The 60948-nt window shown below is 49.2% G+C and overlaps 3 protein-coding genes across 3 annotated transcripts; 2 read left to right on the top strand and 1 right to left on the bottom strand.

Moving 5' to 3' along the window:
• Positions 1–4407: 4407 nt before the first annotated feature.
• NEK8 (NIMA related kinase 8) lies at positions 4408–20785 on the top strand (the record flags this gene model as incomplete). Its single annotated transcript, XM_080713191.1, has 15 exons — positions 4408–4454; positions 11286–11491; positions 11957–12189; positions 12433–12564; positions 13077–13285; positions 13400–13479; positions 13560–13741; positions 13823–13973; positions 14841–14917; positions 15242–15359; positions 19307–19457; positions 19687–19850; positions 19945–20103; positions 20250–20408; positions 20757–20785. The coding sequence occupies 15 exons, from the start codon at positions 4408–4410 to the stop codon at positions 20783–20785; spliced, it is 2097 nt and encodes a 698-aa protein (XP_080569317.1).
• A 1299-nt stretch (positions 20786–22084) lies between these two features.
• On the top strand, positions 22085–27710 carry TRAF4 (TNF receptor associated factor 4; the record flags this gene model as incomplete). The annotated part of the gene is made up of 7 exons (XM_080712384.1): positions 22085–22227; positions 25347–25398; positions 25971–26075; positions 26148–26309; positions 26397–26558; positions 26641–26796; positions 27078–27710. 7 exons carry the CDS (start codon positions 22085–22087, stop codon positions 27708–27710), a joined length of 1413 nt encoding a protein of 470 aa, XP_080568510.1.
• Positions 27711–36449: 8739 nt separating this feature from the next.
• Positions 36450–48118, bottom strand: FAM222B (family with sequence similarity 222 member B; the record flags this gene model as incomplete). The annotated part of the gene is made up of 2 exons (XM_080712136.1): positions 36450–38056; positions 48037–48118. 2 exons carry the CDS (start codon positions 48116–48118, stop codon positions 36450–36452), a joined length of 1689 nt encoding a protein of 562 aa, XP_080568262.1.
• Between the last annotated feature and the right edge of the window lie 12830 nt (positions 48119–60948).

Genomic DNA, 60948 nt, shown 5'->3' with positions numbered 1-60948 from the left:
ACAGGTTCGAAGCCAGCCTCAGCTACTTAGTGAGGCTTTCAGCAACTTGCTGAGACTGTTTCCAAATAAAATATAAAAAAGGTCTGGGAGTATAGCCCGGAGGTAGAAAGCCTCTGGGTTCCACCCCCAGTACCACCAAAAAAAAAAAAAAAAAAAAAAAAAGAATAAGCTTGGCATGGTGGTGCACACTTGCAATCCCAGCATTTGGGAGGCCGAGACTGGAGAATTATGGTTCGGTTTGCAGACAGCCTTAGCTACTTAGGGGAATTCTAAGCATGCGCCACCACGCCGGCCAATTTTTTAAAATTCTTTTCTTTTTCAATTCTTTATTTTGAAACAGAGTCTCACTAAGTTGCGGAGTGCCTCACTAAGTAGTGAGGCTGACTATGAACCTGAGATCCTCCTGTCTCAGTCTCCCAAGTACTGGTATTACAAGTGTGCATCACCTTGTTTGGCTTTGTTTTACTCTTTACAAAGTATTTGCAATTATCTCAAACCCTCTTGTAAGGTTTGAGTCGCCCCTGCCCCACAGGGGGCAGGGCCGGAAGCTAGGAGGTGGAGCTCTGCGATTCCGGAGGGAACCAGGCCTCCCGGCCCTGAAGAAGAGTGTGCAGAGTTCAGAGAGGAGCCCGAGAGGGAGGGATGCACTCTCTCCCCCGCCACCAGCCCCCCACGCGGGGGCTGGAGGCCAATCTCCCAGGAATAAAGATATCCATAATATTTACTATGGATCTCCGCGTGTCTCTATGCGCCAGTGGGACTCGCTTAATAATATATTATCATTCACCTCTGTGACTTGCTTAACTCTCTGATTTTTTTTTTTTTCAGTACTGGGGATGGAACCCAGGGGTATTTTACCTCTGAGCTACATTTCCAGCCCTATGTTTTTTTTTTTTATTTTGAAACAGGGTCTCACTGAATTGCAAAGGGCCTCACTAAGTAGCTGAGACTGTCCCTGAGCCACAATTCTCCTATCTCAACCTCCCAAATGATGAGATTTGAAGCATGCACTACCACGCCCAGCTTCTTCCTTAATACAAACTTTATTTTTAATATAATTCAGTTTTAAGCTGAAAATAAATCTTGATTAACTATTTGTTAAATTTGTAAAATAATTTGTAAAAATAATCTTGATTAACTATTTGTTCTCCTTTCTACCACACTATGTAGGTTGAAGGCTTAACCCTGGCCCCATAGCCAGAAACTGACCAATAGGAGCTCGCCCAAATTTTTAGAGTCCAGGTGAACCAGGAAGCTCAGTTCTGAGTAGTTCTCTGAGTTCTGAGTTTAGGCTTCAGGGTCTGTTTATATGTAAACTTAGCTTTTAGAATAGATTTCTGATGACACCCAGGACTCTGCCAGGGTCCTCATGCAATCTGATTCCTTTGCTTGGCTGCCTTTGCAGGCCAATGACAGAGAAGACTCCTTGCTTCTTTTGTGAGACTAGGGACTGCAGGGGTCGAATTCCCTTTCCCAAGTGGCCATGTGCGCATGCCTCAGCTATACGTTCCACAACAAGGAATGAGTTGTCAGCAACAGCATTACCACCAATGGTGTCCCCACTGGCAGTCCTGCGCCAGAAGCAGCAGGGGCAGCCTAGGGTGGACCCCATCGCGGTGGCTGGAGGCCAGAAGGACCTAGTGGGCAGGCTGTGCAGGCCAGCCACCTACTTCTACCTGCCCATTTTGCAGGAACTCCCCAGCATCGCTGGCGCGGGTCTGTGTCCCAGCCGAGGCCCCTCCCTGACCCAGGCTCCCTGGCTGTCCTGCCAGGCTGACCTTGCTCTTCATGACCATGGGTGCTGGCCCGCAGAGGCGACGGGGCGGCCAGCCCAGAACAGCTGTGGCCTGGCCCTGAGTCAGGAGATTGTGCTTGGGCCTGGGCAGCCTCTGTGCCCTGTGGAGCCAGCATCTGCGGCCTGGGGGCTGTAGCAGCTAGGCGCCATTCTGCCTTTTGTTTTTTTTTTCTCTGATTATCTTTTCTCCCCCCCCTGCTGTGTCTTGTTTGCTCTTATTTTAAGAGGCATAGGACAGATTAAGTTTAAATATGAGCCATGTGGATTAAAATGCTCAGTCTGAGCCTGTAAGAACTCATGGTAGAGGCCACCTAAGTTTTCTCCTTTTCTACTTACCCTTCTATTCTTTATGGCCAATACACCAAAATTGAAATGGAGGCTTTATTTCTTTCTTCTTTCTTTCTTTCTGTTTCTATGCGGGTCTGGGCAAAGGACTGCTCTGTAACTCAAAGGAAGAATGTAACTCAGAGGAAGGAAGTCCTTTGTAGGACTGCTCTGTAACTCAGAGGAAGAATGCCCCTGGGCTCATTCCCCAAATCCCCAGCACTACAAAAAAAAGAAAAGAAAAGAAAAAAAAAAGAAAAGAAAAGAAAAGAAAGAAAGAAAGAAAGAAGCCGGGCGTGGTGGCCCACGCTTGTAATCCCAGCATTTGGGAGGCTGAGACAGGAGGATCACGGTTTGCGGACAGCCTCAGCTACTTAGTGAGGCCCTTCGCAACTCAGTGAGACCCTGTTCCAAAAAAAAAAAAAAAAAAAAAATTGGGCAGGGGTTGTAGCTCGGAGGTCAAATGCCTCTGGGTTCCAGCCCCAGAGCCGAGAAAAAAAAAAAAAAAAAAAAAAAAGAAGAGACATACTAGATTGCTGTTGACTTTATTTATTTATTTATTTATTTATTTTTGCGGGTCTGGGGATGGAACCCAGGAGAATTCGACCTCCAAGGTACACCCCTGCCCAATTTTTTATTCTTTATTTTTAGACAGGGTCTCACTGAGTTGCGGAGGGCCTCACTAAGTAGCTGAGGCTGTCCACAAATGGCGATCCTCCAGTCTCAGTCTTCCAAATGCTGGGATTACAAGCGTCCCCCACCATGCCCAGCTTGACATATTTATTTATTATTGTTGTTGTTGTTGCAAGTCTGGGAATGAAACCCAGGGGCATTCGACCTCTGAGCTACACCCCTTGCCTTATTTTTTATTCTTTATTTTGAAACAGGGCCTCACTAAGTAGCTGAGGCTGTCCTGAAACGTGGTCCTCCGGTCTCAGCCTCCTGAATGCTGGGATTACAAGCTTGAGCCACCATACCCGGCTCACTGAGAACCTCTCTAAATTGCTGAAGCTGCCCTTGAATCTGAGCTGCTCTCCTGCTTTAGCCTCCCAAGTACTGGGATTACAGGGTGGGCCATCGCTGGCACCTCTAAGAGCTGGACTTGGTGGTACACGCTTGTAATCCCAGCATTCGGGAGGCAGAGATAGGAGGATCCTGAGTTCCATCTCCAATACTGCAAATAATAATAATAATAATAATAATAATAATAATAATAATAACAACAACAACAACAACAACAGCCTGGACACTGCATCAAGTCCTCTCCAGGTGAATCAATTTGTACAACTTGGAGTTTTCCGGGCTCCTCCCTACGCAAACACGAAACTAACTGCTCTCCGCCCCACAGAAGAACGTTGCCCTCTGTTGTTCTTATCATTTGTGCCAGTGAAAACCGACTGTATCCTGCTGAAATAACGTTACGGTTCTCCTTCGCTCCCTCACTCGGCTTTTGGGCATCTCTTGGCGCGGCATCCCTACGGTCTAACGTAATGGCCAACCTAACCGTGGGTGGTGTGGGAAGTGGCGGGCTCAGTCCTGGTCATTGCGGGGAGCGCTATGAAACAGGGCATTGGAGCCGGGCATGGTGGCCCACGCTTGTAATGCCAGCATTCGGGAGGCTGAGACCGGAGGATTGGGGTTCGCGGACAGCCTCAGCTACTTAGGGAGGCCCTCCACAACCTAGTGAGACCCTGTTTCAAAAGAGAAAAAAAAAAAAAAAAAAGGGCAGGGCGAGTAGCTCGGAGGTCGAATGTCCCTGGGTTCCATCCCCAGACCCGCAAAAAAAAAAAAAAAAAAAAAGAAAGAAAGAAAGAAAGAAAGAAAGAAATAGGGCATTGGCCTATTCCTGAGCCCTACACGGGGAAGGTTCGCGAGGGAAAAACGATTTCAGTCGGGACTGTGGTCATCGCGTAAACTTGCACCCAACAAAGCGGGCCCGCAACAGGAGCGAGCTCCGCCCACAAGAGCCTTACAACGCAGGGGCGTGGCCGGGCCTCGGGGCGTGGCCGGGCCTCGGGGCGTGGCCGGGCCTCGGGGCGTGGCCGGGCCTCGGGGCGTGGCCGGGCCTCGGGGCGTGGCCGGGCCTCGGGGCGGGGCCGGGCCTCGGGGCGGGGCCGGGCCTCGGGGCGGGGCCGGGCCTCGGGGCGGGGCCGGGCCTCGGGGCGGGGCCGGGCCTCGGGGCGGGGCCGGGCCTCGGGGCGGGGCCGGGCCTCGGGGCGGGGCCGGGCCTCGGGGCGGGGCCGCGCACGCGCCCCGGGGAGGCTTCGGGAGCGTAAGTCTGAAATGAGATGGAGAAGTACGAGCGGATCCGAGTGGTGGGGAGAGGTGCCTTCGGGTGAGCCAGGGCTCTAGGGGAGGACCTGCTAGGGGAGAGGGGAAATAAGTTCCAACCCTGATAGCTTTTCTCTGCCAGGATGGCCCCGCCCCGAGGCGTGAGCGCCACAGTGGGAGGCCCCGCCCAGGCCTCGGGTCCCAAGTCTGCGGGGAGACTCCGCCCAGCGGGCCGCCGGGAAGTGAAAGCTCAGGCGGAGTGCGCTTGGGTTTCAGGTGTTCTTTCTTTCTTTCTTTCTTTCTTTCTTTCTTTCTTTCTTTCTTTCTTTCTTTCTTTCTTTCTTTCTTTCCTTCCTTCCTTCCTTCCTTCCTTCCTTCCTTCCTTCTTTCTTTCTTTCCTGTCTGGGGATGGGACCCAGGGCATTCGACCTCCGAGCTACAACCCCTGCCCTATTTTGTATACTTTTTTTTTTTTTTTTTTGCGGGTCTGGGGTTGGAACCCAGAGGCATTTGACCTCCGAGCTACATCCCCTACCCATTTTTTTTTTTAATTCTTTATTTTGAAACAGGATCTCACTGAGTTGCGGAGGGCTTCACTAAGTAGCTGAGGCTGTCTGCGAACCGCGATCCTCCTGTCTCAGCCTCCCGAATGCTGGGATTACAAGCGTGCACCACCATGCCCGGCTTCTATTTTTTATTCTTTATTTTGAAACAGGGTCCCACTAAGTTGCAGAGGGCCTCACTAAGTAGCTGAGGCTGTCCGCGAACCGCGGTCCTCCTGTCTCAGCCTCCTGAAGGCTGGGATTACAAGCGTGCGCCACCACGCCCGATTTGGATTTCTGGTTATTTCAGCATTTTTTTTCCCCCCCGGTACTGGGGATGGAACCCGGGGGCATTCTATCTCTAAGTGACACCCTCAGGCCTATTTTTATATTCTTTATTTTGAAACAGGGTCTCACTGAGTTGCAAAGGGCCTCACTAACTAGCCGAGGCTGTCCAAGAATCGCGATCCTCCAGTCTCAGCCTTCCAAATAATGGGATTACAAGCGTGCACCACCACGCCCAACTTCTTTCAACAATATTGAGTGCAACATACATATGTTGGGCACTGGGAATATAATTATGATAAAAATGGGCGTGGTCCTTTTCCTTTCAGGATTCAGATTGAAGAAAAATTATACAAGTTTTATAAGAAAAACATAATCGGGCCGGGCGTGGTGGCGCACGCTTGTAATCCCCGCGCTTGGGAGACGGAGACAGGAGGATCGCGCAGGTTCGAAGCCAGCCGCGCGCTGGCTTAGGAGACCCTGTTTCCAAATAAAAATGTAAAAATAGGTCTGGGAGTGTAGCCCGGAGGTAGAAGGGCTTCCAGGAACCCCAGTACCACCAAAAAAAAAAAAAAAATAGGGCTGGGGGTTTAGCTCGGAGTAGAATGTCCCTCTGCTCCATCCCCAGTACCCCCCACAAAAAAAATTGTCGGAGCATGGTGTGATGGCACATGCTTATAATCTCAGTACTTCAGTACTTGGGAGGATAAGACTGGAGTATTGCATGTTCAAAGCCAGCCTCTGCACAAATTAGGGAGGTTCTCAGCAACCTAGTGATATACTGTTTCCAAATAAATACAAAATCCGGCTGGGAGCCTGGTGTGGTGGTGGTGGCTGGCTTGTAATCCCAGTACTTGGGAGGCTGAGATAGGAGGATCACAGTTTGAAGACAGCCTCAGCTACTTATTGAGGCCCTTTGCAACAAGAATAAAATACAGGGCTGAGGGTGTCCTTTGGAGGTATCACACACACAAAATAATTACAACTGGGGGTGTATCTTGGAGACAGAATGCCCATGGGTTCTATTCCCCAGTACTGCAAAAAAAAAAAAAAAAAATACAGCTGGGGTGTAGCTCGGAGGTAGAATTTCCCTGGGTTCAATACCCAGCACCTGCCGGGCGTGGTGGCGCACGCTTGTAATCCCAGCATTCTGGAGGCTGAGACCTGGAGGATCGCGGTTCAAGGACAGCCTCGGCTACTTAGTGAGGCCCTCTGCAACTCAGTGAGACCTGGTTTCAAAATAAATAATAAAAAATAGGGCAGGGGGTGTAGCTCGGAGGTCAAATGCCCCTGGGTTCCATCCTCAGACCCGCAAAAAAAAAAAAAAAAAAAAAAAAAAAAAAAAAACCCAGCACCTCCATAAAAAATAGAGCTAGGGGAATAGCTTGGCAGTAGAATGGCTCTGGGTTCAATCCTCAGTACTAAAAACAAAACAAAAAATAAAAACAAACAGCAACAACAAAAAAGGGATAGTGGCACATGGTTGTATTCTCTGTACTTGAGAGGATTAGATAGGAGGATGGCAGGTTTGAAGCCAGTCTCAGCAATTTAGTGATCCTTTTTCAAAAATTTTAAGAAAAGGGCTGGTGTGTTGTAGTTCAGAGGGAGAATGCCCCTGGGTTCAATGCCCAGTACCAAAAAGAAAAATGATGATGACCTGGACAAGTATTATATCAGAAGACACAGGACTGAATGGATTCATAGTATTTTGGAGATAAAAACAGGATTCTGAGCTGGGTATGGTGGCACACGCTTGTAATCTCAGTACTTGGAAGCTGAGATAGGAAGATTGCAGATTCCCAGCCAGCCTCAGCTTCTTAGGCGTTTTGAACCTTAGCAAGACTCTGTTTCAAAATAAAGAATAAAAAATGGGGCTGGGGGTGTAGCTCAGAGTAGAATGCCCCTGGGGTTCCATTTCCAGTACTGGGAAAAAAAAACCAAAAACAAAAACGGGCATGGTAGCGCACACTTATAATTCCAGCATTTGGGAGGCTGAGACAGGAGGATTACAGTTTGCGGACAGCCTCAGCTACTTAGTGAGACCTCCACAACTTAGTAAGACCCTGTTTCAAAATAAAGAACAAAAAATAAGGCAGGAGATGTAGGTTGGAGGTAGAGTGCCCCTGGGTTCCATCCCCAGACCCACAAAAAAAAATTTTTTTTTTTTTTTTTAATTTGGAACCAGGCACGGTGGCGCATGCCTGTAATCCCAGCATTTGGGAGGCTGAGACAGAAGGATCGCTGTCCACAGCCAGCCTCAGTTCCTTGGCGAGGTCCTCTACAACCAAGTGAGACCCTGTTTCAAAATAAAGAATAAAAAAATATGGCTGGGGGTGTAGCTTGGAAGTAGAATACCCCTGAGTTCCATCCCCAGTGCCACACACACATACAAAAACTTTTTGGGGTGGGCATGGTGGCACATGCTTGTATAATCCCAGCATATGGGGTGGGTGAGACAGGAGGATCGCAGTTCGAGGACCTCAGCTACGTAGGCCCTTTGCCTAACAGTGAAACCCTATTTCAAAAGAAAAAAAAATAGGGCGAAGATGGAATGCCCTAATTTTGTTTTGTACATGTTAAAATATAGGATGCCTTTGAATCATTCAGGTGGATATGCAAAACACTGACTTGTGACTTACAGGAGGAGTCTGAGTGGGAGAAAAAAATTTAAGATTTAGATGATAAGCTTATAGTTCATTCAGCAAATACTGCATTGAGCTCCTGCTATGTGGAAAATTCTGGGCTATGCTCTGGAGATAGAGTGATGAACAAGAAGAATGTAGCTGGGTGTGGTGGCGCATGCCTGGAATTCTAATACTTGGGAGGCTGAGGCAGGAGGATCGCAGTTTCAAGACCAGCTCTGAGATAGACAGATGTAGTGGCGCACACTTGTAATCCCAGCATTTGGGAGGCTGAGACGGGACGATTATGGTTCATGGACAACTTCAGCTATTTAGTGAGGCCCTTTGCAACTCAGTGAGACCCCGTTTCCAAATAAAGAGTAAGCCGGCCGTGGTGTTGCACGCTTGTAATCCCCGCGCTTGGGAGGCTGAGACAGGAGGATCGTGCAGGTTCGAAGCCAGCCTCAGCTACCTAGTGAGGCTCTCAGCAACTTAGTGAGACCCTGTTTCCAAATAAAATATAAAATGGGTCTGGGAGTAGAGCCCGGAGGTAGAAAGCCTCTGGGTTCCACCCCCAGTACCACAAAAAAAAAAAAAAAAAAAAAAAAAACCCAAAAACATAAGCTGGGCATGGTGGCACACACTTGTAATCACAGCGTTTGGGAGGATGAGACAAGAGGATCAGGTTTGCAGACAGCCTCAGCTACTTAGTGAGGGCCTCCACAACTTAGTGAGACCCTGTTTCAAAATAAAGAATAAAAAATAGAACAGGGGGTGTAGCTTGGAGGTAGAATGCCCCTGGGTTCCATCCCCAGCCCCACAAAACAAAACAAAAACACACACACAAACTGGGTGAGGTAGCATGCAGTTGTAATCCCAATATTTGGGAGGATGAGACAAGAGTATTATAGGTTCAAAGAAAATCTCAGCAAGTCATGATACTCTCATCAATGTGGTGAGACCCTGCTTCAAAATAAAAATAAACTAGAGCTGGGAAGCCAGGTGTGGTGGCACACACTTGTAATCCCAGTACTTGGGACGCTGAGACAGGAGAATCACAGGTTCAATGCTAGCCTCATCAATTTAGCAAGGCCCTTTATAACATAGTGAGACCCTGTTTCCAAATAAAAAAGGACTGAGGTTGCCGGGCGTGGTGGCGCACGCTTGTAATCCCCGCGCTTGGGAGGCTGAGACAGGAGGATCGCGCAGGTTCGAAGCCAGCCACGCGGGCTGGCTTAGGAGACCCTGTTTCCAAACAAAAATGTAAAAATAGGTCTGGGAGTGTAGCCCGGAAGTAGAAGGGCTTCCAGGAACCCCAGTACCACCAAAAAAAAAAAAAAAAGGTAGCTTGGAGGTAGAATACTCCTGGGTTCAGTCCCTAGTACCATAAAAAAGGAGGGAGGTGTGGGGCTATAGCTCAGAGGTCCAATGCTTCTGGGTTCAATCCCTAGGTAACACACACAGGCACCTGCCTCTCTCTCTCTCTCTCTCTCTTTCCCTCCCTCCCTCCTCTCTTTCTCTCTCTCTCCCAAACCCTACCCTATTTTTCAAACACTGACGTCATTTAATCTGTCCAAGTAACTAGTAAGGGGAGGATTGAAAAGGGCATGGTGGAACACTATTGTAATCTCAGCGTTTGGGAGGCTGAGACAGGAGGATTGCACAGGTTCAAAGCCAGCCTCTGCTACTTAGTGAGGCTCTCAGCAACTTAGTGAGATCCTGTTTCCAAATAAATTATAAAATAAGGCTGGGGGTATATCTCAGGTAGAAAGCCCCTGGTTCCACCCCACCCCCCGTAAAACACACACACACACACACACACACACACACACACATCGATAAATAAATAAATAAAAAGACTAAAAACTAGGGCTGGGGGTGTAGCTCAGAGGTTGAATGCCCCTGGGTTCCATCCCTAGATCCGCAAAAAAAAAAAAAAAAAAAATTTAGGCAAAGCCGGGCGTGGTGGCGCACGCTTGTAATCCCAGCATTCAGGAGGCTGAGACCTGAGGATCGCGGTTCGTGGACAGCCTCAGCTACTTAGTGAGGCCCTCTGCAACTCAGTGAGACCCGGTTTCAAAATAAAGAACAAAAAATAGGGCAGGGGGTGTAGCTCAGAGGTCAAATGCCCCTGGGTTCCATCCCCAGACCTGCAAAAAAAAAAAAAATAATAATAATTTAGGCAATTAACTTTAGAACCCATAGGACCTTTACCTTGTTGCCCCAGTGGTGAATCTGAGGTCTCACAATTCTTTTTTTTTTTTTTTTTTTTTTTTTTTGTTACTGGGGGTGGAACCCAGGGGCTTTCTATCTCCGGGCTACACTCCCAGACCTATTTTATATTTTATTGGAAACAGGGTCTCATTAAGTTGCTGAGAGCCTCACTAAGTAGCTGAGGCTGGCTTCGAACCTGTGTGATCCTCCTGTCTCAGCCTCCCAAGCGCGGGGATTACAAACGTGCACCACCACACCTGGCATGACCAATTATTTAATTCTTTCTGTTCCCTAGCTCACTGTTTTTTGTTTTTTTTTTTTTTTTTGTGTGTGTGTGTGTGGTACTGGGGGTGGAACCCAGAGGCTTTCTACCTCCGAGCTATACTCCCAGACCTTTTTTTTATATATATATTTTATTTGGAAACAGGGTCTCACTAAGTTGCTGAGAGCCTCACTAAGTAGCTGAGGCTGGCTTCGAACCTGTGCGATCCTCCTGTCTCAGCCTCCCAAGTGGGGGGAATTACAAGTGTGTGCCACCACACCTGGCTTCACTGTTTTGTTTTGGTAATGGAACCCAGGGTCATTCTACCTCCAAGGTACACATCTAACCCTATTTTTTAATTCTTTATTCATAACAGGGTCTCACTAAGTTGCAAAGGGTCTCACTAAGTAGCCGAGGCTGGCCATGAACTGTGACCCTCCTGTCTCAGTCTCCCAAATGCTGGGATGTGTGCCACCATGTGGTATGCCACCATGCCCAGCTGTGGGTTTTTTTTTTTTTTTTGGCACTAAGATTTGAATTCAGGGGCATTCTATCTCCGAGCTACTCCTTCAGCCCTATTTTTTATTCTTTATTTTGAAACAGGGTCTCACTGAGTTGCAAGGGATCTCACCAAGTAGCTGAGGCGATCCTCCTGTCTCAGCCTCTCCAATGCTGGGATTACAAGCATGTGTGCCACCACGGCCAGCTCTTTTTTAAAATTCTTTGAAACAGGGTCTCACTGGGTTGTGAAGGGCCTTGCTAAGTAGCTGAGGCTGTCCATGAGCCCTATCCTCTGGTCTCTGCCTCCTGCATGCTGGGATTACAAGTGTACACCACCACCTCAGCTCCAACAGCGTTCTGTGCACTTGGGGCACATCACCTTCTTCTGAGGAGCTTCCCCTTCACTCCTCTGCCTGCCTCACCTGCGGTGGGAAGGTCGGCTGGTGCTGCCATGTGCTTTATGTCTTCAGGATTGTGCACCTGTGCCTGCGCAAGGCCGACCAGAAGCTGGTGATCATCAAGCAGATCCCAGTGGAACAGATGACCAAGGAAGAGCGGCAGGCAGCCCAGAACGAGTGCCAGGTGCTCAAGCTGCTCAACCACCCCAATGTCATCGAGTACTACGAGAACTTCTTGGAAGACAAGGCCCTCATGATTGCCATGGAGTACGCCCCAGGTAGGCCAGCCTCCTTGACCGGCCGTGCTGCGGGGAGCCCCTCAGCTCCAGGACAGGCAGACGCAGATCAGGAGGTCTCCCTCCTTGGGACGGGTTTGGCTGAGGGTCAGAGGGTTAGAGCTCTGTTTCCTTGTGATCCGTGCACGCTCTTTGCTCTTTATGGCCTAGTGCCCTGTTCCATAAAAGGACCGCAGTTGTCCCAGGTGTTGAAAAGCCTGGGTCCTTTTTTCTCTTTTCGCAGTACTGGGGATGGAACCCAGGGGCATTCTGCCTCCAAGCCACACCCCCAGCCCTATTTTTAATTATTTTGAAACAAGGTCTCACTAAGCCTCAGAGGCCTCCCTAAGGAGCTGAGGCTGTCCACAAACTGCGATCCTCCTGTCTCAACCTCCCAAGTACTGGGATTACAGGCGTGCACCACCGTGCCCGGCAAGCCTGGGTTTTGATTAGGGTCTTGGGTTGCAGGTGGCACCCTGGCTGAGTTCATTCAAAAGCGCTGCAATTCCCTGCTGGAGGAGGAGACCATCCTGCACTTCTTTGTGCAGATCCTGCTCGCCCTGCATCATGTACACACCCACCTCATCCTGCACCGGGACCTCAAGACCCAGAACATCCTTCTTGACAAACACCGCATGGTTGTCAAGATTGGCGATTTTGGCATCTCCAAGATCCTTAGCAGCAAGAGCAAGGCCTACACGGTGCCTGGACGTGGGAGGGGATCTTGAGGGTGCTAGAGGTCTTGAGCGCTGAGGCCTATTCTACATCCCTACCTCCTCTCCTTCCCCCACAAAAAACCTTAGCTCTTTGGCTCCTGGCTGTGTGGTCCTATGGGAGGAAGCCCCTTGACCTGCTTTGAGGAGAAGCTGTCCCCAAATGGGTCTGTGGCCAAAGGCCCTGGTCCTCTCTCCTGCAGGGCTGTAATAGAAGCTTCCCTCCTGCAGGTGGTGGGTACGCCATGCTACATCTCCCCTGAGCTGTGTGAGGGCAAGCCTTACAACCAGAAGAGTGACATCTGGGCCCTGGGTTGTGTCCTCTATGAGCTGGCCAGCCTCAAGAGGGCCTTTGAGGCTGCGGTGAGTTCAGGCACTCCTAAGGGGACAACTGGGAAATCTCTGCTTTCCTGCCCAACAGCCCTCAGCTCCAACTTCATTAGTTTCTTTTCTTGTGGCTGAATCATGTTTCTCCCTCACCAGACTGGTGGATCACCCCAGGGCAGGGCTATGGCTCAGGCTCAGACTGGATTCCTGCGGGTAGGGCTTGGGTACACTCATCAGACTGACAGCTCCTGAGGGCAGAGCTCCGCCTCCCTCATGAGATTATGGACCTGCCAAGAGCAAGCCAGGAATTTTCCCAAAGACATAGCGTTTCTAAGGACATAGCTGCAGCTCCCTCTTCAGACAGTGGATCCCTGAAAGCAAGGTTGGGCTCCCATATTCTGGGAGTCTCCTAATGAGACTCATGTCTCCTGAAGGCAAGGCCCTTCTAACGCCCTCCGACCAGGGGCTGAGGCTGGAGTTGCAGGGTGCTGCGGCCTCAGACTTCTACTCAACAGCCCTGGCCAGCCCCTATCTTGGCGCCTTCACAGAACCTGCCAGCGCTGGTGCTGAAGATTATGAGCGGCACCTTTGCGCCCATCTCTGACCGCTACAGCCCTGAACTGCGCCAGCTGGTCCTGAGTCTTCTCAGCCTGGAGCCTGCGCAGCGGCCACCGCTCAGCCATATCATGGCGCAGCCCCTCTGCATCCGCGCCCTGCTCAATCTCCACACCGACTTAGGCAGCGTTCGCATGCGAAGGCCGGTGTTTCGGGGAGGGGTCTCGGGTCGCAGAGGGCTGGAGCACTGGAGGCTGCAGGGAGGCCTCATTCCTGTGTGTATAGGATTGTCCTGAGGCGCTCTTCTGTTCCACAGGTCAGAGAAGTCCCTGGCCCCGGTCCCACCCATGGCTCCAGGCAGCGCGGGGAGCAGGACCACCAGTGGCCGTTGCAGGGGTGAGTCTGTAGGCCGCCAGGGGCGCCGGATTCCCCACCATCCCCACCAATTTAATTGATCATATGCCCTGTCCACGCAGGCATCCCCCGGGGACCTGTGAGGCCCGCCATACCACCGCCACTGTCGTCAGTGTACACTTGGGGCGGCGGGCTCAGCGCCCCCCTGCGACTGCCGATGCTTAACACAGAGGTGGTCCAGGTGGCCACAGGGCGCACGCAGAAGGCCGGAGTCACGCGCTCGGGGCGCCTCATCCTGTGGGAGGTGAGCGGGTTGCGGTGGGCTGGCCTGCCGGAGGCCTGCATGGGGAGGGGCGGGGTGTTCAGGCTCCGTCCCTCCCCGCAGGCCCCGCCTCTCGGCGCCACCGGAGGGGCCCTCCTCCCCGGGGCCGTGGAGCAGCCGCAGCCCCAGTTCATCTCACGTTTCCTGGAGGGCCAGTCGGGTGTGACCATCAAGCACGTGGCCTGCGGGGACCTCTTCACAGCCTGCCTGACTGGTGAGCCTGTCTGAGGACGACCTGTGGGGACTTCTGAAAAGGCCCTGCGGAGCAACTTCCTTCATTGCAAACTGCTCAGTTAATCCTCAGTCTTCTAGTTCTTTTTCTTTTTTACTTTTTTTTTTTTTTTTTTTTTTTTTTTTTGCGGCCCTGGGGATGGCACCCAGGGGCATTCTACTTCCAAGCTATATCCGCAGCCCTATTTTTTATTCTGTATTTTGGAACAGGGTCTTACTGAGTTGCAAAGGACCTCACTAGGTAGCAGAGGCTGGCTCGAACTATCCTCTTGTTTCAGCCTCCCGAATGCTGGGATTACAAGTGTGCACCACCCCACCACCTTCAGCAGGCTTCTAGTTCTTTTTTTTTTTTTTTTTTTTTGCGGGTCTGGGGATGGAACCCAGGAGCATTCGACCTCCGAGCTACACCCCCTACCCTATTTTTTATTCTTTATTTTGAAACAGGGTCTCACTGAGTTGCAAAGGACCTCACTAAGTAGCTGAGGCGGGCCTCGAACTGCTATCCTCCGGTCTCAGCCTCCTGAATGCTGGGATTACAAGCGTGCGCCACCACGTCCAGCTAGGCTTCTAGTTCTTGAGTTATTGATTGCTTCTGTCCACCAGCATTTGAGACTCACATACACCATCTCCTTTACCCTACACAACAGCCCTGGCCAGGGAGTTATTACATTATCCCCATGTGACAGATGAGGAAGAGACACCTACACATTTCTCTTCTCCCTTATCCCACCCTTCCAGCCATAGCCCCCAACTTTATCTTGCTCCTCCAACCCACAAAAGGATGGACCCAGCTGCATGGAAAGCCCATCTAATGCCTTCCCCTTCTCTTCCCCACCGTGCTCCTCCCCAGACCGTGGCATCATCATGACCTTTGGCAGTGGCAGCAGTGGGTGCTTAGGCCACGGCAGCCTCACCGACATCAGCCAGGTGGGGCTCATGTGGCCTGGAGAGGGTGGCAGGGGTCCACATCTGTGAGCTGATACCAGGGTGGGGGCAGGGGAATCCCCAGCAGCCACAGCTCCACTGGCTCCCAGGCTGCACCTTCTCTGGGCTGCATCAGGGGAAGTACGGAAAGACCAGGCTTCCGGAGTGGTTGCCCACCTGGCAGTGTGTACAGGTGACTGGAGTTTTAAATGTGGCCATTTCCCAGCACTTTGCAGCCTCCAGCTTCTTTTCTGCAGGGGTGCTGAGGCAGGGGTGGGGAGGGAGTCCCAGGCCCCATCCCAGTCTCGCTTTTGCTCCCTCCTTTAGCCCACCATAGTGGAGGCCCTGCTGGGCTATGAGATGGTACAGGTGGCCTGTGGCGCCTCTCACGTGCTGGCCCTGTCTACGGAGCGGGAACTGTTTGCCTGGGGCCGAGGAGATGCTGGTAAGCTCAACTACCCTTGTTCGGCTGGTCAGCCTCTGGACTGTCTGACAGTGGTCTGGTCCTCTTCATACCACCTTGCACCCTACAGCATTTTCTCTTTCCTCTTTTTTTTCTCAAATTCTTCAAGTCAGGCGAGGTAGGGTACACCTTTATTATTTTTTATTATTTTATTTTAATTTTTTGTGGTACTGGGGAAGGAACCCAGGGATATTCTACCTCTAAGCCACCACCCCAGCCCTATTTTTTATTATTTTGAAACAGGGTCTCGCTGAGTTGCAAAGGGCCTAAGTAGTAGCTGAGGCTGTTCTCAAACCACTATCCTCCTGTTTTAGCCTCCAAGTGCTGAGATTACAAGCGCGCGCCACCATACCTGGCTATTTTATTTTATTGCGGTACTGGGAATGGAACCCAGGGGTATTCTACCTCCGAGCTATACCCCCAGACCTACTTTTTATTCTTTATTTTGAAACAGGGTCTCACTGAGTTTCAAAGGGCCTCACTAAGTAACTGAGGCTGGCTTCGAACCTGTGCAATCCTCCTGTCTCAGCCTCCCAAATGCTGGGATTACAAGTGTGTGCCACCACACCCAGCTTTTTTTTTTTTTTTTTTTTATGGTGGTACTAGGTGTAGAACCCAGGTGCTTTCTACCTCTGGGCTATACTCCCAGACCTATTTTTATATTTTATTTGGAAACATGGTCTCACTAAGTTGCTGAGAACCTCACTAAGTAGCTGAGGCTGGTTTCAAACCTGTGCGATCCTCCTGTCTCAGCCTCCCAAGCAGGAGGATTATAAGCGTGCGCCACCATGTCTGGCCAGCATTTTTTTTTTTTTTTTTTGGTGGTACTGGGGTTCCTGGAAGCCCTCCTACCTCTGGGCTACACTCCGAGACCTATTTTATTTTTTATTTTATTTGGAAACAGGGTCTCTTAAGCCAGCATGGCTGGCTTTGAACTAGCGCGATCCTCCTGTCTCTGCCTCCCAAGCGCGGGGATTACAAGCGTGTGCCACCATGCCCGCCCCCGGCCAGCTTTTTCTTATTTTTATTTTGAAACAGGGTTTTGCTAGGTTGATGAGAGTCTCGCTACTTGCTGGGTTTGGCCTTGAGCCTGCGACCCTCCTTCCTCAGTTTCTCAAGTACTGGGATTACAGGCATGCGCCTCCCTGACAGGCTGCACCACAATATACATACTGTGGTACTGGGAATTGAATCCAGAGGCATTCTACATCTGAGCTACACCCTCAGACTGATTTATTTGGAAACAGGGTTTTACTAGGTTTCTGAGAGCCTCACTAAATTGCTGAGGCTGTTCTCAAACATGTGATCCTCCTGTCTCAACCTCCCAAGTACTGGGATTACAAGCAGTGGCACCACACCCAGCTTGCCTTTATATTTTGAGGTGACTAGGCTGGCCTTGAACCACAGTCCTCCTCTTGGTCTCCTGAGTCACTGGGATTACAGACATGTGCCACCTTGCCTAGCTTTTCTCTTAAGTTCTCTTCATTTTTGTTCAACAAACATTTATTTCACAACCATTATATGCCATCCCTATGCTGGATGCTGAGGTGAATGACATGTAGCTCTCTACGTGTTTAAAACATAACAAGAGCCAGGCGTGGTGGCGCACGCTTATAATCCCAGCTTTCGGGAGGCTGAGACAGGAGGATTGCACCAGTTTGTGGACAGCCTCAGCTACTTAGTGAGGTCCTTTGGAACTCAGTGAGCCCTTATTTCAACATAAAGAGTTAAAAATGGGGCTGGGTGTAACTTGGAGGTAGAATGCCCCTGGGTTCCATCCACAGTAACAGACACACACACACACACACACACACACACACACACACACACAGAGACACATAAATAATAAGAGATTTTGTTCCAGGTGTGGCGGGCGCACGCCTGTAATCCCAGCATTTGGGAGGTTGAGACAGGAGGGTCTTGGTTCATGGACAGACAGCCTCAGCTACTTAGTGAAGTCTTTTGCAACTCAGTGAGACCTTGTTTCAAAATAAAGAATAAGAGCTGGGCATGGTGGCTCAGGTTTGTAATCCTAGCATTCCAGAGGCTGAGACTGGAGGATCATGGTTCATGGACAGCCTTGCTACATAGTGAGGCCCTCTGCAACTCAGATTCTGTTTCAAAATAAAGAATTAAAAAAAAAATAGGGCAGTGGGTATAGCTCAGAGGTCAAATGTCCTTGGGTTCCATCTCCAGACCTGCAAAAAAATTAAAAATTAAATAAAATAAGGAATAAAAAATATGGCTGGGGGGGTAGCTCAGAAGTTAAATGCCCCTAGATTCCATCCCCAGTACCACAAAAGAAAAAAAATTAAGATTTTATCTAATGCTATTTATTTTACTTTTGTGCAGTATTATGACTAAATCCAGGGCCTTATGCATGCTAAGCACATGCTCTACCAGTAAGCCACCACCAGGCCATCTAACAGTATTTATTGAGGCCCTTTATGGGTCAAACATCAGGCTGGGCGCTGAAACTATCGATGAAATAGACTGGCTCATATCATTCGGAAGAGCTCAGTCTAGAGAGAGGAGGGGTGACTCATCTCCAGGATGCTGGAGGACTAAGCATCAGGAACATCCCAAGTTCAGAGGTGTGGGATTCAAGGAACAGCAGTGTCAACCTGGAGGAGAAAGAGGTAGTGTCTGAACAGGATACTATTATTATTTATTTGGTGTGTGTGGTGCTAGGGATTGAGTTCTGGTCCATTTTACCTCCAAGCTATACTCCTATGCCCTATTTTATTTTACTTACTTATTATTATTGTTTTTTTTTTTTTTTTTGGTGGTACTAGGGATGGAAACCCTTCTACCTCCGGGCTATACTCCCAGACCTATTTTATATTTTATTTGGAAACAGGGTCTCTTAAGTCAGCGAGGCTGGCTTCAAACCTGTGCGATCCTCCTGTCTCCACCCAAGCGCGGGGATTACAAGTGTGCGCCACCACGCCCGGCCCTATTTTATTTTATTATTATTTTTTTGTGAGTCTGGGGATGGAACCCAGGGGCATTCTACCTCCCAGCTACACCCATGCCCTATTTTTTATTCTTTATTTGAAACAGGGTCTCACTAAGTTGCAGAGGGCCTCACTAAGTAGCCGAGGCTGTCTGCAAACTGCGATCCTCTGGTCTCAGCCTCCCAAGTACTGGGATTACAAGCATGCACCACCACACCTGGCTTATTCTTTATTTTTTTAAATTTATTTACTTATTGTGGTACTAGGGATGAAACCCAGCTACCTCTGGGTTACACTCTCAGACCTATTTTATACTTTATTTGGAAACAGGATCTCACTAAGTTCCTGAGAGCCTCACTAAGTAGCTGAGGCTGGCTTTGAACCTGTGCGATCCTCCTGTCTCAGCCTCCCAAGCGCGGGGATTACAAGGGTGTGCCACCGCGCCCGGCTTTTTTTTTAAACAGGGTCTTGCTGGGTTAACGAGAGTCTCACTACCTGCTGAGGTTCTCTGGTTCTCTTCAAATCCTGTGATCTTGGCCGGGCATCGTGGCACATGCTTGTTATCCTAGTACTTAGGAGGCTGAGCCAGGAGGACCACAGATTTGCAGCCAGCCTCAGCTAATTAGTGAGATCATCTGCAATTTAGTGAGACCCTGTTTCAAAATAAAGAATAAAAAATAGGGCCGGGGGTATAGCTCAGAGGTAGAATCTCCCTGGGTTTAATCCCCAGCACTGTGAAAGCAAAACAAAACCAAACCTGTGATCCTTCTGTTTCAGTCTCTCAAATACTAAGATTATAAGCATGTACCACCATGCTGGGCTCAAATAGGGCTTTAAAAGAGGATTTTGACCAGCAGAGAGGACTAGGAAAGACATTGCAGGCTGCGAATAGTGCTTACTCCTGCTGGTCCTCTTCATCCTAACATCACCAAACCTAAAGCCTAAACTAGCCCCATTTATTTCTTCTTCTAGGCAGACTGGGACTGGGCACCAGGGAGTCCCACAGCTGTCCCCAGCAGGTGCCTGTGCCCCCAGGACAGGAAGCCCAGCGGGTTGTATGTGGCATCGACTCTTCAATGATCCTCACTGTGCCAGGCGGAGCCCTGGCCTGTGGGAGCAATAGGTGAATAGGTGCAAGAGGACGACTAGCCTGCCCCTGCCCTCCTTTGCTGAAAGCCTCTCCTCCCTCCTTCCCTCCCGCCAAAGGCCAAAACTGAAGAGGGCTGAGGGTGCTGCTTGGTTCAACTCAGGGTAGGATTTTTTTTCAGATGGGATAGAACCTCCCTGCCCCGCTAGGTGGGGGCAGGGCAGTATGTAGAAATATCAGATTTGCCTTCTGGCTCTGTCTTTAGGTTCAACAAGCTGGGCCTGGACCACCTCTTCCTGGGGGAGGAGTCTGCCCTCCACCAGCAGGTGGAGGAGGCCCTTAGCTTCACACCGCTAGCCTCTGCGCCCCTGGACCGGGAGCCCCTGCTGAGTGTGGACCTAGGCACTGCTCATTCAGCTGCTGTGACCGGTGAGCATGGGAGGCCTTGAAGGGACCCTCCTGGCCTCTCTGGGGCCTTTGCTGAGCTCCCCCCCATCCTTCCTCTCCTCTTTCTTTCTCACAGCTTCAGGGGACTGCTATACTTTTGGCAGCAATCAGCATGGGCAGTTGGGCACCAATGCCCGCCAGGGCAGCCGGGCACCGTGTCGAGTCCAAGGCCTTGAGGGCATCAAGATGGTGATGGTGGCCTGTGGGGATGCCTTCACTGTGGCGATTGGGGCAGGTGAGAGTCAGCATGATGGGGGCAGAATGAGGTGTGGGTAGTGGTCAGGGGTGTTGGTGGTGGTTGGGCTTGGCAACCTGCCAGAGCCAGCCTAGCCATCTGGTGTATAGTGTTTGCTTAGCCCCCACCCCCATTCTCTCCTACAGAGGGTGAAGTGTACTCTTGGGGCAAAGGGGCCAGAGGTCGGCTAGGAAGGAAGGATGAGGATGCTGGCCTCCCCAGGCCAGTGCAGCTGGATGAGACACATCCTTACACAGTGACTTCTGTGTCCTGTTGCCATGGAAACACCCTCCTGGCTGTTAGACGTGAGTTATCTTAGTTATCTTTTTCTACCTCACCCACAGAAGCTTTAGCCCTGGCTGTCCTCTGCCCCTTACCCCATGAAAAGCCCCCAGATAAATGAAAGCGGAGGCTGCGGGTAGAGCTCTGAGCTTGGGTGGGCTTCTTGGGCCTTGTTGAAGGGCCGCTTCTGCTGCTCCCCAGGGATCACATGCATTCTTTTTCCTCCTACTCCCTGGGTCCAGTTGTTGAACCTCCATTGCTGGCCTGGCAGGGGTCAGACTCCAGGACTCAGGGAGTAGAGGTGGGAGTGGTGCTTGATGGAGGCCCTGCCCTCTGGGAGGCTGCAGGGTTTTCCTCTGACCTCTCTCCAGCTGTCACGGAAGAGCCGGCCCCACCCTGAGGCACCTGGATACACCTCTGGACCACACTGAAACTGCTCCTTCTCTGAGTATTTGAAAAGTGTGAAGCATGACTGTCCCCACCATCAAATCCCTGGTGATTGTCCTCAGTGGGGCAGAAGGGGTGGTGAAGCCCTGCTCAGTTTTGGCCCCTGGAAAGGAAAACCTCAACCCACTCAGTTCCCGCAGCACCATTTCCCTCTTCACTCTTGCTTCTCTCACTGTGTTCCCAGGGTCCAGCCTAGCTAGAGTTGGCAACCAGGCCTAGACTTTGGAAGCAGGGTGGCATCCAGAGCCTTGGCTAGAAAGGGCGGCTGGGGCTCTACCTAGTCCCTGCCCTGTCCCCAGCCCAGTTAAAAAAATATATATTGCCTGGTTCCCCTGAGTGACAGGGTCCAAGCTTCAGCACAGAGCAAGCCGAGGCCTGCCTGAGCTGGCCGCTAGCTAGCCTCTGCATGGCCTGGGGCAGAGGTTCCAGGGACCCCTCCCTGGTCCCCTTTATCTTGAGGCCGGGATCTGCACCATCCATGGGGGCCTCCCTTCCCCTGCAGGCGCAAGAGCCAAGTGTCCTGCTGTCCAGGGATGTTGGCTGGGGGATGACCCTGGCCCCAAGCCTTCCCCCAGACCCAAAAGGTAGCTGGTCAAACCAAACCAGTTTCCCAAAAGACTGGAAGTGGTGCCAATAAAAATATCAGCCGCCTGCTTGGAATATGGCCTTGTCACACGGGCGAGGGTGGCAGTCAGACACCCCAGGCCCCGGCTGGGCTAAACCGCCACTGCAGGGCCACTGCGGAGAAAAAAATGCGGGAGCAGCCAGAGGCTGGGGCAGAGGTTTCTCTGGCCCGGCGCCCAGGCGGCCTCCTCGGATCTGGTTGCCAGGCTTCGGCTGCCTAGCACCTGGAAGCTGGGGCCCCGCGTCCCCGGGCGGGCGGCGCGCGAATCCTGGGACCCAGCTGTGATCTCCCCGAAGCCAGCCTTTGCGGCCGGACCACACGCCCTCGGGGCCCTGCTCGGCGCCAGGGCTCGTGGCCATGGGGCAGACGAAGCTCCGCTCTGTCTCCCCGAGTGGAAAAGCGAGTCCCTGCTTCCGGGAGCGGGTCGGCCCGACCCCCAGGCCGCGCGGGGTGGGCGGGCCCGGCCGGCGCTAGGACCGCGCGGGCGGCGCCGCCCCCTCTTCCGGCCGGCCGGGCCCGCCCCGGCCGCGGCCGCCAGTCGGCGCCGCCCGGAGCCGCGAGCGCGGCCGGAGCGAGGCGCGGGCTGTGGGCCGCCGCGTGCCCGGCCCCGCCGGCCCGCCGCCCGCCATGCCCGGCTTCGACTACAAGTTCCTGGAGAAGCCCAAGCGGCGGCTGCTGTGCCCTTTGTGCGCGAAGCCCATGCGCGAGCCGGTGCAGGTGTCCACCTGCGGCCACCGCTTCTGCGACACCTGCCTGCAGGAGTTCCTCAGGTGCGCGGGGGCGCGGGGGCGGGGGGGCCGGGCGCCCGCCCGCCTTTGTCTGCGCCGCGACCCCGGGCGTGTCGGCGCGGGGACCCCGCGTCGCCGGCCCCGGCCCCGGCCAGGTGGGAAGGGCCCGAGCCCCCGAGGGCGGGGCGGGGAGAGCCCGCCCCGCGGGGCCTGCGTGGACTTTGAATCCTTCGGCCCGAGGAGGACAAACCCTCTCCCGCGCGGCGCCTTAAGCCTTTGAAGTTTTCAACCATCTGACCCCTCCGGACGCTCAGAACTGCTGCCATTGTTCTCCCAATTTAAATACAGAGGATGGAACGTGAAATTCAGAGAAGGGCTGCGACTTGCCCAGGGTCCCACAGGTGGAGGCTTCCCTGGGATGCGAGCTGGCTGCTCGCAGTCTCACCGTGGAGGGAGGACGAGGGCAGGGCACCTCTCCCCAGAAGCAGGCACCCTTTGGGTGTCTCTCCCGGGGCCCTCGAGTACCGTCGAGAGGGGAGTCCGCCTTGGTTGCTACTGAATGGGACCCAGGTCACCCTTGCTTCTTGAGCATCCGTCAAGTTTCTGGGCGCTCTGCGCGGCCTTGACTCTCCCGCCCGCTCTAGGACCTGCTGAGGCTGGGGTTCGGGGAGTTGACAGGAGGGGAGTGGGGACTTCTGGGTAGGTTGTGCCCTCAGCGCCCTGGGGACGCTGGGTCGCCCACTGCCTTGGAGGCTGTTTACTCTGCTGAGGACCAGGACCGCAGAACATGCGGGTCTCCGCCTCAGCGCTCCCTCATCGGCCCTCCGCAGCAGCCCCTTTGTCTTTCCGCAGCCGCCCAGCCCAGCTCCGGCCTTTACATATGCTCCTGCAGGAGCTGCTGTGCTCCTCCTCCCCCTCCTTCTTCCCTGTAGTGTACACACTTAACTCTCGACACACACGGGGCCCATTGTCTCCAGGCAGCCCTGCCCCAGCCCTCTGGTTTCCAGATGAGGCCAGCTGAGCCAGCCCCCTCCAGCTGACCCACCCTTACCGCCTGTGGAAGGAGCAGGGGAGGGGGCTGTCAGGCCCAGTTCCCTCCTTCCTTACCCACCTCCTCCCGCTCTGCCTCTTCTGCCCCTCCCCCTCCCGGAAATCCCCTCTTCCTCCCCCACATCCCCCTCCCCCCATCCTGTCTTTTCCCCTGGGCCTGGGCCTCCACTGCACAGCCTGGAACGGCCTCAGCCCGGCCTCTCTCCTTTCCCCAGCTCCTGAGCTCTGTTACCCCCGCTTCTGGAGGGAAGAGATGGTTGGGCTGGCTCTGCCCCTCACTATCACCCCTACTCCATAAGCTGGGGTGTCTTTAGCCCTGGCCAAACCTTTGTCCTGGCGGGGCCCCCAAGCTGCACGGTAAGCTTTTGCCTGAAGCCTAGGGACACCTTTGTCCCCTCCCTGTCTCCAAAACCACTAAGTCAGCACATTCCTGAGGTAGCCAAGTGGACCCCCTTCCCCTTGGCCCACTCCTGCCAGGTTGGGCCAAGAAGGCTGGTCACCTGGTGGGCACAGGCTCACCCTTCAGTGCCTGAGCACATACTGTATTTTGGCTTTAGTGGCATGGCCAGTGGCATAGGGGTCAGTAGGAGGTGGGAGCTGGAAGTCAGTTGGGACACCTGGGGCTGGGGTCTCCAGGCCCAGGAAAGTGCCTTTAGAACAGGGCTGCCTGCTGGACCCGGTACACGCTTATAATCCTAGTATGTGAGATGTGGAAACAGCAGGATCGCAGGTTTGCCATCAGTGTCAACAACACAAGGCCCTCCACAACTTACTGAGACCCTTCTTTTTTTTTTTTTTTTTTTTTTCTGGATCTGGGAATGGAACCAGAGACATCTGACCTCCGGGCTACACCCCTGCCCTATTTTTTATTCTTTATTTTGAAACAGTCTCACTAAGTTGCGGAGGGCCTCACTAAGTAGCCGAGGCTGTCGGTAAACCCCTATCCTCCAGTCTCAGCCTCCCCAATGCTGGGATTACAAGCGTGCACCACCACGCCTGGCTATGAGACCCTTTTAAAAAAAAAAAAAAAAAAAGACCAAAATGGGGCTGGGGATGTAGTTCAGAAGTAGAATGCCCTTGGGTTAAATCCCCAGTGCTGAAAAAAAAGAAAAAGAAAAAAATCCTCTGCTTCCGCCCCAACGCCTGTTGCCTCCTACCACCTGACTCAGACCTGCCAGGAATGCCATGCCTGGGGGCCTTCAGGCTTGCTGGGTGAGCCTTTGCCCTGCCTGGGCCATGCCAGGCCTGTGTGACTAATCCTGGTGGGGGTCAGCAAGTGCATGCTGCAGGAGGAAGTGTGCGGCCAGGCTCCTGAGTGCTGACAGCCAGGTGGGGATTGGTTGGGGTCCGCTGGCAGAGGCGGGGTCAGAAGCCTACAGAGCTGTGACCAGAGTCTTGGCTTGGCTTGCCCCAGCCTTTCTTCTGTGTGCTGCGGGGTTAGTAGAACTGTGCAATTAGACAGACATAAGCAGGTGCTGCTTCCCTTTGAGCCTCTTCCTTTTACCTGGAACTGAGGGAATTCCAAACCATCCCAGAGGCAGGTATAGTAAGGACTGGGCAGGGGAGTAAACGCAGGACCAGGGAGCTTGCCTTTCCTCCCCTTTCCATTAGGAGACACACCCTCAAAGAGAAGAGGAGAGATGGCATAGGGTGGCCCCAAGATGACCTTTGCCCTGCTTCATGGCCTGGCACATTCTTGGGGCTGGGCCACCCTGGCATTTAATCTCAGCCCATCCCTGTTCACCCTCCCCATCAGCTTTCTGCCCAGCCAATGAGAACCACCTGGGGGAGGGGAGCTGGGAAGCGGGTTTTTTTCTCAGTCCAGCTGCTGTCCTGGGGGAGGGGGTGCCAGCTGCCACCTGTTGGCCAAGTACATTCCCTGTCTCTGGCCCCAGTGGGCCCTGAATGCCCTTCCTCAGGATAGGGGTTGGGATCTTCTGGGGGCCTGGAGAAGTAGATCCCCTCAGGCCTCTGCCCGCCCCTTTGTCTCAGCTGGGACTGGCTGGGAACCGGTCTGGTGAGGGAGGGAGGTTGCCCTGGTTGAGGGGTGGTGCTCGGGGATCTCCCTTCCTATAATGAAGAGCTTTGACCCTGCCTGCTCCCCTTTGCAGTGAAGGAGTCTTCAAATGTCCTGAGGACCAGCTTCCCCTGGATTATGCCAAGGTGAGCCTGCATGGCCAGACAGAAGCCCAGGTACAGACTGTTGCCCTTGGTGGAGGCTGGAACTGCTAGCAGCCAGTGGGCTTAGGGCCAATGTCAGCCCAGCGTCTCGGGATCACATGCCCCCACAAAGGTGGCCTGTTCTCTCCCACCAGGCCAGTTTGCAAACGGAGGCCTGTGTTTGCCCTGGAGGGCAGGCACAATGCCCAGCCTGTGGGGGTGCACAGAGCTGCTCTGTGCCCACAGAAGTCCTCCCTCTCTTTCCGGTGACAAGCTAGACCTGTGGCTGAGAGCCAGGACCCCTTTATGGGGGGAAGGAGCCAGCTGATGGGGGGAACAGCCTGGGACTGAGCAGGCTGATTGGCCACCTCTCCAAAGGGAGTGTGGTCATAGGCAGTCATGTTGGGGACCCTGGGATTCTGCCTCAAAGCAGATACCACCTGCTGTGTCCTTAGTCTTTGGACAGAGAGCAGCAAGTAGCCCAAGAGAGGCTCTAGCATAGAGCCAGCCCAGCCAGGGTGGGAGTTGGGGATAACAGCGGGTCCTGACCTGGTTCTCTTCATCCCTGCCCCCAGATCTACCCAGACCCAGAGCTGGAGGTCCAAGTCCTAGGCCTGCCCATCCGCTGTATCCACAGTGAGGAGGGCTGCCGCTGGAGCGGGCCACTTGGTCACCTGCAGGTGAGGCTCTCTTGTAGGGGTGGGGACTCGCCCACTGTTGGCAGGCACTGACTGCAGCCCTTCTGCCACCAGGGCCACTTGAACACCTGCAGCTTCAATGTAGTCCCCTGCCCCAATCGCTGCCCCGCCAAGCTGAGCCGCAGAGATCTGCCTGCACACTTGCAACACGACTGCCCCAAGCGGCGCCTCAAGTGCGAGTTCTGCGGCTGTGACTTCAGTGGGGAGGCCTATGAGGTGGGTGGGGCCAGCTGGGTGCCAAGGGAGGCTGGGGCCCCCGACAGTCCAGGCATCCCTTACCTAGCCCCTCTGGCATTTTTACAGGGCCACGAGGGCATGTGTCCCCAGGAGAGTGTATACTGTGAGAACAAGTGTGGTGCCCGCATGATGCGGCGACTGCTGGCCCAGCATGCCACCTCGGAGTGCCCCAAACGCACCCAGCCTTGCACCTATTGCAGCAAGGAGTTTGTCTTTGACACCATCCAGGTGAGGCCTTTTCTGAGCTGTGGTCTGGGCAGGTGACCAGGAGTCAGTCTGTTGACTGCTGCCTCTGCTTTTGCGGTCCTAGAGCCACCAGTACCAGTGTCCGAGGCTGCCTGTGGCCTGCCCCAACCAGTGTGGTGTGGGCACCGTGGCTCGGGAGGACCTGCCGGGCCATCTGAAGGACAGCTGCAGCACTGCCTTGGTGCTATGCCCATTCAAAGACTCTGGCTGCAAGCACAGGGTGAGATCCCCCTCGTCCTTCCTGCCAGCCCCACTTTAGCCTAGTTGAAGCCTTGTTGAGGTTGGCTTTCCTGGAACAACGTAGGCCTTTGTGGTCCCTGCTGTGAAGCGTTCAGTCCTTCCCCCTGCTGCCCACTCCAGCTTCTTCCTAGCATCCTCTATTTTTGTCTTGCACAGTTAGTACCTGCTACCCAGTGCCCAGACCCAGTCTTCTCTCTCCCCTGGGCTTTCCCCTCCTGGTAACTTTCTCCTTTACCCCGTGGCCTGGGGCTTTGCCAACAGTGCCCTAAGCTGGCGATGGCACGGCACGTGGAGGAGAGTGTGAAGGTACATCTGGCCATGATGTGTGCCCTGGTGAGCCGGCAGCGCCAGGAGCTTCAGGAGCTGCGGCGAGAGCTGGAGGAGCTGTCGGTGGGCAGTGATGGCGTGCTCATCTGGAAGATTGGCAGCTACGGGCGGCGGCTGCAGGAGGCTAAGGCCAAGCCCAACCTGGAGTGCTTCAGCCCGGCCTTTTACACGCATAAGTACGGTTACAAGCTGCAGGTGTCTGCGTTCCTTAACGGCAATGGCAGTGGAGAAGGCACACATCTCTCTCTCTACATTCGTGTGCTGCCGGGCGCCTTTGACAATCTCCTCGAGTGGCCCTTTGCCCATCGTGTCACCTTCTCCCTGCTGGACCAGAGCGACCCTGGGCTGGCTAAGCCACAGCATGTCACTGAAACTTTCCACCCTGACCCAAACTGGAAGAATTTCCAGAAGCCTGGCACTTGGCGAGGTTCCCTGGATGAGAGTTCTCTGGGCTTTGGATACCCCAAGTTCATCTCCCACCAGGACATCAGAAAGCGAAACTATGTACGGGATGATGCCGTCTTCATCCGTGCCTCTGTTGAGCTGCCCCGGAAGATCCTCAGTTGAGTGCAGAGCTGGAAAGCTCGGGCGAGGGTGTGGGACATGACCTGTCAGGCCCTGGCTGAACCTGGAGAGGGGGCCGGACCCCCTTTCAGCTGCTTATGCTGCCTAGGTTTCGTTACCTCCTCTCCCTCTATCACCACCACCCCCTCAGGTGCCTCCAAATGGTGCTTCAGCCCTGTCCCCTGAGGGGAGCAGGTCTCCGGGTTATCAAGGGCTGGAAACAAGTGATCCCAGGGCCTGCCTCCCCTCCTGGCAGGGCAGACATGCCTTGGAGCCGGCCACATTCTTCTGAGGTGCCTGCTCAGGTGCTATGTCCCAAGAGCCATAGCGGGAGGGAGGGTTGGGAAGGGAGGGGTAAAGAATCTGTCTTGAGATTGCTTTTTCTTCTTTTCCCCAGCTGTGTTCCCTCTGGTTATTTATTTCCTTAGTGCCAGGAGGGCACAGCAGGGGAGCCCTGATTTTTAATAAATCCTGAATTGTATTTATTAACATGGTTCCAGCCTGTCTCCTCTAGGTTGGTCAGGGTCCTGGGAAGTTACACTCAAATACAAAAAGGATCTTTGGGAATAGAGGTGTTGCAACTCCGGTCCCGGCCCTAATGGCTGTGCTGGTCCGCCCCCTCGTGGACAACAGGAGAACTACAGCGGGCTTTGGGAGAAACCAGCCGCTGCTCTCTGGTGGTTAAATGAAGAAGTGCAGGACAGAGAGGGGGAGAGGGGGAGAGAGTGTGTGTGTTTAAATGAAGAAATGCAGGACCTCGAGTGTGTGTGTGTTACTGGGGATTGAACCCTGGGCACTCTACCTCTGAGCTACACTCCTAGCTCAGTTTTACTTATTTTGAAAAAAGGTCTTACTCAGTTGCTGATGATTTTACTACATGCTGAGGCTGGTCTTGAACCTGTGATCCTCCTGTCTTACTCTCCCAAGTACTGGGATTACAACCACTTCTGGCTTGTTTTCTTTTTCTTTTGTGGTTGTGAGGATTGAACCCAGGGACATCTGAGCTACACACCCAGCCAGTTTTATTGTTTATTTATTTTTGTTACTGGGGATAGAACCAGGGGCATTTTACCTCTTGAGCTATATACCCCCAGCCTTTACTTATTTACTTACTTGTTTATTTATTTATTTATTTATTTATTTATTTATTTTTGCGGGTCTGGGGATGGAGCCCAGGGGCATTTGACCTCTGAGCTACAACCCCTGCCCTATTTTTTATTCTTTATTTTGAAACAGGGTCTCACTGAATTGCAGAGGGCCTCACTAAGTAGCTGCGGTTGTCCGTGAACCTCGATCTTCCAGTCTTAGCCTCCCGAATGCTGGGATTACAAGCATGCGCCACCACACCTGGCCCCAGCATTACTTTATTCTTTTTTTTTTTTTTTTGGCGGGTCTGGGGATGGAACTTAGGGGCATTTAACCTCCGAGCTACACCCCCTGCCCTATTTTTTATTCTTTATTTTGAAACCGGGTCTCACTGAGTTGCACAGGACCTCACTAAGTAGCTGAGGCTGTCTGCGAATCAGCCTCCCAAAAGCTGGGATTTACAAGCGTGCGTCACCACCCCGGCTTTATTCTTTATTTTGAAACAGTGTCTTACTAGTTGCAAAGAGCTTAAATTGTGAATTACTGAGGCTGGCCTTGAACCTGTGATTCTCCTGTCTCAGCTTCCCAAGTACTAGGATTACAAGCATACACCACTATGACCAGCTTTATATTATTTATTTGTGGTACTGGGGATGGAACTCAGGGGCATTCTACCTCTGAACAACAACCCCAGCCCTATGTTTTATTCATTATTTTGAAGCAGGGTCTCGTTGAGTTTGTAAAGGGCCTAAGTAGCTGAGGCTGACTGCGAACCGCAATCCTGTTTCAGTCTCCCAAATGTTGGGATTATAAGCGTGCACCACCATGCCTGACTGCCCTATTTTTATTTATTTATTATTTTTTGGTGCTGGAGATGTAACCCAGGGGCATTCTACCTCAGAGACACACCTCCAGCCCTATATTTTTTCTTTTTCTTTCTTTTTTTTTTTTCTTTGCGGGTCTGGGGATGGAAGCCAGGGGCATTTGACCTCCGAGCTACACCTGCCCTATTTTTTCTTTATTTTGAAACCGGGTCTCACTGAGTTGGCAGAAGGCCTAAGTAGCTGAGGCTGTCCTGGAACCACGACCCTCCAGGTCTCAGCCTCCCAAATGCTGGGATTACAAGCGTGCGCCACCACGCCCGGCTAAATTCTTTATTTTGAAACTGGGTTTCACTGAGTTGCAAATATATCACTAAGTAGCTAAGGCTGTCTGCAAACCATGATCCTTCTGTCTTAGCCTCCCAAATGCTGGGATTACAAGCCTGTGTCACCACACATGACTTCCTATTTTTATTTTTAAACAGGTTTGCTAGGTTGATGAGAGTCTCACTACTTGCTGAGGCTGTCCTCAAACCTGCAATCCTGTCTCAGCCTCCCCAAGTACAGTGATTACCGGCATGTGCCACCACATGCAGCTTATTTTTTATGCTTTATTTATTTTTTGCAGTACTGGGGAATAAACCCAGGGGCATTCTACTTGCCAGCTATATCTCCAGCTTTTTAGTTTTTTACAGTACCAGGGATGGAACCAAGAGGCATTCTACCTCCAAGCTACACTCCCAGCCCTACTTTTTATTTTATATTTTGAAACAGGGTCTCACTGAATTGCAAAGGGGCTAAGTAATAGCTGAGGCTGTCCGCAAACCATCCTCCTGTCTCAGCCTCCCAAATGCTGGGATTACAAGGTTGCACCACCATGCCCAGGTCATTTTTTATTTTGAAATGGTCTCACTAAGTTGCACAGGGCCTAAGTAGCTGAGGCTGGCTGCAAACCTGTGATCCTCCTGGCTCAGCCTCCCAAGTACTGGGATTACAAGCCTGTGCCACCATGCCGGCTTTATTTTTTATTTTTTTGTGGTACTGGGAGTGGGGCCCAGGAGCTTTCTACCTGCGGGCTATACTCCCAGACCCATTTTGTGTTTTATTTGGAAACGGTCTCACTAAGTTGTTGAGAGCCTTTACTGAGTACCTGAGGCTGGTTTCGAACCTGCAAGATCCTATCCCAGCCTCCCAAGTACTGGGATTACAAGCATGCACCACCACGCCCAGCTCTGGCTTTATTTTTATTTTTTTGCTGTGCTGGAGATAGAACCCAGGGGCATTCTACCTCTGAATGACACCCCCCAGCCCTAATTTTTTATTCTTTAGTTTTGAAACAGGCTCTCACTGAGTTGCAAGGGGCCTCACTAAGTAGTTGAGGCTGTCCTTGAACTGGGATCCTCTGGTCTCTGCCTCCTGAATGCTGGGATTAGAAGCGTGTGCCACCATGCCCAGCCTTTTTTTATTTTGAAACAGGGTCCTGCTGAGTTGCTGCAATCCTCAGCTGGGCATGGTGGTGCACACCTGTAATGCCAATACTTGAGAGGCTGAAACAGGAGGATCACAGATTCAAAGCTAGCCTTGGAGGCTGGGTGTAGAGTGGCCCACACCTGTAATTCTAGTATTTGGGAGGCTTGATACAGGTGGATCAGTTTTGGTCAGCCTTAGCGATTTAGCAAGGCTCTCATCAACTTTGTAAGATCCTATTTCCAAATAAAAAATACAATAGGGCTGAATTTTGCCCACTGCTACATTTTGTTGTAATAATTAAATGAGTTTGTCAATAAGTTCATTAGTCTTCTTGTTTAGTCTGATAAGAGGACCAGTATATGTCAACTGTTAACTCATAAGATAAAGTTCAAAGGCTATTTCCTCCTACACGGTGGATATGGTAAAACAAAACAAAACAGGCCGGGCGTGGTGGCGCACGCTTGTAATCCCCGCGCTTGGGAGGCAGAGACAGGAGGATCGCGCAGGTTCGAAGCCAGCCACGCGCACTGGTTTAGGAGACCCTGTTTCCAAATAAAAATGTAAAAATAGGTCTGGGAGTGTAGCCCGGAGGTAGAAGGGCTTCCAGGAACCCCAGTACCACCAAAAAAAAAAAAAAAAAAAAAACAAAAAAACAAAAAAAACAAAAACAAAAAACCCCACACACTATCAGGTGACAGGAAAGGGCTCACCAGCTTAGGGAGCTCTCCTTCGGCCCTGTCTGCTAACAAGTTCTCTCATCTATGGGGAGACAGCCCTAGCTAAGAAATCCAAAATGGGTGCCTCACCTGACAAACCAGCTTGGTACAGTGAAGCCTAGAAACTGGTAAGAACCATGAATTCCAGCAGGAGAAATGCCTCTAGCAGGCAACAGGTGAAATCACCCTCCACCATCTCAAAATCCGCCTGAATCAAACTCGAGTGTCTGCTGCCAGGGTCCTGCCATTACATGGCTCCAGGGTACATTCCCATAGATCAAGTGCTCCCTCGAGCTGTGCACACCATGGAGGCCTGGCACTGACCCTGTAGGCCTGGCCCTCAGCCCACTGCGGGGGACAGCTACTCTTGGGGAACCTGACCGTGAGCTAGACTCCCTAAGCACTTACCTGAAAACCACTGCAGACAAAGCTGGGCTCGCCTGCATACTGTCCAGCTCTGTGACAATGGGCAGACTGCAGGTCTCATCTGGAGAGATTTCTTAGGGTGGCATGGGGAGTAAAGAAGGCACCTTTTTTGGGGGGAGTGGTACTGTGGATTGAACCCAGGGATGCCCTACCACTGAGCTACACCCCCAGCCCTATTTTATTTTGAAACAAGTCTAGCTAGATTATGGAGGCTGGCGTTGAACCTGTCATCCTATTTTGGCTTCACAAGGTACTGGAATTACAGGTGTGTGCTTTTGTACCTGGTTCCAGAACCCTATTTATTTCTTTGCTTTCCTTCTTTCCAACTTGTACTGGGGATTAAGCCCCAAGGTAATCTACCTCTGAGCTACACCCCCAGCCCTATTTTTTATTTATTTTTTGGTGGTACTGGGGATGGAACCCAGGGGGCTTCTACCTCCCGGTTACCTCCGGGCTACACTCCCAGACCTATTTTTATATTTTATTTGGAAACAGGGTCTCTTAAGTCAGCTAAGGCTGGCTTTGAACCTGCGCGATCCTCCTGTCTCAGCCTCCCAAGCGCGGGGATTACAAGCGTGCGCCACCATGCCCGGCTTTTATTATTTTGAAGCAAGGTCTTACTGAGTTGCAGAGGGCCTCATGAAGTAGCTGAGGCTGTCCATGAACCGCAATCCTCCTGTCTCAGCCTCCCAAATGCTGGGATTATAAACCCGTACCACCATGCTTGGCTGTTTTTCACATTTTGAAATAAGGTCTGGCTACACTGCTGAGGCTAGCCATAAATCTGTGATCCTCTTGTCTCAGCCTCCCAAATGTGATTACAGGAGTGCCACCACGCTGGGCTGAACTTTTATTTATAGTGGTAATGGAGATTGGATTAGGGTTTTCTAACTCTGAGCTACATCCCCAGCCCTATTTTAAAAATTTGGAACAGGCTCTCACTGAGGGTCCTGCTAACTTGCTGAGGCTGGTCTTGAACCTGCAATCCTATCTCAGCCTTCCAGGTGCTGGGATTACAGGCCATGTGCCACTATGCCCAGCTCGGATCTGCCCTCCCCCCTTTTGCAATGCTAGAGATGGAATTTGAGGGCATTCTACCTTTGTGCTACACCCCCAGCCCAATTTTATTTTTTATTTGGAAACAAGGTTTCTGAGAGTCTCACTAAATTGCCAAGGCTGGCCTTGAGCCTGTGATCCACCTGTTTCAGCCTCCCAAGTACTGAGATTACAGGCGTGTGTCACCATGTCTGGCTAAATCCCTATTTTCTTTTTTTCTTTTGCGGGTCTGGAGATGGAACCCAGGGGCATTCAACCTCCGAGCTACACCCCCTGCCCTATTTCTTTATTCTTTATTTTGAAACAGGGTCTTACTAAATTGCAGAGGGCCTAAGTAGCTGAAGGGGCTGTCTGTGAACCACAATCCTCCAATCTCATCCTCCAGAATGTTAGGATTACAAGCGTGCAACGTGGACTGCCCCTATTTTCTTTTCTTCGTTTTGTGTGTGTATGTGTGTGTGTGTGCATGTGTGACTGGGAATTGAACCCAGGGGCATTCTCCCCCCAGCCCTATTTTTTTTATTCTTTATTTTCAAACATTTTAAACAGGGTCTCACTAAATTGTGGATGCCTAAGTAGCTATGGACCCAAGACCCTCTTATCTCAGCCTCCCAAGTACTAGGCTTACAAGCACGTGCCACCATGCCCAGCTGATCTCTATTTCTTAACAACTAAAGGCCCTTCAAGCGACAGTGTTCCAGACCCTTTTGTGGCCCTCTATTAACAGGCAGTAAACCATATGTACCCTCGCTGCCCAGCCTGGGTAGAGGGCCACCAGCTGTCCCCAACTCCCAAGGGATGACTGAGCTGTAACCAAGGTGCTGCAACAGCCAGAGCACCTGGGCTGGTGAGGACCCTCCCCCCTCCACCACAAAGATGAGGAGTCACTCCCCTTCTACCAAGTGACTCGTGCCAGAAACTGTTCTAACAAAAATCACCTCAAATATTAAACGAATAGGACAAGGTCAAAAGGTAAGTTTTTTGTTTTTACTGGTTTATAATAATCTTAAAAACCCCATCACACCCATAAACCACCACAGGTGAGGTGAGAGATGGAGAATGAATGCTACAGTATGTGGAGAGAGTGGGGAACCCAGGCGTTCCCTAGGGTGGCATGGGATGGAGGCAGGAGTGTGGGCAGGAGGCCCTGGCTTGGACCCTTATTGCTGGTCAGGGGTTGGCTGGCAGAGGGGCGGGTGACTCGGGTTGAACTAGGAAACATCTCGCACCAAAGGTGAGGGCAGTTAATTCAGGGTGGGGGAGTCACAGTACATTTTCCATGCAGACAAGGGGTGGGAGTGAGAGCTTCGGAGACTTGCACCCCTACACAGAAGAAATAGGTTTGAGGTTGTCTGACTTTAAGCCCCCAAGTTGGTATCTGGTCCAGTTTCCTATAATGGCAGTTCAACTTTTGGGGGAAGAGGTTAGGAGGGGATTATAGTAAGAATGTCTGATTTGGAGATCAAGCAAGAGGTACGGGGAGACAGCAGTGATCTTTAAAATTGGGAAAAGCAGACTGGAAAGGGCCCCTGGGTGAGACTGTGGCCAACACCTTGGAAGAAGGCATCCCACTAGAAGCTGCAGGGGCTCCCGAGGGCACAGAGACAGGGAGGTACCAGTGTTCATAGACATCAGGAAAACAATCAGGAACAATAAATTAGGACTTCATGTTGCTATCATTTGGCATAACAAAATCAGGCAGTTTTTTCTTTTTTTTTTTTCTTTTTAAATATAAGGCAACTTGCCAACACATAATTTAAACACTGGTCTTTAGTCACATTGCTTCAGATCACTAGAGAATTTCTGGCTAAGGAACAGTGGATAGTAAACAGAACCCAAAATCTTAAATAATATCAGCTCACATTCCCCAGAGACAAGAGGAAAGGTAAGGGCTTATTTGGTTATTAAAAAAAAAAAAAAGCCTAACTGGGTATCATTAACAGAAGACGGGTGCATAAATTTACAACAAAACGTAAGCTTAAAGTTACAGAAGTGTTAATTAGGAATGAAAGGACTTGAGCATGGAGCGGTAAGGTTGCTCTAAGGACAGGGCAGGAGGGGCGGTTACCACTGTAAGCCCATCTCTAGGGGTGAGAACCACACTCGTTTGATAGAGAAAAAATTCAGAGCTTAAGGCTTTGTGTTTTTTCTTTCTTCATTGAACTGAGGGGCTGTAGACGGTGACTAGGAAGGTAAATGTACCTGTGGGGCCACTCATACACAGTGCTACTCAAACCCACACCACATCCATACAGAAACATATTTAAAACTTACAGTGTCAAACAATATTCTTAGCCAGTGTAGCGAGAACCAAATGCATTTTTTTGGTGTTTTTAATTCCAAACTCCAATGTGATCATCCTTATCTACCTATTCTTCAAGTAAGGTAGTTGTTTTGCTTAGTTTTCTTGAAATGGGAAGAGGGAGGGACACAAGGATAAGGACAGGATAAGGGTCCAGTGGGGCACATTCACCCTGTTGGGGAAGATAAGGACGAGGGCGCAGCCGAGTCAGGAGCGAGGCAACGGCAACGGTGAGAAGGGTTCCTAGGGACGCCAGATGGCCGCTGCACTTTTCTAGATACGGAAGGGAGTTAGATGCCAGCACAATGGCATTTTTCTCTGTTCTGAGGTTATGGCCAGATGCCCACATGCCCCTGAGGTCCAGTGAAGCGAAGACCAGTACAGCTGCTGGGGGAAGTGATTCCACTGCGAGAGCGGCGAGCAATGCAAAGGGGCTGGGAGGAGATACACACTGGGTCAGTTCTGACTTGAGATCTTTGGGCGAATACAGAATGAAGTTTCCAGAGCACTTGGAAAATCTAGCTTACTAGTCCCAAAGAGAGATGGGAGAGGCCTAGCTTAGGGGCCTAAGGCCCCCTCCCTTAGTCACGCCTCAGTTCTAGGAGAAACAGGAGGGGAGGAGGCTGACTGATGGGCAGGCAGTGGAGGAGAGACAATCCTGGGGTTAGGGTCTAACATAAAAACAGAATTTGCTGGAAGGAAGGATAAGAGGACCCTTTCTGCCCCCACGTAGATCCTGTCAAGCTCCCTTCCTTAGACATCTAAGAATGATCACATTGGAGCAGTGAAACTTCCAAACTACCCAGTTACTTAAGACTAACCTAGGAGGGTGAAGAATGACATGTTGGGAGGGCACTGCAGCTCCCTATCTATACCCCGGGTGCTGAATATGAAGACTTCGACTATCTGTGGGGTCGGGGGCTCGGCTGCCAGGGGCTCGGTGGGCCTTGCTCAGCATGGCCAGGCTCTGTTCTCGGAAGCAGGCCTGCTGGAAATCCCCACTCAGGTAATCCACCGTTTGCATCAAGCTGTTCTGGCTTGCCACTGGACCGCCCCCAGTCCCTGCTCGGTAGTGGGCCCCAGGAGCTGCTGCACAGTCGAGGGGTGCACCTGTGGGCTGACCACCGTGGAACGGCATGGCGAGGTCCTGAGACCCCGAGCTGTCGCTATTGGGAGTGGGGAGAATGTTGTTCCACAGGGGTTGGAAGTAGTGACCATTGGGGTAGGCCAGTGGGGCCGCCAGGCCGTTGACTGGTGGAGATGGGGTCGGCTTCTCCAGGGGAGGCTTCAGGTGGAAGGACTGTGCTAGGCAGAGTTCCTGCGGGTAGGCAGGGGCCTTGCCCACAAAACCAGGCCCTGCCAACTCCCGTCCTGCTGCATGCTTGCCTGCCAGGCCAGGGGCTGCTGTCCCACCAGCCTCGCTGCACATCTGTTGTAGGTGGGCCAGCTGGTGCTGGTTCCAGGTGACTGGCTTGAGGTCGCTAGGGTAGCCAGTGGGGGCTCGAGAGAGGCCCGTGGGCAGGTTGACAGGACCTGCAGCAGGCAATGCAGCTGTGGCCGCATGGGTGTGCTCCATGGGATTGACCACACATGAAGGCATTGGCGTGGGGACGCTGTGGGTTGAAACCCGGGTGCTTGCATTGATGAGCAGACTGCGACTAATGGGGCTGGGGTTGGCGATCTGGCCCTCACACACTGAGGTAGTGCTGATGCCTGCCCTCGTCTGGCAAAACTGGTTGATCTGGTGCACGATGCTGCTCAGGTCCGGGGGCTGGCTGTGCTGCAGGGTGGCCGCCATTGAAAGAGGGATAGTTGAGGTAGACACGGTCACATTCGGGGGGGCATCTGAATCTGGCATCTTCCGACCTCCATGCAGCAGGGGGTTGGGGGGGTGCTGGAGACCCTGGTGAGCCAGTGCCTGAGGGTGGACCAAGCCCTGGGTTTGGGCCATGGGCTGAGAGTGGCCCAGGCCCTGAGGCTGCTGGAGGCTCTGAGGGTGAGATAGTGCCTGTGGTGGCGGGATACCCTGAGGGTGCTGCAGCGTCTGGGGAGGGGCATGGGCCAGGGTCTGTGCATGCTGCAGGGCCTGCTGGCGGGCGAGAGCCTGGGCCTGGGGGTGGGTTAAAGTGCTGGGTGCCACAGTAGCATAGGGTGCCACTGGGGGATTCATGATGGCCTCAGGGAGTAACCGGGCTCGGGTGCCGTCAAAGTCCTTGAGTATGCTTTTAGCTGGCACTTTGACAATGGCAAGCAGGCCTGCCTTGGTGGCAGCCTGAGTCGGATAGGGGCTGTAGCGCTGGGCTGATGTGTCGAGGCCGTTCACAGTACGACGAACGTGTTTCCGCTGGGGAACCTTCACACTGTTGGGGAAGATTTTTATAGTCAGTGGGTTGTTTGCGACCTTCTTAGCATACGCATCCAATTCGGCTGGGGTAGGATAGTGAGCAGTTCTCATTTTCTGTGTAGTGTCCCCTAGAGAGAGAAAGGGGAAGGAGAGCAAAGAAGGAGGGAGCTCATCAGTGCCAAGCCAAGCAGCCCTTCTCGATTCTCTTGCTGAGAGCTGGGGATGGGCCTAGGTTGACATCTGTAGCTTTCATTCTGGGTCCAACTTCAGCCCCCACAGTAACAGGCACTGCTGACATTTACTATGTGCACACAGCGGGCCAGGCCTCATGGTAAGGGATCAGTTACTCTAACCCTTGATATTGCTGTAGGTGGCAAGTGTTATCATGACTCCCACCCTTTTTTGTGGTGTTGGGTAATGAACCTAGAGCATTCTACCCCCCAGCCCTATTTTTATTTTGTACTGAGATTATAGGCATGTGCCACCATGCCCCATTTATTTTTATTTTCAACAGGGTCTCAGCTGGGCATGGTGATGCACACTTGTAATCCCAGTAACTTGGGAGGCTGAGACAGAAGGATCACAGGTTTATGGTGCATCAACTAGTGAGACTTTCATCAACCTTGTGAGATCTTGTTTCAAAATAAAAATAAAATAGGGCTGGGGTGTATCTTGGAGGTAGAATGCCCCTGGGCTTAATCCCCAGAAACTAACACACACACACACACACACACACACACACACACACACACCACAAAAACCAAAGCCAAAAATAACAACAACAACAACAAAAGGGAATAGGTTGATGGATCTTTTTTTTTGTAGTACTGGGGATTGAGCCCAGGGGCATTGGACCTCTAAGCTACAACCCAGCCCTATTTTTTTATTCTTTATTTTAAAACAAGGCCTCACTAAGTACCTGAGGCTGGCCACAAACTGGGATCCTCCCAAGTTCTGGGATTATAAGCGTGTGCCACCAGGTTGCCAAGAGTTCTTCTCCTACATGGAACTCTTAGTTCCTACCAGCCCAAGCGGGCATGGGAGTTGAAGGCTCTAACTAGAACAAGCAGTATGTCAGGGCCACTCAAGCCCCTTCCCAGGACACTCTGGTAAAGAATGGCCACTCTTCAGTCTGGAATGGTCAGCGGGGCTTCCGAGTTTGCTTGTGCCTCGGCAGCGTGGGTATCGGGCCCATCTGCACAGTGTGTAGGTTGCTTCCCTTTCAGGAGTAGAGGGAGAAGCTGCCAACATCTCTTCCTCATCCACATGTGACAAATTCACTTTTGTTTACAGTTTACTGTGTGGCTGACTGGGTGAAGATCAAAAGGCTTTATTTATTTTGCCTGTGTGGAGAGTGATAATAAATGACAGGGCAACAGGGAAGGAATTGAAAAGAAAGGATTCAGAGCATCCTGGGAGTCAAAAAGAGTGTATTTGGCCCATGTCAGCTGTCACTTTCCAAAAAGAAAGAGAAAAACCTGCCTTCCTTTGGAGACTGCGGAAATACCCACTCAATGTGCCTCATTAATGTTAACAGTCTCTTTGTTCCCATCTCCTGGTGCCTCCCATCAGGGAGTTCCAGCGGATGTTGGGCTTTCAGTCAAAAAGGAAACTGTTCCCAGAAAAAGAAGAGTTCTTTAAGAATGCCTGGCTCCTGCAAGGGGTCTCTGCTCTGTTCTTTCTCTCAGCAAAGGGGTCTTCCCTGAGTATACACAAAAGGTGCTTAATAAGTGCTTCCTGAATGAATGAACAAGTACACAGGCTACGCAAAGCAGGGAAGTGGCTTGGCTGGAAGCCCAGGCTCAGCTGGCTGGCTCCCTCCCCACTTCCTTCCCTTGTAGAAGGCAGCCAGGATAGACCAGGACAGCTCTGCTCAATGACCAGCTTGTGGCCTCAGCTGGCCTTGGCCCAATGGAGCCCCATTCAAGGCAGTGGGTGTCAACTGAAACAGCAGCTAACTAGTGCGTGTGTGAGAAGGAAAGGGCACAGCTGCCTACGTTTGGTGACATTGCTGGTTAGCTGGAAGGAAATGCTTAGAAACTGCTGCTCTGTGAAGCAGGAAAAGAAAGCTCAAGTTCAGGCGTGGCAGAGAGATTTGGTACAATGCTCGAAAAGGCAGACCAATGCAAAGAGGGAACGTACAGAAAGGAAAAAGATTATTCTGCCACATCTTGTACTGAGTAGATGACTCCAAACAATTTAAGGGTCTGCTTTATTTGCTGAGTATAGAATAGATGCTGATACATAAATGAGAGGTTTGTCAATTGTCCACTGAGGGAAGGTCTTAAAAAAGATAAAAGCGAGCCGGGTGTGGTGGTGCATGATTGTAATCCCAGCGCTTGGGAGGCTGAGACAGGAGGATTGCACAGGTTCGAAGCCAGCCTCAGCTACTTAGTGAGACCCTGTTTCCAAATAAAGTATATAATAGGTCTGGGAGAATAGCCCAGAGGTAGAAAAGCCCCTGGCTTCCACCCTCAGTACCAAAAAAAAAAAAAAAAAAAAAAAAAAAGTATGACTACAATGCACCAATTTAAAAAAAAAAAGAAAGAAAGAAATAGGTCTGGGAGTATATCCTGGAGAAGAAAGCCTCTGGGTTCTACCACCAGTACCACCAAAAAAGATAAATAAGGCTGGGCCTGGTGCACACTTGTAATCTAAATACTTGGGAGGCTGAAAAGGAGGATCTGGCCTCAGCTACTTAGTGAGGCCCTCCACAACTTAGTGAAACTCTGTTTCAAAATAAAGAATAAAAAATTGAACTGGGAGTGTAGCTTGGATGTAGATGCTCCTGGGTTCAATCCCTAGCACACCCCCTCCCACACTCACACAATGATAAATGTACAGGATTACATGCCTGTAATCCCAGTACTTGGGAGGCTGAGACAGATGGATCATGGTTTGTGGACTGCCTCAGCTACTTAGTGAGACCCTGTTTCAAAATAAAGAATTAAAAATTGGGCTGGAGGTGTAGCTCCGAGGCAAAATGCCCCTGGGTTCCATCCCCAGTACAGCAAAACAAACAAACAAATAAATAAACCAAAATAGGGCGGGGGTATAGCTCAGAGGTAGAATGTCACTGGGTTCCATCCCGGGCACCACTAAATAAATAAATAAATAAATAAATAAATAAATAAATAAATAAATAAATGCTGGGCGTGGTGGCGCATGCTTGTAATCCCAGTGCTTGGGAGGCTGAAACAGGAGAATTACACAGGTTCGAAGCCAGCCTCAGCTACTTAGTGAGGGTCTCAGCAACTCAGTGAGACCTTGTTTCCAAATAAAGTATAAAGTATAAAATAGGTCTGGGAGTATAGCCTGAAGGTAGAAAAGCCCCTGGGTTCCATCCCCAGTACCACCAATAAAGAAAGTAAGAAAGAAAGGAAGGAAGGAAGGAAGGAAGGAAGGAAGCAAGGAAGGAGGGAAGGAAGGAAGGAAAAAGACAGGAATGGTGGCACGCTTGTAATCCCAGCATGCAGGAGGCTGAAACAGGAGGATCGCGGTTCACGGACAGCCTCAGCCACTTAGTGAGGCCCACTGCAACTCAGTGGGACTCTGTTTCAAAATAAAGAATAAACCAGGCGTGATGGCACACACTTGTAATCCTGGTACTTTGGAGGTTGAGACAGGAGTTTGAGGCCAGCCTTAGCTACTTAGTGAGTCTCTCAACACCTTAGTGAGATCCTATTTTCAAATAAAAATATAAAATAGGTCTGGGATTGTAGCCTGGAGGTAGAAGTCCCTGGGTTCCATCCTTAGTACAAAATAAATAAATAAATAAATAAATAAATAAATAAATAGAATAAAAAGTAGAGCTGGGGATGTAGCTCAGAGGTAAAATGCCCCTGAATTCCATCCCTAGTACTGGAAAAAAAAAAAAAGAAAGAAGAAAGAAGAAAGAAGAAAGAAGAAAGAAGAAAGAAGAAAGAAGAAGAAGAAGAAGAAGAAGAAGAAGAAGAAAATAGGGCCGGGGTGTAGCTTGAATGTAGAATGTCCCTAGGTTCAATCCCAAGTACCAAAAAGTGGGGGACCCCCCCCCACAGAACCTTGAGAACCTATGTAAAAACACTCAATGCATTACACATAGCCTACAGTAAATGTTAGCTATTATTTCTTTTTTCTTTTATTTTTGTGGGTCTGGGGATGAAACCCAGGGAGCCTCCGAGCTACAGCTCCTGCCCTATTTTTTATTCTTTATTTTGAAACTGGGTCTTACTGAGTTGCAGAGGGCCTCACTAAGTAGTTGAGGCTGTCCGTGAACTGCGATCCTCCAGTCTCAGCCTCCCAAATGCTGGGATTACAAGCGTGCACTACCATGCCCGGCTAGCTATTATTTCTAATATTTATTTTCTTTTGTAATACTGGGGTTTGAACCCCGGGGCTTCTAGCTCTGAGCTACATCCCCAGCCCGATATTATTATTATTATTATTATTATTATTATTATTATTAATAATTTTGCAGTACTGGGAATGGAGTCCAGGGGCATTGTATGTCCAAGCTACACCCTCAGCCCAATTCTTTATTCTTTATTTTGAAACAGGGTCTCAGTGAGTTGCAAAGGGCCTCACTAAGTAGCTGAGGCTGTTCGCAAACTGTGATCCTCCTGTCTCAGCCTCCGAAATGCTGGGATTACAAGACTGTGCTACCATGCCCGGCTATTATTATTATTATTTATTATTATTATTATCATTATTATTATTTTGCAGTACTGGGGATGGAACCCAGGTGCATTATACCTTCTGAGCTACACCCTCAGCCCTATTTTAAAGTCTTTTCTTTCTTTTTTTTTTTTGTGGCACTGGGTGTGGAACCCAGAGGCTTTCTACCTCTGGGCTATACTCCCAGACCTATTTTTTACTTTATTTGGAAACAGGGTCTCACTAAGCTGCTGAGAGCCTCACTAAGTAGCTGAGGCTGGCTTTGAACCTGTGCGATCCTCGTCTCAGCCTTCCAAGCGCGGGGATTACAAATGTGCGCCACCACGCCTGGCTAAGTCTTTTCATTTTGAGACAGGGCCTCACAGAGTTGTGAAGAGTCTCAGTAAGTAATTTAGGCCATCCAAGAATTGTGATCCTCCAGTCTCTGCGTCCTGAATACTGGGATTACAAGCATGCACTACCACGCTACTTCTACTATTTATTATTATTATTATTATTATTATTATTATTATTTTATGTGCATGTGTGCTACTGGTTATTGAACTCAGGGGCAGTCTACCTCCGAGGTACACCCACAGCCCCCCCTTTTTTTTCGGGTCAGGGGATGGAACCCAGGGGCATCTGACCTCTGAGCTACATCCCCTACCCTATTTTTTATTCTTTATTTTGAAACAGGATCTCACTAAGTTGTAGAGAGCCTCACTAAGTAGCTGACTCTGTCTGTAAACCATGATCTTCCAGTCTCAGCCTCCCAAATGCTAGGATTCCAAGTGTGCACCACCACGCCAGCTCCATAGCCCTAGTAATGGGAAAAGAACCCAGGGGTATTCTATCTCCAAGCTATCCCTCCAGTCCTATTTTTTTTGTGTGTGCGTGGTACTGGGGGTTTAACCAGGGGGCTTTTCTACCTCCGGGCTATACTCCCAGACCTCTTTTTATATTTTATTATTATTATTATTATTTTTTGTGGTACTAGAGGTAGAACCCAGGGACTTTTCTACCTCCAGGCTATACTCCCAGACCGACCTACCTACCTACCCCCCCCCCCTCTCTCTCTCGTGTGTGTGTGTGTGTGTGTGTGTGTGTGTGTGTGTGTGTGGTACTGGGGGTAGAACCCAGAGGCTTTTCTACCTCCGGGCTATACTCCCAGACCTATTTTTATACTTTATTTGGAGAGAGAGTCTCACTAAGTTGCTGAGAGCCTCACTAAGTAGCTGAGGCTGGCTTCGAACCTAAGTGATACTCCTGTCTCAGCCTCCCAAGCACTGGGATTACAAGCGTGCGCCACCACGCCCAGCTAGACCATGTTTCAAAATAAAAAATAAAGTATGAGTTGGGCATGAAGGTGCATGCCTCAGCAACTTAGTGGAGCTAGGCTGTCAGCAACTTATTTAGACTGTTTGAAAATAAAAATAAAATAGGGATGAGGGTATATCTAGAAGTAGAATTCTCAGTACTTCTCTCTCTCTCCCCCCCTCTTCTCTCTCTCTCTCCCTCCTTTCCTCCCTCCCTCCCTCTCTCTCCCTTCCTCCCTCCTTCCCTCCCTTCTCCATCTAGTTTTGGGTCAACTGTCCATTTCTAGGTCCCTCCACTAGGGGGCAGAGGAAGGCATGTAAAAAAGAAGGTAATTTTAAAGACAGTGTGATGAAATGGACAATTGATCTAAGACTAGTGAGCCAGGCATAGTGGTGCATGCTTGTAATCCCAGCATTTGGGAGGCTGACACAGAAGGATCACGGTTCAAGGACAGCCTCAGCAACTTAGTGAAGCCCTCTGCAACTCAGTGATACCCCTTTTCAAAATAAAGAAAAAAAAGGTCTGGGAGCGTAGCCCAGAGGTAGAAAGTCTATGGGTTCTATACACACACACACACACACAAACACACACACACACACACACACACACACACACACACACACACAGAGTGTGAGGCTAGTGTGGTAGTGCACACTTGTAATCCTAGTACTTGGGAGGCTGAGACAGGAAGATCTCAGGATTATAGCCAGCTTCAGCAACTTAGTGAGACTCTGTTTCAAAATAAAAGAATAAAATCAGGCTAGGGGAGTACAGCTTTGAGATAGAATGCCCCTGTGTTCCATTTCCAGTACCACAAAAAGTATGAGGACTAAGGACCTTATACAATCAGCCATTTTCACAGTAAAAACTTGTAAGTCATTACTATATATCTGAATCTGACCTGGGAAAATGAGATTCAGAGGCTTGGCAGTGTTAAAAACTTTCAGCCAGGTGTGAGGGTGCAGTCTTGTAATCCCAGGAATCCCAGTACTTGGGAAGCCGAGACAGGAGGATCATAGGTTCAAGACCAGCCTTAGAAACCTGTGAGGTCCTCTGCAACTTAGTGATACCCTGTTCCAAAATAAAGAATAAAAACTGAATAAGAAAGCTGGGAGTGGTGGTGCACACTTGTAATTCCAGCATTCGGGAGGCTGAGACCCGAGGATCACGGTTTGTGGACAGCCTCAGCTACTTAGTGAGGCCCTCTGCAACTCAGTGAGACCCAGTTTCAAAATAAAATAAAAGATAGGGGAGGGGGTGTAGCTCAGAGGTCGAATGCCCCTGGGTTCCATCCCCAGACCCCCCCCCAAAAAAAAAAACTTAATAAGAAATTGGTGCATGTTTGTAATCCCAGTATTTGGGAGACTGGGACAGGAGGATCACAGGTTTGCCACTGGTCTTAGCTTCTTAGTGAGACGGTTTCAAAATAAAAAATGAAAACTAGGGCTGGGATGTAGCTTGGAGGTAGAATTCCCCTGAGGGTGTAGCTCAGAGGTAGAATGTCTGTGCATTGGTTCAATCCTCAGTACCACAAAAAAAAAAAAAAAAAAAAAGGAAGGAAGGAAGGAAGGAAGACCAAGCTAGGCATGGTGACTCACGCTTGTAATCCCAGCGCTTGGTTGAGACAGGAGGATTGCAGTTTGAGGAAAGCCTCAGCTACTTAGGCCCTCTGCAACTCAGTGAGACCCTGTTTCAAAATAAAGAATAAAAAGCCAGGCATGGTGGCACATATCTTGTAAATTCCAGTACTTGGGAGGCTGGGATGGGTAGGATCACAGGTTTGAGGCCAGCCTCAGCAACTTAGTGAGACTCCGTTTCAAAAAATAGATAAAGAAAATAAAAAAGAGCTGGAGTTATATCTCAAAGGTAGACTGTCTATGAGCTCAACTCCTAGTACCAAAAAACAAACAAACAAAAAGATAGGCATGGCGGCGCATGCTTGTAATCTCAGCATTTAGGAGGCTGAGACAGAATGACTGCAGTTTGCAGCCAACCTCGGCTATTTAGTGAGGCCCTCTGCAACTCGGTGAGACTGTTTCAAAATAAAGAATAAAATGCTGGGCATGATGGCGCATGCTTGTTATCCCAGCATTTGGGAGGCTGAGACCGGAGAGGATCGTGGTTCGCAGACAGCCTCAGCTACTACTTAGTGAGGCCCTCTGCAACTTAGTGCGACCCTGTTTCAAAATAAAGAATAAAAAATAGGATAGGGGGTGTAGCTCGGAGGTCGAATGCCCCTGGGCTCCATCCCCAGAACACCCCCCACCCAAAAAAAAAAGAATAAAAAATAGGGCTGAGGAGGTGGCTCGGAGGTAGAATACCCTTGGGTTCTATCCCAAGTTCTGCAAACAAAAACAAAACAAAACAAAAAAGAGATTTTAAAAAATTGGGCAAGCCAGGCATGGTGGCGCACGCTTGTAATCCCCGCGCTTGGGAGGCAGAGACAGGAGAATTGTGCAGGTTCGAAGCCAGCCTCGCTGGCTTAAGAGACTCTGTTTCCAAATAAAAATATAAAATAAGTCTGGGAGTGTAGCCCCAAGGTAGAAGGGTTTCCAGGAACCCCAGTACCACAAAAATAAAAGATAGGGCAAGGGGGTGTAGCTCGGAGATGGCATCTACCTAACCCCAACTATGGCCTCTCCTAGCTCTAGGACCCACCTAAAGCCACAATGTTGATTAATCCAGCTTGTCCTGTAGCAAATTACATATCAAGAATGAAAAGTGGCTGGATGAGGTGGCACATATCCATAATCAGGTAGTCTGAGGCAGAAGAATCAATCCCAAATTTAAGACCAACTAGGCAACTTATTAGAGACCCTGACTCAAAATAAAAAGGGCTACCAATATAATTCAGTAGTGGAGTTCAATCCCTAGTACCAAGAAAAAGGAGAGAGAGAGAGAGAGAGAGAGAGAGAGAGAGAGAGAGAGAGAAAGAAGAAGAAGAAGAAGAAGAAGGAGGAGGAGGAGGAGGAGGAGGAGGAGGAGGAGAAGGAGAAGGAGGAGAAGTAGTAGTAGTAGTAGTAGTAGTAGTAGTAGTAGTAGTAGTAGTGGTGGTGGAGGAGGAGAAGGGGGGAGGGAGAGAGAGGGAGGGAGGGAGAAGCTAGCTGGGTCTGGTGGCACATGCCTATAAACTCAGTACTTGGGAGGCTGACAGGAGGGTTGCAGGTTTGAGGCCAGTATGCAGTAACTTAGACCCTGTTTCAAAACAAATGAATAAAAGAGCTGGGGCTGTAACTTAGAGGTAGAATGCCCCTAGGTTCAATCTCCAGTACCACATATGCACACAAAAAGAAACTTAAAAATAAGAAGGGCTAGGGCTGGCAGTGTAGCTCAGTGGTAGAGCACTTAGCATGAAAGGAGCTAGGGTTTGATCCCCAACACTGAAAAAGAATTTTTTATCAAAATTAAAAAACAGGGCTAGGGGTGTAGCTCCAAGGTAGAATGCCCCTGGATTCAATCTCCAGTACACCTAAGAGAGATGATAGATAGATAGATAGATAGATAGATAGATACACTCATCTTCCCCCCCCCCTCCCGAGAAAGCAATCTAACAAGACAACTGCCAAAGGCAATCTTGGAACTATATTGGATATACTGGCAGGCAAACACCCAGAAATGAGATGCTGAGAAAGCTTGCTCTCAACCTTTGTGAGGCAAAAGGTCCTTTACTTGCTGTGAACTAAAGTCATGTTGGCTCAGAAGGCAGAAAGCAAAACCAAAGGAGACGGTCATTTTCCATGGTAGAGTATACCCACAGGTCAAAACAACACAACAGTAGTTTATTTCAATACTTAAGTAATCTGGAATGTATGTTTTTATTCAGTTCTTCATGGAGTTTGAACTGAAATACCTTTTTGAGGGGTGATATATATCTTACAAAGCACCTTATAGCTTTGTTGCTCAACAGAAAGCTATCACACAATTAAGATCACATATGTAGGGGAACTGTAATATTCAAGAGGATTTCTCTGACCACAAAAATGTCTTGCATTGCTGACAGGTAAGGGCCTTCGCTTTCCTGCTGTCTCTGATGAAAAATACCTTGGAGGTATCAAAATTCAAGGTCAATGTACCTCAGATGTGTCTCTGGGCTAACCTACATTTAGGGACAAAACAAAGGATCACATATCTTTCACCAAGGATCTCGATTACTTACATTTCTGAAGTCCAGTGTTCATCTGCGTGTGAGAAAGAAGCTGAAAGGACAGGTCAGCTGGTCCTGGTAGACAGGCTAGCATGGCAGACCAGCGTCAACACAGCATGGGGCAGTGGCTCACACTGTAACCAACAAGAGATCAAGGTCACTGAGCACAAGAGATTTGTTCACGGAAGACACCAGGGACATGAGCAGCAGAGGCCCAAGGAAAGCCAGATAAATCAATTAGCAGCACATTTGTGGAAGATATATCTGTATCTTAGCTGGGTGCAGTGGCACACACCTGTAATCCCAGAATTTTTGAAGGCTAAAACAAGAGGATTAGTTTGAAGCCAACCTCAGCTATTTAGCAAGACTCTGTTTCAAAATAACCCTGTTTCAAAAACAAAACCCCCTAAAATATGGCTGAGGGTATAGCTCAGAGGTAGAATGCCCTTGGGCTCAATCCCCAGTACCAACATATCTTGTGTGTGTGTGTGTATATGTGTGGTACTGGGGATTGAATCCAGGGGTGTTCTATCTCCAAGCTATACTCCCAGCCCCATTTTTAAAATTTCTTATTTTGAAATAATGTCTTGCTAAATTGCTGAGGCTGGTCTTGAACCTATGGTCCTCCTGTCTCAGCTTCCCATGTACTGGAATTACTGGCCTGTGTCACAACTGGCTGAAAATATAGCTACATCTTTATCTGTAGCATAAATGTGCTCTAAACCATTTCTATAGCTTAACTGATACTTCAGTCAACAGAGATATGAGAAATAAAAGCTAAAAATACCTAATCATATAAATAATTGGAAAATACAGATATATTTGTAAAGTTTCAGCGGTCTTGAAGAATGCTGGCCCTTGTAGAACCTAGTCCTCGTTGAGAGCCAAGGCAGTCAGAACTTTCTACAGGCAGTATAGTATGTGATTTGCACAGGCATGCAAAAGCTGATTTGTTATCTTGTAATCTGAATTCATTTTTAAAAGGATGAAGGAAAGCTGGCCACAGTGGTATATATCTGTACCATTTTAGTGCTTGGGAGACAGGGACAGGTTCAAGCCAAAACTTGGTAACTTAGCAAGACTGTTTCAAAATAAAAAATAAAAAAGGATTTGGGGTATAGCTCACTGGTAGAATGTCCCTGGGGATTCAGTCCCCAGCAAACACACACACACACACACACACTTAAAGGAGAAAAAGCAAAGTGTCCTAGGAGGCAAATTTACCACTTTTAAGCAAATCTTATTTGTAAATTTTGAGAAATTCACTTTTCCTATCACATAATTAAACTTCCTGGACTCTGAAAAGAAGAGGGGGAAAAGCACTGCACCTGGAGAAAAACAAGGAGGTGTCAGCTTACCAGCAACCTTCTTTGGGCAGATGATCCTAACATTATGTCAAAATAGCAAGGATTAGGCCGGGTGCATTGGCGCACGCTTGTAATCCCAGCATTCAGGAGGCTGAGACAGGAGGAACACAGTTCATGGACAGCCTTAGCTACTTAGTGAGGCCCTTTGCAACTCAGTGAGACCCTGTTTCAAAATAAAGAATTGGGCTGAGGGTGTCACTTGGAAGTAGAATGCCCCTGGGTTCCATCCCCAGTACTGGGGGGGGGGGTGAGAGCAGCAAGAATTGCCAGAAATGGCAGCACATGCCTGTAATCCCAGTACCTGGGAGGCTGAGACAGGAGGATTGCAGGTTTCTTTTTTCTTTTTTTTTTTGTGGTGGTACTGGGGTTCCTGGAAGCCCTTCTACCTCTGGACTACACTCCCAGACCTCCTATTTTATATTTGTATTTGGAAACAGGGTCTCTTAAACCAGCACAGCTGGCTTCGAACCTGCACAATCCTCCTGTCTCCACCTCCCAAGCGCGGGGATTACAAGCGTGCGCCACCATGCCTGGCAGGACTGCAGTTTTGAGGCTAGCCGAGCAATTTAGTGAGACTCTCAGCAAACTAGCAGGACCCTGTTTTTTTTTTAAATTATTATTATTATTATTATTATTATTATTATTATTATTATTATTATATTTTTTGGCGGTACTGGAAATAGAACCCGGGGCATTCTACTTCCGAGTGACACCCCCAACCTTATTTTTTTTTTTTTTTGGTGGTTTTGGGGTTCCTGGAAGCCCGCCTATCTCCGGGCTACACTCCCAGACCTATTTTATTTTTGGAAACAGGGTCTCCTAAGCCAGGCATCGATTCTCCTGTCTCTGCCTCCCAAGCGCGGGGATTACAAGCGTGCGCCACCACACCCGGCCCCAACCTTATTTTTTCTTTATTTTGAAACAGAGTCTCACTGAATTCCAATGGGCCTCATAAGTAGCTAAGGCTGTCCATGAACCAAATGCTGAAATTACAAGCATGCGGCACCACGCCTGGCTCAAGGACCCTGTTTTAAAACAAAAAAATAAGCCAGGCATGGTGGCCCAGGTTTATAATCCCAGTATTTGGGAGGCTGAGATAGGCGGATTACAGGTTTGTAGCCAGGCTCAGCAATCTAGTGAGGCCCTGTTTCAAAACAAAAAATAGGCTGGGCATGGTGGTGCATGCTTGTAATCCCAGTACTTGCAAAGCTGAGACAGGAGGATCACAGTTCTGGGGCAGCCTCAGCAAGTAGTGAGACTCTCATTAACCTAGCAAGACCCTGTTTCCAACTAAAAAGCAAAATAATATAGGGCTGGGGGTTTGTAGAACACACCTAGGTTCAATCCCCAGTGCAAAGATGGGAAGGAGGGCATGGCAGGGCAGGGCAGGGCTAGGACTATAGCTCAGTGGTACAGTACTTGGCTAGCATGTACAATGCTTGTGTTCAATCCCCTATCCTGAAAAAAGTGAAGAAAAAAAAAATGCCGGGCCTGGTGGTGCACACTTGTAATCCCAGTGTTTGGGAGGCTGAGACAGGAGGATCGCACAGGTTCAAAGCCAGACTCAGCTACTTATAAAATAGGTCTGGGAGTATAGCCCAGAAGTAGAAAAGCCCCTGGGTTCCACCCCCAGTACCACACACACAAAAAAAGTGAAAAAAATGGCCTACACTTTTACATTGCTGTGTACCAAGACTATACAGCCCAAATATGCAGCCCTGGTATAGGAAAGGAAGTCTCGTCAACAATGCTAGCTCCCTGTATACCAGGAAATGAGCTTTTCTCAAATATATAGAGTGTAGTCAAATACACAGACTTCCTTCCCAATACTGCAAAAACCAGAAATCTGGGCGGCATATGGCTTTAGATCACAGCAACAACAACAACAAAAAGGAGTGGGAGGAGGCTCAAATGTTAAACGAAGACCATAAAACCTTTTTATTTCCTTTAGAGAGCTCTGACAGGTATGTTAAACTACCCTGTCATCATGAGTTTCAAAGAGCTTCAGCTTGCAAGACCAGCTGAAAAGATAGTCTGTAAGAAAGGCTGCTTAAACTGTGCCTAAGATAGCAACTGCAGAAAGAACTGAGGATTGAATGCCTTAATGAGAATAGAGCTGCCCAAGAGCTCTGCAACAGATTCAATCCTGTTAGGTCTCTGGTGAGTGGAACAACAGGATGAACACAGTGTGCCAACCACAGTACCTCAAGAAATAAAGGTCTTCTGTTTGGGTCAGATGATTGAGGTGCTACTTATAATCCACCCCTTGTGAATACTGATCTCTATTTAATAACATCTCCTTTATGGTCCTAATATAGCTGAAGGCAAATTCAGGGAAAGGAAAGAAATTAACAAATATAGTTATGTGTTGCATTAAAAATATTTTAAATAACAACAGGCTGCAGATGACAGTGGTCCCATAAGATTATCATAGAGCAGAAAAGGTTTGCTTTAACTGTTTTATTTTATTTATTTTTTGGTGGTATTGGGGATTGAACACAGGGAAATTCTACCTCTGAGCTATACCACCAGCCCTATTTTTTTATTCTTTATTTTGAAACAGGATCTCACTGAGTTGCTGAGGGTCTCACTAAGTAGCTGAGGCTGTCCACAAACTGTGTGCTGGGATTACAAACGTGCGCCACCACGCCGCCCAGCTCCCAGCTTCCTATTTTTTTATTTTGAAACAGGACTTAAGTTGCAGAGAGCCTCAATCTCTGTCTCAGCCTCCCAAGTACTGGGATTACAAGTATTCTTTTCTTTTCTCTCTCTCTCTCTCCCTCTTCTAGGGATTGAACCCAGGGGCATTCTACTACTGAGCAAGAACCCCAGCCATTTTTATTTTGAAATAGGATCTCACTAAATTAAGATCTGATGACCTCAAACCTGTCATCCTCCGGTCTTAGTCTCCCAAGTACTGGAAACAGGTGTGCGCCGCCATAACACCCAGGTATTGTACCTTTCTATGTATTTAGATACACAAACTCTTACCATTGTGTTAAAGGAGCCTACAAGTAGTCACCACATTTTACAGGTTTACAGCCCAAGACCTGTGTGTAGTGGACTATACTATAGCCTAGGAGCCTAGGTATGGAGATTATACTATATAGTTTGAGTATATGCACTCAATGGTGTTTACATAACATTGAGATCACCCACTAATATATGTCTCATAACAAATCTTGGTTAAGGAATGCATGACATTTGGAGGCTAATACTAAAAGGACCGACTGTATTACGGGCTTTAGCCGTGTTTTCTCAATTGGGTCTTCCAACCTTTTTTTTTTTTTTTTTTTTCAGTATGGGGGATGAGACCCAGGGGCATTCTACCTCCAAGCTATACCCCAAACCCTACTTTTTTTTTGGTGGTATTGGGGTAGAACCCAGAGTCTTTCTACCTCCAGGCTATATTCCCAAATCTTTTTTTTTACTTTATTTGGAAACAGGGTCTCACTAAGTAGCTGAGGCTGGCTTTGAACCTGTGTGATCCTCCCAAGAGCAGGGATTACAAGCGTGCGCCACCACGCCCAGCTTCAAACCCTACTTTTTATTCTTTATTTTGAAATAGGATCTTACTGAGTTGCAAAAGGCCTCAATAGCTGAGGCTGGCTGCGAACCACTATCCTCCTGTTTCAGCCTTCCAAATGCTGGGATTACAAACCTGAGCCACCACACCCAGCTCCCAGCCTTATTTTCTATTTTTTATTTTGAAACAGTGTCTCATTGAGTTGCAAAGGGCCTCACTAAGTAGCTGAGGCTGGTCATGAACCTGATCCTCCTGTCTCAGCCTCCCAAACGCTGGGATTACAAGCCTGCACCACTATGCCCGTCTTAACTTTTATTTTTTAATTGGATGCTGCAGCAGCTCAACTGTCTCCAATGACTTCCCATCTCACTTATAATAAAATATAATCCTAACACAGACTTCAAGGTCCTCAATAATGTAACTACTTTCTAGCTGACCTTGTTTCTAATATACCATGCCCTTCTTGCCTACTCTGCTTTTAACCAAGTCTTCTCCAAGCTCCTTCAAGAAATCAAACACATTGTTATCTCAAGGTTTGTGGAGTTCTGGCCACATGTCCGCCTTTCTCATTCCCTCACTTCAGATTTCTGCTTAAATTTCACTGCCTAAGAAGGCTTCTTTGGGGCAGCTCAGTAGCTTGTCTAGTATGCCTGAGGCCTTGGGTTCCATGTCCAACACCACCAAAAAAAGAAGGAAAAAAATTGGAAAAAGATAAGGGAGGGAATTCTTTGGCTTCCTAACTAAAACAGCACCCTTATTCCCCCAACTATTTACAACCTCCTTTATGTCTGTCTGTCTGTCTGTCTGTCTCTCTGTTCCACTAGGATTTAAGCTCCTTGAGAACAGACCTTTGTTCATTTTGCTCCTTACTATTACTTTTTATGTGTGTGCGTGTCGGGGGGAGTACTGAGGACTGAACTCAAGGGTATTCTAACCCTGAGCCCTATTTTTTTTTTTTGGGGGGGGGGTCTGGGGGTAGAACCCAGGGGCTTTTCTACCTCCAGACTATACTCCCGGACCTGTTTTATACTTTATTTGAGAACAGGGTCTCACTAAGTTGTTGAGAACCTCACCAGCTGAAGCTGGCTTCGAACCTGAGCAATCCTCCTGTCTCAGCCTCCCAAGTGCTGGGATTACAAGTGTGTGCCACCACGCCCAGCTTTTTATTTTTATTTTGAAACAGGGTTTTGCTAGGTTGTTGAGTTTTACTAAATTGCTGAGGCTGATCTCAAACCTGTGATCTTCTAGTCTCAGTCTCCCAAGTACTGGGTTTACAGGTGTGTGCCACTATGTCCAACTCTGTGTGTGTGTGTGTGTGTGTGTGTGTGTGTGTGTGTGTGTAACTGGGAAATTAAACCCAGTGGCATTCTACAACTGAGCTGTGCAGCCCTACTTTTTATTTCTTTTTTTTTTTTTTTTGCAGTACCAAGGATTGAACCCAGAGGCATATTACTTTTGAACTATACCCCAGCCCTATTTATTTTACTCACTTAAAGTGTGTGTGTGGTGCTGGGGATATAACCCAGGGGCATTGTATCTCTGAGCTATACCCCAGCCCTATATTTATTTATTTATTTATTTATTTATTTATTTATTTATTTATTTATACTGGGAATGTAACCCAGAGGCATTCTACTTCTGAGCTATACCCCCAGCCCTATATTTTATTCTTTATTTTGAAACAGGGTCTCTCTGAGTTGTAAAGGGCCTCACTAAGCAGCTGAGGCTGTCCGCAAACTGCAATCCTCCTGTCAGCCTCCCAAATGTTGGGATTACAAGTGTGAGTCACCACACTCCATTTTTATTCTTTTTTTTTTTTTTTTTTTTTTGTAGTACTGGGGATGGAAGCTGGGGACATACTACCTCCAAGCTGTACCCCCAGCCCTATTTTTTTTTTTTTTTTTTTTTGTGGTACTGAGGGTGGAACCCAGGGGGCTACACTCCCAGACCTTTTTACACTTTATTTTGGAAACAAGGTCTCACTAAATTGCTGAGAGCCTCACTAAGTAGCTGAGACCAGCCCAATTTCTTATTCTTTATTTTGAAACCGGGTCTCATTGAGTTGCAAACGGCTTCACCAGGTAGCTGAGGCTGTCTGCAAACGGTGAGGTCTCAGCTGGGATTACAAGCAAGCGCCACCACACCCTGCTTTTATTCTTTTTGTTGTTGTTGTTTTGTTTTTGTGGTACTGGGAGTGGAACCCAGGGGCTTTCTACCTTTGTGCTACACTCCCAGACCTATTTTTATATTTTATTTGGAAACAGGGTCTCATGAAGTTGCTGGGAGCCTCACTAAGCTGAGGCTGGCTTCAAACCAGTGCGATCCTCCTGTCTCTGCCTCCAAAGTACTGGGATTACAAGCATGCACTACCACATCTGGCTTTTCTAACCCTATTTTATTTTTTAGTTTGAAATAGGGTCTCACTAGGCTGCTGTCCTTGAACTTGCGATTCTCCTTTCTCAGCCTCCTAAGTCCTGGGATTACAAACATGTGCCACCATGCCCAACCTTTTTTATTTTTTAACTGGAAACTGTCAAACTAAGTTGCTAAGGCTGGCTTCAAACCTGCGATCCTCCTGTCTCAGCCTCACAAGTATTGGAATTAGAGGTGTGCAACAACACTATGCCCAGCTCCAACCAGTTTATTATTTATTTATTTATTTATTTATTTATTTATTTATTTATTTATTGCAGTACTGGGGATGGAACCCAGGGGCATTCTACCTCTGACATACATCTTCAGCCCTATTTTTTATTCCTTATTGTAAAACAGGGTCTCACTGAGTTGCAAAGAGCCTAAGTAACTGAGGCTGGCTTCAAACCTGCATGATCCTCCTGTCTCAGCCTCCCAAATCAACCAATTAAAAAAAAAGATGCCGGTGTGGTGGTGTCCGCTTGTAATCCCCGTGCTTGGGAGGCGTAGGCAGGGATCATGCAGGTTCAAAGCCAGCCACACTGGCTTAAGAGACCCTGTGTCCAAATAAAAAAAGCATAAAAATAGGTCTGGGAGTGTAGCCCAGAGGTAGAAAGGTAGAAGGGTTTCCAGGAACCCCAGTACCACCAAATAAAAAAAAAAAAAGGACAAGTGGGAGGCTGAGATACGAAGATCCCAAGTTTGAGGTCAGCCTTGGCAATTTAGCTAGACTCCCCCCCCCCAAAAGAAAAAGACCTGGGGGTATATATCAATGGCAGAGCACCCCTACCCCTGGGGTTCAATCCCTAGTACTAGAGAAATGGGTGAGAGCTTAAAGCAGCAATGGTTAAGGATTTTTTTGGTACTGGGGATTAAACCCAAAGACATTTTACCTCCACTATTTTTTGGGGGGTGGTACTGGGGTTCCTGGAAGCCCTTCTACCTCTGGGCTACACTCCCAGACCTATTTTATTATTTGGAAACAGGGTCTCTTAAGCCAGCAAGGCTCTGAACCAGCGCGACCCTCCTGTCTCCGCCTGCCAAGGGCGATCCGCCTCCCAAGTGAGGGGATTACAAGCTTGCGCCACCACACTCAGCTTTATTCTTTATTTTGAAACAAGGTCTCACTGGTTGCAAAGAGCCTCACTAAGTAGCTGAGGCTGTCTGTGAACCAAGATCCTCCAGTCTCAGACTCCCGAATGCTGGGATTACAAGGGTATGCGACCATGCCTGGCTTCTATTTTTATTTTAATTTTTTCAACTTTTGAGTCTGTTTTTATTGGGGTTTGGGGTATGAGGGAGGAGTCACCTTGGGGCAAGTCACCTTCCCCCAGGGAATGTCCATTCTAATCTTCCTGGGGTGCTTTCTAAAATTTTCTCTTTTTCTTGGTTTTGCTGCTAGCAGCCTCTGCGGGTCCACTGCTGACTGACTCCTCCTTGGAATAGAACTTCCTCTTTTTCTTGGGGAAATCCTGCTGCTGGCCTCTTCAGGATCCAGATCAGTTGGTGTCTCTACCTTGGGCGAAGATTTCTTTCTTTCTTTCTTTTTTTTTTTTTGCGGGTCTGGTGATGGAACCCAGAGGCATTTGACCTCCAAGTTACACCCACTGCCCTAATTTTTTATTCTTTATTTTGAAACAGGGTCTCACTAAGTTGCAGAGTGCCTCACTAAGTACCTGAAGCTGTCTGCGAACCACGATCTTCCAGTCTCAGCCTCCCGAATGCTGGGATTACAAGTGAGCGCCACCATGCCCGGCTTCTTCCTCTTGGGAAGACTTGTGCTGCCACCAGCTGTCTCCTCAAGATCACTACTAACCAATTCCTCCTTGGAAAACGATCTCTTTTTTGGGGGGGAGTCTGGGGAGACAGACAGGTGGGTCTTCCATTCCATTCTCCTGAGGAACCTCCTGGGCCTTTTGCTTTTTCTTCTTTTTTGGGTTTTTCCTGTGTCTCCTCACACTCCTCTGGAGTACTACTGCTGTTTCCTGAAGCCGCCAGGGCAAGTACGGCCGGCCGTTTCTTTTCCTTCTTTAAGTGTTTTTTCTCGTTTCTCTAGCTTCCTGGTGATCTCAGCAGCAGCTTCCTCTGCCTGAAATTGCTTCCCTCATGACATCTAGATTCTTTCTTGGAATCTCTCCAGTCTCTTCTATTAGAAGGACAGGCGTTCCTCAACTTGTTCTCGAAACTCCTCCCCAAATACATTCGTGCGAATCTCAGAGAAGCAATGGACTCGTGAGGCAATACTGCATTTGTTTGCCAGGTAACGGGAGATGCGGCCTTTGTTCTTGGCAGCTGCTCAGCCAATGAAGGTGGAGTGGAAAATGAGTCTATAGTTTGGTGTGTTACCCCTTGTCTTCAGGGCTCTGGAAACTTGGTCCCTTTGCCCGGCCCTGAGAATCACTCAGACACCAGGACTGGCCGCCTATTTTATTTTTTAACAGGGTCTTGCTAAATTGCTAAGAGAACTTGTTAATGTGCTGAGAGTGGTCTTGAACCTGTGATCCTCCTGTCTCAGCCATCCAAGTACTGGGATTACAGGCATGTGACACCACACCCAGCTGCTTTTTTTTTTTTTTTTTTTTTTTTTGCAGTACTGGGATGAAACCCAGGGGCATTATCTCCGAGCTACACCCCAGCCCTATTTTTTCTTTATTCCGAAAAAGAGTCTAAGTTGCAGAGAGCCTCACTAAGTAGTGATACTCCTTTCTCAGCAATCCTCCTGTCTCAGAATCCCAAATTCTAGGATTACAAGTGTGCACCACCACACCCAGCTTCAGCTGATCTTTTTCTTTAATATTCTGGTATTTGTCTGTCATCTCTTCCAAAAGGCTGTTTTCAATACTAGGAAGGCTTCAGTCCCCTTGACTAGTCTCACTAAAGTCACTAGACGTTGTAAAAAAACAGGAAGGAAGCAACTTCTCTCCACAACCCAAAGAGCATTCCTATGGAGGTCTGGCAGCTGAGCACAGATCTTTTATTTAAAAACATCAAACCACCCCCACATTTTGATCACCATCTGCTATTTCTTAAACATAAATCCCAATATAATTTTACAGCTGGTATTTCCAGAAGCACAATTTAGACCCAGAAAATCAACACTTAGCATTACCTTCTGAAAGGGCCTCCATATTCAACTCGAGTTGAAAAAAGATATAAGCAGTAATGCTGCAGACATCACAAAGAAAGAAAGAAAGAGGGTCTCGGCAGGAGGATCGCGCAGGTTCGAAGCCAGCCACGCTGGCTTAGGAGACCCTGTTTCCAAAAAAATAAAATAGGTCTGGGAATGTAACCCGGAGGTAGAAGGGCTTCCAGGAACCCCAGTACCACCAAAAAAAAAAAAAAAAAAAAAAGAGGGTCTCAGCCTCTCTGTGAGCTCTCAGAGCTTTCTTTAGCAGCTTTCTTCAGCCAGCTACTATGCCAAGTCGGCTATCCGAGAGGCCAGGACACTGAGCACAGGACTAGGGTGGTCAAGCTTTCCTTGGTTATCAACACAAGTGCTAGCATTTTCCAGATATTCTCTTGGTTTGGTCTGTTTTTTCTTTTTTTTTCTTCTCTCTCTCTCTCTCTTTCTTTTCTTTTCTTTTCTTTTTTTTTTTTTTTGGTACTGGGGGTGGAACCCAGGGGCTTTTCTACCTCCGGGCTATACTGGCTATACTCCCAGACCTATTTTAAATAACTTTCTTTGGAAACAGGGTCTTACTAAGTTGCTTAGTAGCCGAGGCTGGCTTTGAACCTGTGTGATCCTCCTGTCTCAGCCTCCCAAGTTTGGAATTATAAGTGTGCGCCCTACGCCTGGCTTCTTTCCTTTTTTTTTCTTTTTTTTTTTTTTTGGTGGTACTGGAAATTGAACCCAGGGTCGTTCTACCTCTGAGCTACACCCGCAGCCCTACTATACTTTTTATTTTGAAACTGGTCTCACTCAGTTGCAGAGGGTCTCACTAAATCACTGTGGCTGGCCACAAGTACTGGGATTACAGACGTGGGATACCAGGCCTACCTCAGACTATCTCTAATTAAGGAATAAACCCTTTTCTCCACTGGAAAATCCAAATGTACTTTCATCTCTCTCCCCTGGGCTCTGCCTCTGTGAGAAGACTACAAGAGCCAGGCATGATGGTGCACACTCATAATCCCAGCATTTGGGAGGCTGAGATATGAGGATTGTGGTTCTTGGACAGCCTCAACTATTTAGTGAGTCCCTTTTCAACTCAGTGAGACCGTTTCAAAATAAAGAATAAAAAACAGGGCTGGAGAGTCGGGCATGGTGGCGCACGCTTGTAATCCCCGAGCTTGAGAGGCGGAGACAGGAGGATCTCTCAGGTTTGAAGTCAGCCTCGCTGTCTTAAGAGACCCTGTTTCCAAATAAAAATATAATAATTAAAAAAATAGGTCTGGGAGTATAGCCCGGAGGTAGAAGGGCTTCCAGGAACTCCAGTACCACAAACAAACAAACAAACAAACAAAAACACGAAAAACAAAACAAAAAGAAAAACCACAGGGCTGGGGGTATAGCTCAGAGGTAGAATGCCCCTGGGTTCCATCCCCAGTACAGGAAAAAAAAAAAAAAAAGTCTCACTATTTATAAGAGGGCCTAAGTAGTTGAGGCTGGCTGGGAACCTGATAGCCTCCTGTCTCAGCCTCCCAAATCCTGGGATTAGAAGCGTGTTCTCCAAACCTGGCTTTTATTTATTTATTTTTTATGGTACTGGGGATTGAACCCAGGGGTATTCTACCTCAGAGATACATTCCCAGCCCTTTTATTATTATTTTTAAACAAGGTCTCGCGCTAGGTTGATGAGAGTCTAACACTTCTTGCTGAGGCTGTCCTCCTCAAACCTGTGATCCTCCTGTCTCAGCCTTCCAGGTGGGATTATAGCTGTGCTCTACCATGCCCAGCTTATTTTTTTTTTTTTTTTGAAACAGGGTCTCTAAATTGCTGAGGTTCTTCTTTGAACCTGTAGTCTTCCTGTCTCAGCCATCCAAGTACTGGGATTATAGACATAGGTTACCAGGCCTGTCTCTTGAATTTCTTTATTCTTTTTCATTTATTTTTTTATTTTTGGGGGTACTAGAGATTGAACAGAGGTGTACTCTATCTCCAAGTTACACCCAAAGTCCTTTTCATGTTGAAATAGCCGGGCGTGGTGGCGCACGCTTGTAATCCCAGCATTTGGGAGGCTGAGACTGGAGGATCCCAGTTTGCAGACAGCCTCAGCTACTTAGTGAAGCTCTCCGCAACATAGTGAGACCCTGTTTCAAAATAATAAAAAAAAGGAAAGGGGGTGTAGCTAGAGTGGGTTTCACCCCCCCAAATCTATCTATCTATCTCTCTCTCTCTCTCTCTCTCTCTCTCTCTCTCTCTCTCTCTCACACACACACACACACACACACACACACACACACACACACACACACAGAAACAGGGTTTCACTAACTACTGGTCTCTAACCTATCATCCTCCAGTTTCTACCTTCCAAATATGGGGATTACTGGTGTGCACCACCATACCGAGATTTCTGATGGAATCTTTAGGATTCTCTACATATAAAACCATGTCATCTGCCAACTCAATTTTACTTTTTGCTTTTCATCTTGAGTGTCTTCTATTTTTTTTTCCCA

This window comes from Muscardinus avellanarius, assembly GCF_963383645.1.
Source record: "Muscardinus avellanarius genome assembly, chromosome: 16".
Taxonomy (NCBI): domain Eukaryota; kingdom Metazoa; phylum Chordata; class Mammalia; order Rodentia; family Gliridae; genus Muscardinus; species Muscardinus avellanarius.
Note: the sequence above shows the minus strand (reverse complement) of the source record. Positions and strands in the feature narration are given on the sequence as shown.